Consider the following 72,089-nt stretch of genomic DNA (forward strand, 5'->3'; position numbering starts at 1 on the left):
TTTAAACTTTTTTATAGATACAGTACGACACCCTTCGATCGCGATTCCTACCCTCACTTGTACGGTTTTTCTCTAACATAGCCTTCTGGCGTATCGTACCGTTCATAACTACTTTGTTCTAATTATTATATTCCTAATAATAATATACGTTGCATTTGTATGCAATATATCCTATAAGCCATTTAACCAAAATTAATGATCTATAAATCAAAATTTGTCCGTCCAAATGTGAATGCACCTGAAGATCTATTTGACCGTCTCGACCTCATACCTTGGTAGAAAATCGACCAAATATTCTCATTATTCAAGTCCAACGTTGTGGAAACTCAGTACAAGAGTCTTAACCCAGTTCTCCGATGAATTGAGGGAATTATGCGCTTACGAATGTAACTGGCATTTTTGTTTCCAAACTCCTAATTATACTCGTTATGTATTGTAGTTGACACACCTTTAACCTTTTTCACCTTTTGCAATTATATTCGTTGGTGTTTTTATTTTTATTTTCAATTTGAATGTTCGTTGTGAAACTTGATGCTTGAATTGTTGTGTTATGAAATTTGTTATATGAATTGATTTTTATCTTGAAATGATATTATCAGCAGTACTAATCTGTAAAAAAAAAACAAAAAAACTTCATTTCTTATTACTTCATTTCTCAGTTGTGGAATGTTGAAAACAGAATTACGATAAAATTATTATAATCTCCCATAGATTATATATGCATATTTCTTTTCGACCTTTATACATGGTCGTGATCTGCGGTGAGCTCAATTTTTTTCTAGATTATTTTAGATTAGTACAAGCATAGCACTTGGGAATCGTTTTGACATTCGAAACTTTTACATTAATTTTTATTTAAAACCTGAATAGTATTCTGACAATAAAGTTTCTTTAATTAATCATCTATTACTGTACGTTTTTTTTAAATATATTTTTTATTTATTAGTTTTAATTAAGAATAAAACATTAGTATTTTTATTAACGCTTATGAGAGATTGTCTAACGAATAAAGAAATCTTTGTTGTACATAATCTTTAAAAATAATATACCTAGAAGCTCATATAGGTTAAGATTTATTCACCATACCCAATGGAAAAGAATCATTTTAATCACATTTTCACACTAAAATATGACATTAAAATTTCACTCTAAAAGCACACAACGATGCTTTATTTGAAAACTGCTATAGAAAATAGTTCAACTGTAAATCTAGTACATAAACCTGTTAAGTATAATATGTAGTAATGGAACGCACTCACGTCGAAAAATACTTAGGACGGCTTATAAAACCTTACCTTACTCTATCCTAAATATTATGTAGTTGAGAGAATGTAATCCAAAAAGCTATTACGATTATCTGATCCATTAAATACTAGTCCGATTAATATAGAATATTTAAAATATAATCTTCACAGAGTCGTCTTAAATTGAAATCAATAAATAACAATTATTATTGTTTGTTATGTAAAATTTAAGAAAGGGTCAACAGAAATATTAGTATTACCTTCATTAATTTAGGGTGTTGCTACTATTCTTAAGAAAATGCTCCAAAGTAAATATAATACCATAAATTAATATTAACTAATGTTCATATTTCACACTGAAATTGTTTATGTTATCGAATGATAGATGGCGCTACGTGAGTCTCATATATTTTTTTTATTTTTATTTACAAGAAAATTTTATTTTGAACTTATTACGTAAATATATCAACGAAGTTACAAATTAATGATTCAAAACTGTTCCTGAAGTGCATTCACGCATAATTAATGCTTAAAAATGACTTTGATCTGAGCAAGAGAAATAATTTAATATGATATAGCAAACATACCAAAACCAGAGGTTCACCACAAATAATGTAGTCTCATTGCCTTACTTTACCTATTCATTGACATAAGACCATCTGTAAGTTAATCCTACTTAAATTATGCAATGTATGTTAAACAATTATAAAATTTATATTCTAAGCCGAGCGACAACAATAAACATGTACTGTAAAACTATCAATAGGTACCCACGACACAGGAATACCAAGTGTGGGTACCACCGGACATTTCATTATATAATGTTGTTTTTTGTTAAAAAGTTGCCGCTAATTCCAAAGAACCAAACAAATTTCTACAAATCTACTTCATGGTCAATGAGGTCATCCATGTGCATCCACGTTGCTGCTACAATAACCTAATTTCACCGTTGTCGTCGGCATCCTCATCGAATTAGGTGCTCCATTGAACAAATACAATGAATTATTGAAATTATTAAATCACAAATGGACAAATTGCTTAGTGATATCACGCAATTGTCATACAACAAACAACAACAGCCTGTAAATTTCACCAGCCTTTTCCTGTTGAATCGCAGTTCCGATCTTCTGGGGGAGAAATAAGTCATACAGCGGGGACAAGAAGGTCAGGTGCTATACTTATAATAAAGGTTCCACTACTACTCCAAGATCTAAGTGTTTCAAATTTAAAATACTTTAGGTCGAATTAATTTTGTAGATAAAAACATTTTCACGATAATTTCTAGAGCGCCAAAAGACCACATTCAGCTTAATATAATATAAAATATATGTACTATTTGCTATTCAAAGAATAACTATACATTGTTTTAGTGATAGACAAAGTTTTTGTGAAGAAATATATAAATATCTTCCCTCAAACTGGTATAATTTTAGTGAAAAGTAAATCCGCTGTATCTCTATCTCTCACTACGCTCATCTTATCGTAGAGCAAAAGATGCTCAAATTACCTCTCCTTATTTCAAGTACCAAGAGTATACGGTAGATAAGCATGGTATTAATATATAAGTACTCAGAATACAGATCCAAACTTAGTTGGAACGCGCGGAACATAATCGTGACGCAACGAAAAATTTACAGTATTGTCTGAATCCATTTGTTACAACAACAACAGCCTGTAAATTTCCCACCGCTGGGTTAAGGCCTCCTCTCCCTTTGAGAAAATTTGGAACATATTTCACCACGCTGTTCCAATGCGGGTTGGTGGAATACACATGTGGTAGAATTAGACACATGCAGGTTTCCTCACGATGTTTTCCCTCACCGCCGAATACGAGAGGAATTATAAATACAAATTAAGCACATGAATATTCAGCAGTGCTTGCCTGGGTTTGAACTCGCAATCATCGGTTAAGATGCACGCGTTCTAACCACTGGGCCATCTCGGCTATCGTAATAAATCCTGATAAAACAGTTGAAAAGCACGCGCGTAGATTCAATGCGTATGTTGTTGACGACGTTCCTGTAATCATGTTTGGCGACCGCACATCGAAACGAGAAATCGTGAGAAGAAACAATAATCTAGAGTTCATCGCACTCACACAACGACAACGACGCTCTCCAATATCCGTTAATTCTCTGGAAGGGACAAAACGGATATTGCATAAACATATCATATGTTACATATTTGCTCTTTACTATATTTATCTTTTGAGATGATCTCTTAGCAATGAACTAGTGAATCGCTCGCGGAACTTATTGAACAGTTTTTTTAAAGAAATTTTGATTTACCTTCATTATAAACTGCTAGTCACTCATTTATAGTTGAATTGATGATGTATTGTTGGTATTTTTTCTTGTTTTTATTCATAATCCCTTACAGCACTTCTTTCTGTTTTCACAGATCCCACCCAAATACACTAATTTTCACATTCGTTATATTTTATTCAACAAACAAAAGTATAACGCCAAATTGATATGAGTAAATAAAAAAAAAATTAAATGTACTTAGTTTAACTAGTCACCACATAAAATATTACAAAAAAAATATTTATTTTTAAATTAGATATTGTAAAGAAAACGTTAATAATACAGCACAGATAAAATTGATTCAAAAAAAAAACTTTATTTAGCAGATTTTATTTTATTTTAGGATAACAAACAGTAGATAACATATCACATAATAAAAATAAATTACATTTCAAAATTAGCTACTGCTTACACGAAGTCTCACCACGCACCATATTTCACAATATGTATAAATAATATAAATTAAACATAAGCAATAATTATAAATAGATAATAATTAATAAATTAAATAATACAAACCACATAAATAAACATTTTAACAAAAAGAAAAACCGACTTCAAACAAAACACTTTTTTATAAAACAAATGAATATGCACTAAAAAGTAATAAAAATAATTGCGTACTTAACATATTTTTTAGAGTCCTCCTAAGTAAAATGAAATAAAAAGTATTAGACTACTTAAAAGTCGATTTACGATTATATAATGTAGTTATTGCTATATTTGGAGCCGCTGTCAGCCACGGTGCCCTTGCCCCAACAGTCAAAAGAAAGACGCGATATGAGCCCCTTGATTGGTCCAGTATATTATTGCATAAAAGGTAATTTGTAAAAAACATATTTGTTAAAGTATTCTCGTATTGTTTTTGATAGATATTTCTTCTGTAGAGTTTTCTTGGCTGACTCCGACTCCAAATATAGCAATAATTATAACTATGTACATTATATAATCGTAAATCGACTTTTAAGTAGTCTAATACTTTTCATTTCATTTTACTTAGGAGGATTCTAAAAAATATGTTAGGTACGCAATTATTTTTATTACTTTTTTAGTGCATATTCATTTGTTTTATAAAAAAGTGTTTTGTTTGAAGTCGGTTTTTCTTTTTGTTAATATGTTTATATATTTTTTTATTTTAAGTGAAGCTTTTGATGTTGACTAACTAATTTTTCTTAACATAGATAGATTGAGCGTTCCGTTTCTATGAGTCAGAAACTACTTCAATTTTAAAGGAAATTTGCGAATAAAGCAAAAATAGACTTTCGAAAATGCGGCTTTAATACGTCATGCGGCATAAACTACAAGGATGCTTCGAAAGAACTGTAATCGACCTCAGCAAAAGAACTTTGAAAAAGAGCTAATATATGTCGTACATCATATTACATCACATCACATACACAAAATTTGATTAAAGACAGTAAGAAATTCTGCCCTATATCGCACCCTGTGAGCCGTATACGAGTTCCATCAATACATAGTATAAAACAAAGTCGGTTTCTCTGTCCCTATATCTTTAAATCTACGGAACAGATTTTGATGCGGTTTTTTTAATAGATAGTGTGATTCAAGGGGAAAGTTTGTGTATATGAAACATGAACAATATAGTAAAGAAACACTGATAATTTTAGAATTTTGCAATGTGATGTCGTAAATAAACAAATTCTGTAGTATATTTAGTAACAGTATTGCACCCGTGCGAAGCCGGGGTGGGTAGCTAGTTGATTATAATATTCGACTATGATAATTACATAAACATAACCACATTACGGAAGGTGACTCAAATATCCAAATAACCTATAAATATAAAAGATTCGACCGAGTATCGCTAACGTGCATCTCAGAATTGTTCCGTTCCCTTCCGTTCCGTTATTTTGTCCTGGATCCTATGCTCAGAACCTAACCAAACTTTCACCAAAGTACCCTTGAAGTATATCCTGTATAATAAAAAAAGAATCATCAAAATTGGTTAACGTGATTTTCAGTTATTCACCTATTTGTCGCGCATATACATAATGCAAATTTAAGACTTATGTCGTTTTCATACGGATACCGTCATCGGAAAAAAATAAAATTAAAATGGGAAACCACGGGAAGCACTACCTTTCAAACAAAAAAAAAATATCAAAATCGGTCCACCCAGTGAAAAGTTATGAGGTAACAAACATAACTAATAAAAAAAATACAGACGAATTGATAACCTCCTCCTTTTTGAAGTCGGTTGAAAATTAGAACTGAGCACCAATAAAATTCTTTATTTTTCGATATTACAAGTATAAATTTTACATCGTGTACACAACTCATGAATACCTAATATATTTAACACTTAGGTACATATAGAGGCTTATCGTTGTTGGTAAAATATATTGGACCCAAGTCTGAAAGGTTTGGTGACAAACTACGTATATAATGGAATTGATTATTGACAGCATTATCCTCTCCATGCTCAACTGAGCACGTATTCCACAATACAAGTTATAATCACTACAATTGACAGCCGTGCATACTGTGAATACGTAAGCGTGCCCCAGTAAACTTGTCTCTACTTAAAACCTTTGGGAAAATGGAGTTACGAAATTTTTGAACAAATCAAGTCACTTCTTTCTTTTCGAGTTCACTTTCGATTCGCCCTTGGAATAAAAATGTCAACACACCTTAAAAGACACATACATAAGCGTGTATGTACATACATATTTTTCTTTAGATCCTCAGATTTATTAAATAACTAGAGACCCGTCCCAGCTTCGCACGGGTGCAATGCTCGTACTAAATATACTATTAGACTTTATATTATTTCTTTACTATATTATACATATATTATTATATACAACTTCCTTGCTTATGAATCTTTCTATCCATTAAAAAAACCACATGAAAATCCGTTGCGTAATTTTAAAGATTTAAGCATACATAGAGACAGACTTTGTTTTATACTATACAATGATAATTTTGTTCTTCTTAAAAGCTTCTAAAATTTAAACAAAAAATAAATATAAATAAATATGAGACAACATCACATACATTACCCTGATCCCAATGTAAGTAGCTAAGGCACTTGTGTTATGGAAAATCAGAAATATCGACGGTACCACAAACACCCAGACCCAAGACATAGAAAACTAATGATAATCTACATCGACTCAGCCAAGAATCGAACCCAGGACGTCGGAGTGGCATACCCATGAAAACCGATGTACACACCACTCGACCACGGAGGTCGTCAAATAAATACATTTAATAAAAAAATATAAATAGGTATATATCACAGATGACATCTATTGCATTATCTGATATTTAAAAACATACCACTGTCGTCTTTAGTACGCTTGAATGAAGTAGAGGGAACGGTGGCGACATGATTAGCGTCGGTCATGGATGGCTGACAGCCGTCATTAAAAAAAAATTAAAAAGAGAATACATGATTTTAAAAAAGGAAAATATTATTTGCTATTTATTGTTATTGGTACGATATGTCATCTATCTTATTACGAATCTGATAACGATCCTCATTTATATTTATATAATATATAATCTATACTAATATTATAATTATGATCGTAACTGTCTGTCTGTCGATCTTTCACGACCAAACCGAATTTGATGAAATTTTGTATGAAGCAAATTTAAACTCCAAGGAAGGATTAGGCATTTTTGTCTAACACATGACAAATAAACCTCTAAAGGAGAATCTTCATGGCTTCTCATGGGCAACAACTAGTTCTCGACAAAAATTTTAGTTACAAAAATCAATTTCTTGGTGGTAGATACCACCCACTCATCAGTTATTCTACCGCCAAATAACAGTACTCAGTATTGTTGTGTTCCGGTTTGAAGGGTGAGTGAGCCAGTGTAACTACAGGCACAACGGACATAACATCTTAGTTTCCAAGGTTGGTGGCGCATTGACGATGTAAGGAATAGTTAATATTTCTTACAGCGTCATTGTCTATGTGTGATGGTGACCACTTTCCATCAGGTGGCCCATATGCTCGTCCGCCAACCTATACCAAAAAAAATAATTCAAAAGTTGGATTGCGATACCGTTGCATTTTTAAAGTAGGTACATGATTTGTGATAAAATAATAAGGACATCCGTTACATATAATATGATTTAAACATAATGCAATCCCGGAGTACGAAAACTTTAAAAGTCGCGGTTACATTTATTTTGCCTTGAGCGTGATTTTGACCTTGGAATTATGTCTTAAAAGATATTGGCTGCTTTTTTGCCTAACATGACAACCAACCCTCTCAAGCATGAGCGAACCCACGGGCGATAACTAGTCATATATGATCTGAAGACTGTAATATTGCGTTTGTTTTACGTCTCGTGTAATCATTATTTACGTTACTCACTGATTTATATATTTTTATTAGTTTCGCGTAATTGTTAGTACAAAATCAAAAATCAATTATTTAAATTAATATATCCAGCCTGGAAGTCAACAGGTATTAATTCCACGCTTTTTTATCATCTACAAAATCATGTATCGAATAATACGCCTTTTTTACCAATGTATTTTTTATAAACGATTTGAATTTACGAGACGGCAAAGTTAAAAATGTCTGCGGAATTTTATTATAGAAATGGATACCTTGCCCCAAGAAAGATTTATTAAAACACATTATCAAACTTCAAATGAATTTCTTTGTTTTATGGGTTACGCTTGATCAATATATAAATTGAACATACAGAGTCGCGATAGATGTAATAGGAGTCGCCGCTAAAGTCTCTTACAAAATATGTTAATTAAAAACATATATACATCACAAAAAGTCGTATGTACAGTTAGAGTAAGAAAGGATTCGTCACCTTAAGATCTACTTTCGTCTGCTCATTATGAGCGATAATCTGCTTTACCGATCGAGCATATACGACACTGACAGACATATTTTGACAATTCAGTAGAATAATATCATACGTAATTTAAATATGGAATGTCTAATTATGCCAATAAAAAGATTTCATGTTGATATAAAACTAGACGTAGTCAAAAGATGTTGCACTATTTTGAACCAAGTTATCATACTATGTAAGTTTAATTTTATATTCAGTTGTCAGTTTAGTACTTTAGTTTCAAAAGGTCCTAAGAATTTCAGACTTGGTAAAGGAGTGAGTTTGAAAATTGACGAAGGTTTTCTTACTCTGACTATCCATTATAAATTGTAATATCAAATATATATATATATATATATATATATATATATATATATATATATATATATATGTTACTACTTAATTTATATTATATTTACTAGTACTACTGTATATATATATATATATATATATATATATAAATTAAAGTACTGACTGTACGTAGGTGATGTTACAAGCACTGTTGATTCGGCATATAAATAATCACAGGTTCCGTATAAAGTTTATTTAAAAGACAATATATGTGTCATTTGATAAGAAGATGATAAGAAATGGAAATCATTTTGTTTTGTAAGTTGGCATCTTTAAAAGGTAAACTGGAATCATTCCATTGGTCACAGGTGCATGGAAAAAGGTTATCGGATTGGATTCCCTTTATTACTCCTACGAATTCAGTACCGAAGTTGTATCGAGTATACTATGCCTAGCTCGAAACTTTTACATTTTAAGAAATACAGATAAAAAATATTTGATCCTAAATTACTAGTGAATTCGAAGTTTGTTTTTCGAATGTTATTAAGATTGTTATAACCATGACTTTGTATTTTTTAAATGTTGAAAAACTTAAGTTGCTCCGGTTTTTCTCAGTAGAATCTACTTTCCGAACCGGTGGTAGCTACATTTAATTGTAAAATGACGATTCAAAAGTGCTTATAAAAGGCTTCTTGAATAAAGTTTATTTTGATTTGATTGTTTTAATAATCAGAAACATTGGAAATTTAAATTATTTTTTAAAAAAGAACACTTAAGTAGCTTGTCGTATACAACAACAGCCTGTAAATTCCCACTGCTGGGCTAAAGGCCTCCGCTCCCTTTGAGGAGAAGGTTTGGAAAATATTCCACCACGCAGTTCCAATGCAGATTGGTGGAATGCACATGTGGCAGAATATCTTTGAAACTTGTCACATGCAGGTTTCCTCACGATGTTTTTCTTCACCGCTAAGCACGAGATGAAATATAAAGACAAATTAAGCACATCAGTGGTGCTCGCCTGGGTTTGAACCCGCAATCATCGGTTAAGATGCACGCGTTCTGGCACCACTGGGCCATCTCGACTCGCTTATCGTATATTTTAGTATTCTGTTCGCAATAAGGCTGAGAATTACTTTGAGAAATATAACGAAGTACGATACGATAATATACGTACGTGTGTATCATAAAATAGCGAGTTTTTACCAACCACAAGAAATATATAAATAATGAAATGTAACAAAAAGTTGGTGAGAAAATTTAAGTAAACCGATGCAATAAACGTTTATTAAAAGATTTTGGATCGTTTTTTTTTTAATTTTATTTTTATTACCAAAAAGTATTGTTGTTTCATCTGGTCTTGTCTTATCTTATTTAAATAACTGTTGTTTTACCCAAATATAGCCTGACGTACTGTCAAATATTATAGTTGACAATTAAATGAAGACAACGACAATTTTACTACTTTTTACTACTTTATATATTCTTAACATCTTTGTACCTGGAACTCTGTTTATTCTGTATTATTGTCAAACGCCGCAATTGTTTACACTTTGTGTCCTTTGGAAGTGAAGCGACTATATTCTACTGTTCATAGAATTCTCAGGAATCGGAAAAAACTTTTGTCTTAACCGTCTATCTATGCACTATCAAATAAAAAATATCATAATATGAAATCGAAATGTGCTAAGAAAAAAATCTCAGTCTGTCTTTTTGTTTCTATATAAGTCACAAAAACAGTACAAACTCACATAAATTTTCAGCGTTCATTTTGAACATGAACATTTTTTAAAAAATGGTTTCAAAAGTATTGTCAAATATATCGCCAGAGCCGAAAGAAGTTGCAGATTTTAACAGTTATTTTTTTATCGAAAAAACTTACTCATGATCAATTTAATTTTTTTATCATGAAATTCAAATATGACAATCTAAATTCATCAATATCTTAAAAGTAATTGCTTTTAACACACGGAGATCAATACACACGCTTGTTGGGCACATTCGAGCGATGATAAAACCGTTATGTCAGAGTGTATTACGGTATAAGGTGCGTAAGGAGGTATAAAATGTTTTCGTCGAAAGCAATCCTCGATTGGGTAAATAAAGTGTGTTTACCCGCCTGTAATTAGGGTCAGGTGCACAGAAATAAAATTCCGACACGTACTTACGTTTTACGCACATTTTACGATTTGTTTACAAATCAAATCACGAGTAATATTGCCGTTAACTCAGTATGTTGTAAATAAGTAAAATAATAAACATAAATAATAATTCTTAAGAAGTTTAATTGTATGTATAAGTATGTATGTACATTGTAGTAGAAACTGGGACGTGTTTTAATACGAAGTGCGCAATTGTATCATATTATTAACGCCTCTCATTCACCTTGATGTCAACGAACTGATACGTCACGCGTGCGGTCCACTCTCGATTCCTCGGCTATGCCGAACGCATACGAACGGCACTCGGGCGAGACGCGGCCCTGACGCGGCGCGGGGAGGGTGCAGCACGCCCGCGGCATGCCCAATAGTCGACCCGCACGTTGAGTGCCAACCGCGCGCCTTTACCGCGTCGCGCCGCATGACGTAACTAACATGGCGTCTGAAATACGACTTGTACAAGAAATCGAAAAGTACGAATGTCTCTACAACAACTATTTACCGGAATATAATCGCAAAGATTTAGCAGATGAAGCGTGGACGCAAGTTTCACAGAGTACAGATTTAACAGGTAAACAAACAGCATTGCATTAATACTGTATTATCAATTACAGCGTTGTAGACTGCATTTGTGGCGTTGACGATCGATTGTAGACTTAATGTCTTTGTAATTGAGATGCTAATGGAACAAGAGCGCTTCGGCCAAACGATCACTACTCTGTTCAAAGCTTTAATTCAAAATTAATGATTATTATTGCCTTACGATTGAGAGTTGTTTACGTCTTATAAATTATTAATATAATATATCAACTTAATATGAAAATAAATAACATGTATGCACAAAATATAATATTGCAGGTTTAGTTTGCAATCACGCAACGTTATTTATAATGAATGCAAATTTTTGCGAAAATATTATTTAATGATTACTATAAACTACATACTTCATATTTAAATATAATAATCCTTTTGTTTAATATGAAGTACTTGTTATTTATATAAAAATACGTTTTCTATTTCAGTTACTGAATGCAAGGAAAAATGGCGTAACATACGCAGTTCGCTTCTCAGATCTCTGAAACCCAGCGAAAAGACAAAGAAACCGTATTACTTAGCGCCGTACTTGCATTTCGTTCTACCATTTATGAAACCACTCAATTGCTTGGAGTATAAAGAAGAGATTCACAGTGCAGGCTCTGTGAGAAACATTCGAAAAGACGCAGACATTCTTATATGTGCAGTGAAATCGGAAGACGATACCCAAAATATAGTTGATACAATTAATACGGAAATTACTGATGAAGAAACGAACCTCGATCCTTTAATATCATCTCAACCGGATTCACCGATCCGTAAGAGAAAACGAAATATAGCCTCAAGTCGTAAAACCAGAAGATCAGAACAAAAAGACACAAAATTAACAGAAGATCAAATATTTAATCCTATCCCTGATCCTCCAAGGTCTAGTAGTGAATCTATGAGGTACTTTCTTATGAGTCTGCTACCAGAATTTGATACGATGACTGAAGAACAATCTAGAATGTTTAAAATCAAAGTAATGATGCTTATAGACGATATCAAAACAAACTATGATAATATGAAACAAAACGTGCCTTTTTCGAATGAATCGGATCGCCTTCAAAAGCGATTAATTAATTTGTTGTTAAAAAATCTAGAACACAAGTCATGATTGGCACTGGTTGTAACTCGCTATTGTAAATAATGTATTATAATATTACAAAAAATTGTTTTGTTTTATTAAAATAGTTATAATTTTCTACTAAAATGTTATATTTATTTACCATTGGCGTTTGTACTTTTTTGTCTTTCCTACTATTTTTATAACGTTTGTTTCACCATTGTACGAAATTCATAGAATTGATTCATATTATATGATATCAACCTCTTCAATCAATCAATCAAAATAAACTTTATTCAAGTGAAATTTTACAAGCACTTTTGAATCGTCATTTAACAATTAAGTGAAGTTACCATCTGTTCGGAAAGTAGAATCTACCGAGAAAAACTGGCAAGAAAGTCAGCAGTTACTCTTTTTCAACAATTCAAAAATAAAAATTCAAAAAAAAAGTGTTAGTTAAGACAATTATTGAAATTAATATATCCTGCCTGGCAGTCCACGGGTAATAATTCCACGCTTTTTTATCATCTACATCAGAATTTTGATCTTTATATGGAATTGAATATTGAAGGACAACTTTAATGATAGGTATCCTATGCCATCTGACCACTAGACCCCCATATAATACCTATCATTCTACTAGCATGCATCTTAACAGATGATTGCGAGTTAAAACCTACGCAATCACTACTGAATTTCCATAAGCTTAATTTGTGTTTTTAATTCATCGTGAGGAAACCTACATCCACCCAATGAAATTCCATAACATGGTTATCCACCAAACCGAATATAAGCAGAGTGGTGGAATTAGTTAGAAACCTCCTCAAAGGGAGGAAATCGTCCATTGGTACACTTACAGGCTGTTTCTATCCTCTGTAACATTTCTAAGAGAATAATAGAGTATTGAAAATCTACTTAATAACGAGAGGCGGCTCGTTAGTCTGATTTATTATTGTTTATTTAAGAGGGTTGATTAGCATTTCAGTTTCCTAATGGTAAGTGGTTTCCTTCATGTATTTACACTGGTACAATGCGTAGTATAAAGTAAAATTAACGACTACTTTATGCTTGTAATACTTTCTCATTTACAATTTAAAACGGAACACATTAATACCAATATTGGTGAATGGCGCTAACATAATTAATAAGGGTTGCACTCATACACAGACACAAAACCTTGTTGTTGTTGTTGTACCTACTACTAATACACAAACCTAGAAACAAATGGTAGCAAGGACCAGTTTCTCAGGGTTTTGCGAACCTTTGCTAGTCCTTTTGCTAGGTAAAGACCTTGATTATTAATAACTTATAGCCTTAATACCAAAATGAACAAATTCATTTGAATTTGAAATGCGGGTTCAAGCCCAAGCATTTAATTGTACAACAGAATTTTACGTGCTTACTTTGTTTATGTTATGGTCGCTAATGCTCACTGATTATATAAGTACAAAGCACCGTTTTGTTAAATGCAAAATAATGTTGCTGTTTACGTTCAATACTTTTTTTATCCATTTAAATCGAATATTAAAAAATAAAAAAAAACCATATTCGATGATTTTCTTTAGCTCTTTTAAATTGCTTAATAGCGTGACAGGTTTTACAGTTAGATTTTATCGTTTAACATTACAAAAAGTACTATGTAATTTTAGATAACATAAAATATTATTTAATTGATAAAATTTACCGACAGAGCATCCACATTTAAAATGTAATGTACAAAAATTAACAATTAGGTACTATTATATCTAATTACTTTTTTGTTCCATTTGCTGTCGAAACGCTTGGCCCTTGGAGTAGTGGTGCAAAAAGCTTCATCAAAAGTATAACACCTCGCCTCATTGCCTCCACTGGTGACAGGAGGGCTGGTTCGTTTTTTGCCCAGAAGATCAGAATTGCGATTCAACGAGGAAATGCTGCTAGCATTCTTGCCACCATTCCACTCGGTCAAGATTTATACAGTAACTTGTTTTAGTTTATATTTGTATATATTTAAGCATTTAATGTTATTAATCCTTATGTCAATAAATTTATTCTAAGAAAATAAACATAAAATCGTTATTGAAACAATTTGCTAACTACAGTACAGTGTTATGAGTTGAATTAGTGCGCAAATGTGTGACAAAGACATAATTAACAAAACAATTGTTGTCAAGAAAGCTTAAGAACTTCTGAACTCAACTTCAGAACTTGGGCTGCAGGGAGATTAACGCGAGCGCTAAGATGGTTCATGGAAAACTTACTTATATGAAAATTGCCACCCCGGACACAAGATCTTGACCGAAATATTTACTTCGGTCCTTCTCTTCGAAGTCAACTAAGAGATTTCCTTGCTCAGTATGGAAAATAAATACATTTAGAAAAATATATTGATATCACAAGTAATATCATTGCAAGGAACTATATTAAAATTTAAGTTATGAAGCTGCTTGATAATAAATAAAAATTTTAACAAAATAAAAACCGACTTCAAACAAATACTATTTTAAAACAAATGAATATGCACTAAAAAGTAATAAAAATAATTGCGTATTCAACATATGTTTTAGAGTCCTCCTAAGTAAAATGAAATGAAAAATATTAGACTACTTAAAAGTTGATTTACGATTATATAATGTAGTTATAATTATTGCTATATTTGGAGCCGGTGTCAGCCACGGTGCCCTTGCCCCAACAATCGGTTGATGAAAATAACATAACAAATACAGGCATAATAAAATAAGAAATAGAAAACACCAAAGTCAGGACATTTATTTCTAGACTAAGCCTCTCCCATTGTTGTGAAGGTTAGGAGCATAATCCACCACACAGCTTCCGTACGGATTGTTGGATTCACAAGCGACAGAATTTTGTTGAAATTAGACCCATGAATATTTCTTCACGATGTTTTCTTTCACCACCGAAGTGAAGTTGAATAATAAACACAAATTAAGTACATGAAAAACAAATTGAGCACATGAAAATTCAGTGGTGTTATCCTAGGTTTGAACCACCACAACATGGTTTTACCAGTTGTATTCTCTTTCATCATCGTTTTATCTGATGAATGAATGTCACACGACTAGAAGGCTTACGTCCATTTCGATGTACGGGTCAAATTTCTAACTTCCAGACTCTTGGCTGTTGATGTTCTTATCAGCCCTCCTTGGGGTTTGAGCCTAGGCTCACCTTTGCAATCTTATTTTTTAGCTACTAGTGCAAAGTCGCAGTGATGCGACATTTAAAATGAAAGTAATAAAAACTTAGACAAAAATCTTAGAATATAAAAGAAAGATATGACAAGACTCAGATTCATAGAAAGTTACTTTTAACTAATTTAAATACATGTTTATTCGATTTTAAATTACTTCAGAGTATTCTATCAGATCCCTCAGAATCTACTAGGATGCTCCTGAAATGTTATCTAACAACTATAAATAATAGTAATTAATATTTAAAAAGGAAGAAGCGACAATGGGATTGACGTACCTGTGTTAAACAAAAGTCCCAAAATATAATAAGAAAAAAAAATACAATATTTTTTTTTACAAACATATTTATTTTCGCACGGACAAGAAGGTACAGGTAAAGATCACAAAGATACACAGTAGAACAAGAGAATATGATATAAACGACACGATATATTGATACGTAAAGAGAATTCCCATATATTTCTTCTCCCAATATGTAATTTTACATATATAACAAGTATTTTTAATTCATTGTAATAACAAAAATTAAAATAAATTTTACACTTGAATGCAATTTCATAATGTTAATTCCATAGAAGCTTATATCCAACCCAATAGCGAGAACAATTTTTGGTCCCTCTTCAACAATTTATAATTTAAACTCTCGAAATACAGCAGAAATATTTTAATAACAAACGGTTAACTCATATATAGAAATAATTTCGAAAGATTTACAAATTATATAAAAGCAATTAAAAGTTTTTACACACACAGATGTATTCAACGGTTACATGTACTAAGCTTGTTATATTTTTTTAATATTACAACACTGCTTTAAAAATCCAACGAAGCAACACGACCAATTTACGTAGTTACCTTAATTGTACTTAATACGATCGATTTTAATATTCTATATTTTATCCACCGATCTATAATAATACAAGAATTTCTTTGAATTCCCTCCGATGTTTTATTTTAAATAAAATCCAGTGAGTGCCTTCTTTTAATGTTGGGGTTTCCTCAAAAACGAGTCGATTATCTAAAAGGACGTATAATCGTCTTAAATCGACTACATTTAGCACCTGACCAATCCTTTCAACATTTATATACCTACATTCATTTATTATACTATCACTGTATTGCGCATGATCGTTTGTCGTTTTGCGTGCTCGATCGTACTAACCTATTTAAGTTGAGCTTCGGACTTCCACTGCCACTGTCTCCGTCACCTTTGGCACAAGTTTTCGTTCTCATAATCATAAGGTCAGTGCGAATGCTGGGCCTTCGGACGTTCGGTGCGACGACTCCACAGGCGTCTGATAAACGCCGTTTTATCGATAAAGTGCATTTCTTACTTCTACTACTTTGACTGCTCGTTGGAGGCAGGGTGCAGGGACTACCGAAGGCGGTGCTAACACGCTTGTGATGGTTGGGTGCCATTTCTAATGGCAGATTCGCCACTACGAAAAGGTCGTAGAAAAGATCGTCGACGTGAAAGTTTCTCTTAGCTGATGTTTCGACGAACACGCAGGCGGAGTCTTGCGTTGCGCAGTAAGCGGTTGCCTCTTCTGGCTGTACAGTCCTGGACAAAATAAAACAATAACTATAATTACAGTTATTTAATACGGGATTACCATGTTTCTTATTTTTAGTTGGAGGAGTTCGATATTATGATATTAACTACGAATGTCTTGTTCATGAGAACAGTTCAGTGTCGTGAAAACAGCTAAAACTAAAAATATATATTCCGTGCTATATATTCCGTATTAAAAAACTGTAATAATAAAAATGACCATCCTAATTTATAATCTAATAACTATAATTATCCTCAATAGTATTTTTTACTTAACAAAATAATCTTGGTAATTTATTATGTCTCCAAAAAAACTTCTCAGACAAAGATAAAAACAAAATTGGATCAAAAAGATTAAAATCTTTCTAATAATCTTAATCACGAGATACTAATAGTGTTTATATATTATATATTATGAACACATTATTTATAGAAGTCTTAGTGCGGTCATCTATCATCTCTTCTCTATTGTAGTTCGCTATAAATTACATCTATCCATCTCTCTCGGGCGAGGCTTTCGTGATCCTCCCGGGTCTCACAACATACTAAAAACTATTAAATTAAAAGTATAACTAAATTCATTAAACTTTGTTAACGTTACGAGTCGCGCGGGTAATATAGAACTTCTTAATGATAAAATCTAATCCTTTATATTTAGTGAGTTATTTTTTTTAATTAACAGTATAATAAAGCCAGTTGACAATACTGTTTATTAAGTCTAGATACAGCTAAGTAATTGTTACGATGTCTATAAGCGTTCAATGCGGCAGAAAGTGTAAATCAGATTATCATATTTATTCATGAGTATTCGAATTTTATAATAGATAAGTATTATCTTATTATAATCGGTTCTCATTACAATGACTTACCTTCTAAACTGGTCTTAAATTTTATGGGATTTGTTTAACAACCGTGTATAAAACATTGTACACATTTACCACATATTCAAACCATTTTTATTAATTACCTATTCTCTCATACGTCTTTTAACGTTATATAAAAAATAAATTTATGTTAAAACTACAGAATGAAAAAACTATAATGAAATGCAACATAATGTCTTTAAATCCTCAATACTTTAAAAGAGGAATATATCAGTTGTTTCCATGTGGTCACTAACACACACACACACACGCACGCACGCACGCACGCACGCACGCACGCACGCACGCACGCACGCACGCACGCACACGCACACACACAGACACACACACACACACACACACACACACACACACACACACACACACACACACTCACACACACACACACACACACACACACACACACACACACACACACACACACACACACACACACACACACACACACACACACACACACACACACACAAATAAATAGTTTACGTAGCTTATTTATTGAGAAAAACAGTATTGCAAAATAAAAATAATTTACGCAACATACAACTATAACGACAATAATATAAATTTAGTTACGGTAATAAGTAATTTATTTAAACTGTGTTGTTTGTTTGAAGTAGAAATATGCGTAAAACGAAATACCTAAATTTGAGTTTAAATAGCAATTGCTTAAATTCAAATGCATTCAAAACGATAGTAATATATCCAGTTACAATAATATGACATATTGAATATTATAATACATACTTTAGTTCTCGGTCGCATTTATTGCCAGCAATTGCCATTGGCACCCTGGGGGCATGTTTCCGACCCCGGCTGCTTCCGCTGCTCGCACTAGCTTTCGTCTCCAGAATTTGCTCGCGAAGTCGAATCACCTCTTCGAAGGATTCCCGGCAGTCCATTGCAAACACTAGCACGAACAGATCACCTGTTAAAAAACATAACATTGAAATATATTTGAGCATACTATAAAAGAGTCGAGATGGCCCAGCGGTTAGAAATTCTGCCACATGTGTATTCCACCAACCCGCATTGGAATACCGTGGTGGAATATGTTCCAAACCTTCTCCTCAAAGGTAGAGGAGGCCTTTAGCCCAGTAGTGGGAATTTACAGGCTGTTGTTGTTGTTGTTGTAAGCATACAAAGGGACATAGGGACATTATTCCCCGCCTGCGAGGTTTGTAATCACCACGCCGTAAACCATCTTACGAACTAATAGGTAAGTTATCTGAGCACTAAATTTCTCTATAATGGCGCATGTTACACAAGATTGCATGCAAACTACCTCGCTTGGCGACCTTTGTTGCTTCCGTGAATCTCTTTCTTTATAACACCCTGCATTGTCACAGTCTCGCAGAAATATTAATACGTCTCAACATCGTCGAATCACATTCAGGAATATTCATTGTTCAGTGTGAATGTTTGAAATAATTTACAGTTAAAGTAAACGATTGTATAATGTAACATACAAATGTGTCGAAGCGTCAAAAAGTTTATTTATGATTTATTTATATTTTATCGTACGTACTGGCGACGTGAGTATGACGTAGAACACATGACAGCGATAAAAAGGATATTTCATAAGATTTCGGAAGAAAGATATTACGTTTCGCTGGTTTAGGCACATCACAAGAAGACACCCAGAGTACATAGGAAATTTAGAGACCAATCTTAACGTAACAGGGTCTAGACCCAAAGGGCAACCTAAAACCAAAAGGACAGATGCGGTCAGAAAAGATCTTACTTCATGCAACGTTTCTGAAAACGATACATCAAATCGAGCGAAGTGGAACCAAAAAAACAGGAAGGCAGACCCCACCATCAGATGGGAATAATAAATGCATAGGAGAGAGAGAGTGTATAATGTAACATAAGTTTTGTTCATAAAATAAATATAATACAACGTTTATAAAATAAAAGAAATAAGTAAGTATATGGTATACGTCCCACGTACACAAAAAGGGAATTGGGTATGAAAGCGGAGACATGACAGCATAACAAAAAGTCTTTGCCCTTATGGGATATTAACTGCTCATATGCCCTAGGGAACTACAGTAAAAATTTGTTCTTATTTTAAATAATTTTTGACGTGAGCACGCTATGCCGGTGATTTGTGCAGACGGGTGCTCCACCACTGTCATGCCTTCGATTTCTTAAAAAACAGTCTAGTTACCTCTAGACCGAAACAAAAACTTAATTAATGAGTTAATAGAGGTGAATTTTATGCACCCTAATTTCAAAAAACAAAGGAGTGTCTAAAACAAACTACCCTATTTTATAAACGGAAGGTAAATTGAATGATATCATTGAGGTCGCTGGTTGAACGGCGTAGTTTTAAGTGGCTAGGCGTTTATAATATAGTTTGGTTTTGTTTTAAAGTAGCTACATTAAAAAAGCGACTTTTACCGGAATAAGATAAAATTAGCATTAAAAATAGCATTCAACAACAACAGCCTGTAAATTTCCTACAACTTGGCTAAGGCCTCCTCTTCCCTTGAGGAGAAGGTATGGAAAATATTCCACCATTCCATATTGTTCCAATACACATATGGCAGAATTTCTATGAAATGACACACATGCAGGTTTCCACACGATGTTTTCCTTCACCGCCGAGCACGAGATGAATTTATAAACGCAAATTAAGCACATAAACATTCAGTGGTTCTTCCTTGGATTTGAACTCGCAATCATCGGTTAAGATGCACGCGTTCTAACCACTGGGCCATCTCGGCTCAGGATTAGCATTCATATGTTCTTTAATTGACATAAGAGAGTAGCTATTGTGTTTTGCCGTTTCTTCTCGGTTGAATCTCCGCTCTGAACCGTTTGCAAGTTGTAGCTTCATTTGTAAGAAATGACGATTCAAAAGTGCCTGCAAAAGCCTTGAATGTAGTATATTTTTTGTAATCCGTGACCTTTATTTAAGACGGAATACAACATTTGTGTTTACTTCTAACTTCGCGCTCAGTGGAAAATAAAATTTTTAATTGAGAGGAATATGATGAGTTATGCCTTTCCTCGGAAGATTTAGAAGGAATTATAAAACGCGAGTGTATTGGGTAATGCTTTATGTAGCAAACTATTTACTTCTGCTTATCTGTGTATCAAGTAATACATAATATTCCTTGATATTTAACTACAATTAAATAACAAATACCACAGGGAGTTTGTATTCGTTATTGTTGAACCACTGAAATTTCACGCGCTCCAATCTGCCTTCTTTATGCATTCGAGTATGGACTTATTAATATATACATATAGTCAAATCTAATTTAAACCAAAATATGTATTACTAGCCACGATAAAACGCTTTCATTATATGCACACTAATTTTTCATTTGAATATTTATTATATTGTTTTTAAATAATAAAACACAAGCGTTGATAAATTAGTAATTCAATCCATAATTAACAGTGCTTCATACTGTAATTAAATTGGTAAATTTTAAATAGATATTAATAAAACTTTAATTATTATCAATAAATGCAAATGTTTTAAACACCGGCGTTGTAAATATTATTATTTGTCATGAAAGTTTTGAACACAAAATTAATGTTCACGGATTCCATTGAATTTTAATTGATATGAACATAAAGCGATCAAAATGACTTTATTTTCGATTGCTTTTCTTAGTTATGTATTTTAAACTTTCTATCGAAGTCATTAGAAAACTTAATTAATTAAAATGGAAGTCTGCGTGTTTATAGCGCGTCAAAACCGTGCTTTGATTAAATTCAGTTGGTTTTTTTCTATATCCGGTACCGAAGATTTCTGGCACAATATATAATTTTGTTGTATATTTGCTCTTTAATGAAAACAAGTCAAATTTATTGAGTAAATACAGAAGCGTTACACTTATTTCATGATTATCAAATTAGACTAAAAGTTCCGAAAATAACGCTGATTTGAGTGGAACCAGTGGAACAAACTCAGATCGTTTTTCAATTTAGAAGTATAAACATATAATTATATCATTTTAAAGACCAGAATTATTTATTTATCAATTTAAAGAAAATATATTAGAAAAGATAGGCTACTTTTTCTGAGCCAATCTTCTTAAATGAGAGCATTTGTAAATTCTAATGTTTTTTTTTTTTTAAGTATTTATTCGGATATCAAAAAGAAATATTCAGGAGGCGATACTAATGTGCTACCTGTCGGCTAGCTAGTATTGTACAAAAATAAAAACTGCATAACATTTGTGTATATCCTGCGACTAACGTGTGGCTACATGTAGGTCCATACGACACAGACTTGCACAGACTTCTATCGAAATTTGTCTGTGTAACAGCAGCGCAGATAAAAGTTGGTGTGTTGGTTGGTGCTAAATAATTGATCAGTGAATAATTATTTAAATGTGAATAATTAATCATTGATGTTAATCCATCTCTGTTAGAATTACTCGCACCGAGGTTTGCAACGATACTGCTAAGTAAATTCTTTGAAAAACTCTGCATCCTCAGCCCTAAAAGTCGGAGGTAATGAAAAGTCCTTACAAACATTTTGTCGATAAACTTTTTTACAGATGTCTGTGTCTTCCATAGTCTGTGGACTAACCTTTATCATTACGTACTTCCTCTCTGTATATGTGCCTGTCATTTGCATGTGTTTAAACAATCTTTTAATAAAAAAAATATTGAAGCCTTACATTTTCCAATTAATCAACAGTATTACAATATCTCGTGTTCTCATATTTTTATGTCAGACTTGTTTTATCAAGTACCGAATCAAATCTATCGCTCTGGGACCGAATTAATTGGATAGTACGTCTATGAAACTTAATCATTTCTAGCTAATTGTTCATTACTAATAAATTGAACGTATCAATCCTCAAAGCTATGATTTATTTATTAGATTAATTATTTAGGCTTATAAAGCAATTTATTAGAATACGATCAATCATTTCAAAGAACAGAATTATTTATTTATAAATTACCCTTCATTATCTTATTTAATCTTCTGAAATGAGAGTATTTATAAATTCTATTATTTATATATTATAAAGTAAGTATTATTCGGATAAATACGGAAGGCAAATACGAGTAATCGTACAAGTTATAAGGAACATGACGACTTAAATATTAACTATCAAATTTGGAAAATTTGATAGTTAATATTTCTTAGAATAAAAATATCTATAGGCACCGTGCAGAAACAATAGAGGGCGACAGTAGAGACACCATGCGAGTAAAAAAAGAAACTTCCCAGACACATTGGTGGCAGGATGACAGCTGTCATGTCTGTAAATATGATTTTACAATGATCAAAATTATAAAACATGGTTTTTTACCAATTAACAATGATCGGCAGCGTGGTCAAAATGTATTAAAAGGCCAGAAGCTATTCGAGTCAGGACATGTTTTCGATGTCACAGACAGTTGGACAAGAACAAGAAACAGTAGTAACTGGAAAAATTGTAGATACATACGAGGGTTGTTGAGGATTTTCGGATTTTCTGTTGCCAATAAAATGGGCGCTGCAGATGGTGGTATTTTTAGATGGGAACCAGTTATTTGGATGTCTACTAAAAGAAACAAACAACAGGTTATAGGTTAGATTCAACAATCGACGAAAGTCAAACTGTCTTCCATAACAGTTACTCACAAAATTGGTGATTTTTATATATAAAATCAAATAGTACTTTTTAAATACTTGAAGGTATACTTACGTGCGTTTTATAACTGCATTTATCCATTTCACTCTTTTATCCCTAAGCCATGGCATGTGAGTACTATTAGTAGATAAATAGTAAAATTTTACACCCTTAAAGTTGTTTTTGGATGTATTAAGGCATCCACAAATACAACAATACATTTCGATAGCTCAAATTATCAAAAATTAACACGATAATTCAGAAATATTTTCCGTTGTTTGACGGTAGAATTTCTGAAATTGAGTTTAAAAGTTTTGAATTCATATTCACGAGAATTCATGTCACGAGATGGCAGAGTCATCGCTACGCACGGTGCCTATAAATGATGATGCTCTCTTACTGTCAAGTAGTCGTTTTTATTTAAAAAAGGAAAGCCCGTGGGTTCGCTTAACAATTATTATTATAGAACCGAAGAAGTATATTTTATAGTTCTGTGCTCCGATATCAAAGATAAATGACAAGGTTTTAATGCAGCAAGGAATATTGAAAAAAAAAATTGTTTTAATATCCCTTGTTGCACCCTTTAACATAACATCTTGTGCAGTCAAAGTAAGAAAACCTTCGTCAGTTTTCAAATTCTTTCCTTTATCAAGTCTTAAATTCTTAGTACCTTTTGAATTTAAACATCAGATCATTGCGTCGCAATATGTCATTCTCGATCGGTAAAGCAGATTATCGCTCGTTACCTTTTTTACCCCGACTGTACAATGACGGTTCAAAAATACTCCTGAGTTAAAGTCATAGTCAATGTATATTTTATTAAAAAAGTTTCTTAAAAATACCTTGGAATGATTTTATAAGACCACCGGTTTGTAGAACAGATTTGCCGAAATTGCGGCGAAAGTTACCGAACTACCCGATAGTTTGGTTTCATAGCATTTTCTTTTAAATAGTTTTTATCGTATAAATATATTTATCAATATCCTACAATATATCATATAGATGTTACAGCTTCCGCGTGACAGATAAATTTATTTATTCTTAGCCGTACCACGAGGGAGACACATACGAGGCACATTAGACCTCGCGTCGCAATGAACGTGTTAAATGATTTAGAGCCAGAGGCAGACAAGAACATATATATTTTTGAACATAAACGTATACGTTAAATTTATCAAATGACATATATATATATATAACTATATTAAAATATAAATTGTAATTTAACATTAAAATAAATTTGAAATTCTTTAAAATGTATAAAAATAACTTTTGTTTAATTCGAATAACCAAATATACGTCGGGCTTTTAAGCTTTGTAGTGACACAGCAATTAATTTTAAAGCTTAATGTAAATTGTAGTAATTAAATACATTGCCGATTCGGAATTGCAAATGACTTTTGATCCGTGACATTTAACGGGATAACACCTCTATTGATGCTGCAAGGACAAAACGGGAAGCTGAATAATGTATACGCACAGATTATATCAAATATTATTTGATATATTCTGTGCTGTGAGATATAATATTACTTTAAATTGATTATTCGAAATTTAAATATTGTTTTCGAAATTATTAAGGAGTTTTTATATACAGTTCTCGTTTCATTATCATTATCATTACATAGTATTAAACAGAGTCACTTACCACTGTCTCTATGTATGCTTAGATCTTTCAAATTACCCAATGAATTTTGACGCTGGTTTTTTTGACAAATAGATTGATTTAAAAAGAAGTTTTATATGTACTCGTATTAGACATGCACATTATAGTAGAGAAACACAGATAATTTTAGTTTCTAAAGTGATTTTGTAAAACGTAGCGGTTTGTATAATCTAATTACCGAAAAACTGTGAACGTTGTAAGACATTCTGTAGTGTATTCAGTATCAGCATTGCAGCCGAGCGAAGCCCTGGCGGGTGGCTAGTATTAAATAAAAACATATATTTTTATATAAAAATGAAGGGACTTATCGCGAATTATGTCAAATAAGGTTGTCTATCTCTCCTCAGGGTAAAATAATTATATAATGACTGTTCTCTTTTTAAAAGTAATTAATAACAAATTATCAAAATTTCAAGTACTTCTGTAATTTCACTCAAAAATATTATAATTTGCAAGACAAAGAAATAAACTCAGTTCCGTGAGGTATTCAAAGTTGCTTTAACGGAAATGAAGTTTTTAATTAAAAGTTTTCTATTATTTTACTTTAATTTTCTCATTAATATTCGTTTCTCATAAATCTATGTTTGATCCAACAAAACATCATTATCACTATAAATTAAAAATTCAATAGATAAATGTAACAAGAGCAAAACAATTTTGCGTCAAAAATTATAGAAACGTTGCATAAAATTTTCAATGAAATATATAGCGTAAAATGTACGTATATATTTTGTTACAATCTCAGAGCTCGGGATTTCCTACGGGATGTTTTTGGCAAAAATGGATAACTTATTTTATTTTATTTTTTATGGTATAGGTTGGCGGACGAGCATATGGTCCACCTGATGGTAAGTGGTCACCATCACTCATGGACAATGACGCTGTAAGAAATATTAAGTATTCCTCACATCGTCAATGTGCCACCAACCTTGGAAACTAAGATGTTATGTCCCTTGTGGCTGTAGTTACACTGGCTCACTCATCCTTCAAACCGGAACAAAATAATACTGAGTACTGTTATTTGGCGGTAGAATATTTGATGAGTGGGTGGTACCTACCCAGACGGACTTGCACAAGGCCCTGCCACCAAGTAAATCATTAGTTGTTGTCCGCGACATTGAATTTTAAGGGGTTGGTCGTGGGTTAGGTTTAATAAAGAAGCCTTTGTCTTGGAGTGCAAGGGCTTTTTAGATCAGTAACTAACAGATTGTAGCAAAACAAACTTAAAATGATTTCGTTGATTAACAGCAGACATTGTTGCAAAAAGTGTGCCGCAAATAAAGTGAAATAATTGGTACTACAATTTACCAAAACTCATTCTGTATTATTGGAAAATGTAAATTATTATGATTCGTCAGTTCAAATTAGACGACCATTTAGAATATTCGAGTAGTGTGTACAATGGTTTTAATGAGTACAACACTCCAAGGTCCCGGATTCGATACCCGACCGAGTCGATGTAGAAAAAGTTCATAAGTTTTCTACGTTGTCTTGGGTGTGGGTGTTTGTGGTACCGTCGTTACTTTTGATTTTTCATAACACAAATGCTTTAGCTTACATTAGGATTAATGTATGTGATGTTGTTCAATATTTACATGTATATCTAAAAAAAGCCTTTTTATACTAGATATAAGTAAGTAATTAAGTTTTTACTCAGGAATTGTTTTGTTAAAAGTTATATTTCAATCATAACTGTATCAAGCCTTCGCTATGCTGATATAGACATATCTTTGCATTTCGCAAATTCTTCAAAATATTATATATATTATCTTTGAATACAAAATGTGAACGCAGTTCTACACTCGGCTATAACCTGCCATATCTACATTAATTTTCCGAATACATAAGTATCTATAGAAACTTGTAGAGGTTATAAAGAAAAGGAACCTTTTATAATTTAAGTCGTATAAATACACCTACGACCCAAAACTCCAGCAATTTGACAAATCTATGCTTTTTAAAAATCAGAGCAAATCAAAAAACCACAGAAAAATTTAAATTGAACATACGAAATAGAGTAGGTTAATGGTGTTTTAAGAAATCGAAAAAAAATATATGAACGGTTTAACTAAAAAGGCACTAAAAGCTTCTAAAGAAAAATTCCTCTGTAGAAAATTCAACAAGCACGCTTTGGGGGTAAATATAACTTGCGCCGTTGAATTTGCCCAAATGATTCTCCTTTTTTATACTTACTGCAAACACTTCAATTTTAAAAAACCGAGTAGAAACGTGCACGTGGCATTCATTTCTTTCAAGCACGTGTTGAGCATTTTCATTAACACGTAAACTCATAAGCGATGAAACAAAAATAGCAAAGTCGTTTTAATTGAGTAAAAATAATTGTGACTTCATGGCAATTTATTCGTGTGTTACTATTTACTTTTTATAAATGTTACTTTAAAATGCTTCATCGTTACCAAAATAATAAAAAAAAATTGATTTTTATTTGTAGCTGAACTATACAACGTTCTTTTAACACGCTTCACCTGTAACTATGTGCGTAAGAAAATCTTGGAATCTTAATTTGACCCTCTTCCCTGTCTCCGATTAGGATGATATTGCACCCTCATGATATGGATGTCAAATGAAAGGGTTTGCTGTCAGGAAACTAAAACTATAATTAAACTCTAAACTGTTAATTTTGGACAAATCGCTCCATTTGTAATTTCTAACGAAAAGCGTGTTTTTTACTTGTTTAAAATATTACTATTTTTCTCTCTTTAATTGAAGAGACATCAAATACATTCCTTAGATAACCAACACACATACTCACGCTGTGAATAATAGTTACATCACTATGGGTCATATGGGATATCATTTATATATAATGTAATGTTCAGAAAACAATACGATGATTGATGACGTCATCATATTCGGTAATTAACGAGATGTGTTCGACACGGAACTCAGATTACATATATAAGAAACGATAAAACATAAATATGCCAATATGGAATGTTTAATTATTGATTTCGTTTTAGTAGTCTAATAATTAATGCGTAAAGTATAAATATTATTTTTACTGTATTGTTATTTATTATGGTAAATCCTCAGAGGTATTTTCTGCATTAATAATTAAGTTAACCAAATGTACTCGATTTTATTAATTTAATTTATAAGGGTGATAATCGATTTATGATTTTAATCCTAAAACCTAAATAAATAAATTCATGTAGGCAATTTAATCATCATCATCATTGACATGCATTATATAGGCATTCATTTAGACTTAGTGTATTTTCCTCTAGAAAATGTTATTGGCAGTATTGTATGCCTGGCAACCCTTGGGTAATACCAGTAGGTACTAATGTTGGAGTCATTGCGGCATTAGTGATTGCATGCACAGTGATGCTAATTTGAAAGCAAGTCACTTAAACCCCTTAGTCGGCTCTTACGATACACTCAGATGGAGTGGCTCTATTTTACCCCACCGGCAAGCATATGGTTAATCCGTTAACAGTTATTATCATCATTACATAGTATAAAACATAGTCGCTTACCGATATCTTTCCCTATGTTTGCTTAGATCTTTAAAATGACGCTACGGATTTTAATGCCGTTTTTTTAATAGGTAGATTGATTCAAGGGAGAGTTTTTTGTATATATTACATGGACAATATAGTAAAGAAACACTGATCATTTTCTAATTTGATGACGTATATCAAAAAAAGTCTGTGGAATATTTAGGATAAGTATTGCACCCGTTCGAAGCCGTGACGGGTCGCTAGTATGAATAAACAATTGAACTATTTTGATGAAGAAAGATCTACGTTCTCGAAGAATATTCTTTAAGAATTTTCATCCATAATGCAGATATTCAACAACAGAATAAAAATTTTCGTTTAGAACTCGAACAAACGTAAATCGTTTCAAAATTTAAAACCACTCTTCACTAATGAGATAAAAGTTTAAAGTAGTTGAGAAGCCGAACTCAAATTTAAAATGTGCTCGAATAAAAAGACTTAACAAACTCCTATAAATCAGAAAGACTTTCTTTTAAGACGAGTTGAATATAACATTAAAATGCAAAACTGAGACGGCAACATTATTGCTATTTCGCTCTTAATAACGACGCATATTTGTGAGAAGTACTAAGTAGAGAAGATTATTATAAACAGTTTACTGTGATTATTACGGAAAACTTGGTGGTAATACCAACTCGTTAGATATTCTAACACCAAATACCAGTATTCTGTATTGTTGAGTTACGATTTGAAAGGTGAGCGAGCCAGTGTAACTGCAGGCACAAGGGGCATAAATAAGGTCCCAAGATTCATGATGCATCGGCTAAAAAAGGAATGTTTGATATTTTTCAATATTATTATTATATATATTATTGTTTACCGCTGACCATCGTTTGCCTTTCCATCTATCTACACAATGAAAAATAGTAAAATGCAGGGTAAATAAATACAATTAGGTCAGCGAGAAACTTCTAAGAAGTAGTTAAAGATATTTGTAAGGGACTCCTTAACTGACTAATTATTAGGGCCCAAAAGTTTACATAATTTATTATGTATTACAATATAAGTTATGGTTAATTAATGCATGTATAGTATGAGTTAACAATAATAGGCGCCACTACGCCAACAAACTGGCGTGCTAATTTTGCGAGCTTTAATAAATATGCAAATTATATTTTTCTTTCATAAATAAATAATTTAATAAATGGCGCATTTCTAGCTTCTACGTACAATATATTGAAATTCAACCAATATTTATTTTCTATAAAATGATCTATGAAGAAATAAATTTCTAGATCGCGCTAACGTTTGATTCTGCGAAATATATATAAGGTCTCGAAATTTCAACCTACAATAATAAAGCTGGTATTTCAGGACGGTTTGTTAAATTGCGACGATAGACTTCACAAAGCACATATATTAAGTAGATGTGGTTTTGGATCCATCGTATGCATTTTGATTCATGGAGCCGTTTACGATTATAGCCTAGTTCCTATGTGACTTTACCATTATGAGACTAGGGCATTCATGGATAGAGAACAACACGCTTAGCAAAGCAAAACAACAACAACAACAACAGCCTGCAAATTCCCACTGCTGGGCTAAAGGCCTCCTCTCCCTTTGAGGAGAAGGTTTGGAACATATTGCACCACGCTGTTCCAATGCGGGTTGGTGGAATACACATGTGGCAGAATTTCTATGAAATTTGTCACATGCAGGTTTTCTCACGATGTTTTCCTTCATCGCTGAGCACGAGATGAATAAAGACAAATTAAGCACATGAATCAGCTGTGCTTGCCTGGGTTTAAACCCGCAATTATCGGTTAAGATGCACGCGTTGTAACCACTGGGCCATCTCGAGCCACCAACCAACAGCAATACGATCAATGAAATCGAGCAAATATCGCCTGGTAGGTAGAACTCATCATATATTCTACCGCCAAACAACAATATTTAGTATCGCTGTGTTTCAGTTTTATAAGTAAGTATGCCAGTACAACTTTAGACACAAGGATCATATCATATTAACTTTTAATGGCTGGTGGCTTATTGGCGACATAAGATATTCATATTTTTTATGGAGTAAACGTCTATGAGCTGTGGTGATCGCTTACCATATTATGTGGGGGCGATCACTTATAATAAGTTTTTATTTATAGATAGTTGTCCTCTCATGTCATGAATAAGATTTTCCATAGAACATTTATATTGAAGGAGAAATATATAAAGAAATATTATTTTATGGCCATAGAACCTTCGTGGACATCTTACGAAAATTTTCATATTGGGTTCGTGCATAAGTATATAGTATATGTTACCTTTTAGAAATTAGAGAAAATTCGTTCTGATTATATAAATTAAAAATAAAATACCTGTCAAGAAAGACAGTCTTCTCATAGCTGGAAATGGATGGTTTCCAGATGTATCCAACAAGTCCAGTTGGTACACTTCGCCGCGTATACGGTACAGCTTTCGATGGAAGTCTTCTATCGTAGGTGTGTAGCTATCTTCAAACCTCGTCCCGAGAAATCTCGCCACAAGGGACGTCTTGCCGACGCGAGCTGACCTGGATAACACCAATAAGTTTTAACATCATTAGTCAAGAAATATAAAAACGTTATCATGTTGAAAATATCTTTGATGAAAGTAATTTAAGCTTCAATAAATTAAATTCTGTTAAAATCAAAAATCAAAATCAAAATAAACTTTATTCAAGTGGGCTTTTACAAGCGCTTTTGAATAGTCATTAAACAATTAAGTGAAGCTACCATCGGTTCGGAAAGTAGATTCTACCGAGAAGAACCGGCAAGAAATGCAGTAGTTACTCCTTTTCAACATTTAAATAAATACATTCATGTTAGTTAATACAATTATTTAAATTAATATATATAAATATTGCTTTCATTATTTTTTCATTAACATATACAAATAAAATTGATAATAATATAGATAACTCAACACAAATTTTAACAAAAAATCGATACGTAAATTTCTGGTAGTTCGAAATAATTATGGGTCAAACTATGAATCTCCTTTTTTCAAGTCGGTTAAAGCACTAAAACCTTCTCCTGAATGTATCAAATACTTTTCTGAAAACTTCATCCAGATAACTTTACCCAAACGCGAGATAATCGCTGACAAATATACATATAAACAATCGAAGTGAGAACCTCCTTTTTTTGAAGTAGATTTATAAGTAAACTATCAACATGAGTTACAAAACCGGACTAAAGATTCCTCTCCTTTTAAGGAGAAGGCAGTAGAGAGTAGCTCAAATATTTATGTAGCTCTAACATTTTTCTCTACATTATATTACATTATATTGAACTATTTAAATAGAGAAAATATTTGATTACTAAAAAAATTATTACAAATAACAATTGTATCCAAACTTAAAAAGAACAAGGTAAAAGACTCGTGTTTCAGTTCCAATATATTTTCTTGATTGTTTTATTACAAAGTGTGCTATTATCTATCACTGATCACTTATTTCACTTCTGCATGTCAAAGTATCTCAGCAACAGGCTATTAACAAAATCATAAACCAACCGAATCCGAGTTGCTTGCCGGTTAATTCATACATTCTCAATCGATGTTATCTTTAAATTATATTTGACCATATAAAACGACGAGCACTTGATGATAAGTGGTCACCACCGCCCATAATAGTGGCGCTGTAAGAGCTATCAATCATTCCTAACATCGCCAATATTACGAACTAAGATATGTCTCTTGTGCCTATAGTCATCCTGTAAATAGGAATACAACAATACTAAGTGCCCCTGGCGATATTTGCTAAGTCGGTGGTACAAACCCAAACAGGCTCACATAAAATCCTTCCACAAAGTGATTTGTGGCAGGATTTATTTAGATTTAGTAAGTATATAGAGATACATAAAAAGGTATAAAGACAAATCCAAAAACAGTAATATCGCAAACTTTAAAGGTTTAAGCGTTTAATAAATAAATATTTAATCTATTACATCCTCATAAAAAACTTCTATAAAAATCAAACGCTAGAAGTGCAATATTCATTATAATGCCTCATAAATAAAACCGAGCGAAACCATAAAACTGTTACATATAAAACTTTGTTCCTTTACTGTTATTTCAATCTTTTATCATTGTAAGCGATATTTTACACCCACACATCAGCCGTAATATCTTCTCTAAGTTTGAGATAATGTTACCAAGTTGAGACGTTATTGTTGCTGCTAAAACTCTTTGTTTTAATCGTATAATACACGTCAATTCTACGTATGTGTGCGTTTAGATGTGTATGTGTGTATATATGTAATAAACAATACTGAACCGGTAATTATATGTATTTTAGCCTTTATTCAGCGTCGTTTGTTTATGTGTGGGTGAAAGCAACTGAATTTTAAACCAGTTCCATACAGGAGACTAAATTAAATATGTAACGACTTTGGTGTTAGTGACAATACAATCTTGTGCTCTATTTAAAGATTGAGTTTAAGGATTAAATAAGGGATCATTTTGAAAGTGTTTTTTTTAATATAATTAAAATATATTGACATGTTTACGCTATTTAATCTTTACTAATATTTTAAAAGCGAAAGCTGAGTATATATGGATGTTTGTTACACTTTAACGCAAAATGACTTAATGGATTTTAATGAATTGTGTTCATAACTTAGAATAAATCCGATCGATACAAAGGTTATAAATAGAATTGTCCAAAATCCTAACATGAGAGTAAAAAATAGAAATAGTTATTTTTATGCCCAGTATAGATGTTAGTCGATATCACCTAAAACGCGAGGAAACCACGGGCCAAATCTAGTAATATATATAATTTCATGTATATAATGTAAATAGCATTTCTTAATTGGCTTTACTGTACATCGGTACATGAAACTGGCCAATTACCCGCTTGGATTGATGAACTTAATGAATATTTAAGATGTTAACTTCATTCTGAATTCGACATATCCGTTAAAATTAACCGAAAATCAGGAAGCTTTTTTACACTATCTATATGTGTGCTTAATTTGTATTTATATATACATCATCATCTCGTGCTCGGTGGTGAAGGAAAACATCGTGAGAAAACCTGCATGTGTCTAATTTCATAGAAATTCTGCCACATGTGCATTCCACCAAGCCGCATTGGAACAGCGTGGTGAAATATGTTCCAAACCCTCTCCTTAATGGGAGAGGAGGCCTTAGGCCAGCAGTGGGTAATGGAAATTTACAGGCTGTTACTGTACTACAGGAAGGTATTTACGACGTTACGGCAAAATAAAGAAAGACAAAGGCTTTAAAGCTCAAATATTGGAGTGAGGATTAATTTCCTTAGGAGGAGAAGATTTGTGTACAACATCACGCTGCTTCAATGTGTGTTAGTGGACAAACAGCCGGTGACAGAAATTTTGAAGACTTTTTTCTTTATAAGTTTGTTATCAACACATATTATCAAATAGTAGTAGCCCACGGCTTTGCTCGCGTTTTAAGGTGTTAGTTGTCATGTCTTAAGCAAAAAAGTAGCCTATGTCGTTTCTTGGGGATCAAGCTTGCTTCATACCAAATTTCATCACATTCTGTTCAGCGGTTTAGTCGTGTTAGACAGACAAAGTTACTTTCACATTTATAAAATTAATATACATATAATCAATTTATACAAATCGTACGAGCTGTCAAGCTGTCGAGACATCCAAGTTTGAAATAAATATTATTGATATACTATTTAGTTTTACATCCATTTCAAACATAACTTATTCTCTCGATTTCTGAGTCAGCTTTTCGCAAGTTGTTTTCGCGTTAAATTCGCATGAAAAATTACACTAAAAAGCTTAAGGATAACACCAGATAAAACGTAACAAAACAACCCCAGCTGATAATGCTCTTGATTTATTGTCTGAGTAAACTAATCTCGGGATACCAGAAGGACTTGAGAAAATATTTTTGGGTTATGCCCATTTATTGAGAAAGGGTATCCGTTATAAAACATTGCTATTAACTCTGAATAAAAATGTATTATGTGTATATATTCTTTACATAACTATAATAAATTCATATGTATGTTAAAATTAATATGAGCTGAGATGGCCCCGTGGTTAGAACGCGTGCATCTTAACCGATGATTGCGGGTTCAAACCCAGGCAAGCACCGATAATTCATGTACTTAATTTGTCTTTATAATTCATCTCGTGCTTAGCGGTGAAGGAAAACATCGTGAGGAAACCTGCATGTGACAAATTTCATAGAAATTCTGCCACATGTGTATTTCGCCAACTCGCATTGGAACAGCGTGGTGGAATATGTTCCAAACCGTCTTCTTAATGTGAGATAAAGCCCAGTGGGAAATTTACAAGCTGTTACTTTACTTTTTTTTACTATTAAAATTATCGGAATTCATTAACACTCAAAATTATAAAGTGAAGTGAAGTCACTCACCGAAATGTACTAATAGAACATAAATTGTGCTCTATATGCAAAATTCAAAATGGAATTGCGCGGGCCGTTCCGTTAGATTCCATAAATTGAAACAAATGGGAAACAGCTAAATAAATCTAGAACAGAGAATTTTGTTTTATTCGCATTCCAATTTATATGGTTTAAAAGCCTTTTTTTAAATAAAAAAATAATGTTAACGATAGCAAAATTGCACGTATCCAGTTAAAGTATTTTATATTTAAAATATTGAGCAGTTCTTTTTTTAAAACATTGTTTAATGAAAATAAATGGACATGTTTATTTAATCCGCCACCTCTAATTGGTTGTTCAATAAAAATATCACAAAGGATGAGAAAGCTTGACTCATATCCTATAATCATTTTTTTTATTGACTTACTAATTATTATATAATGCATATTATGCCACACAAGATTGTATTGTTGATAAGTATGTTGTCATGCGCAATATAAAAAAAATAATTACATTAATAGCTAACGTAACTAGCGTTACTGTCACGCTATCGAAACTTATTCATATTGAAGTGACATTCCAAATTTGAATAAATTAACTTTAATATTCGTTTAATATTACCAGTAATAGTTATACAGATAAAAATAAAAAAAGATTAAAATAGATTTTTTATTTATACTTGTAAATGAATCGTTTGCGATACTGAGTGCCAGATTCTGAACTTGTTTGAAAACTTTTCATAAAAAAAGCAGTAATGGGTAAATTGACCACCTCGAGATGCCACCACCGCTCACAGATATTGACGCGAAATATCAAGCATTCTTTACGTCGCTAATGCACCAACAACTATGAAATCCAAGATATCATGCCATTTGTGTCTGTCATCTGTTACTCTTTACTTGGTGGTAGGACTTTGTGCAAGCCCGTCTGGGTAGGTACCACCCACTCATCAGTTATTCTACCGCCAAATAACAGTACTCAGTATTGTTGTGTTCCGGTTTGAAGGGTGAGTGAGCTATTGTAACTACAGGCACAAGGGGCATGACATCTTAGTTCCCAAGGTTGGTGGGACATTGACGATGTAAGGAATAGTTAATATTTCTTACAGCGTCATTGTCTATGGGCGATGGTGTCCATCAGGTGGCCTATATGCTCGTCCGCCAACCTATACCATAAAAATAAAATCACCCACCGCTCCAACCGGAATACAAAAATATTAATTAAAACGTATTGTTGTTTGGCAACATAATATCTGATGAGTGTATGGACCCAGTCGGACATAAAGCCATCAAGTAATTTCTCCATTAATTACCATTCCTATACAGATATATAGTTACTAAGGAAATAAACATAGTCCTAACATAATACGGCTGCAAGAAGCGAACCTCGCAGAACCCCTTCAGGTATTATAATGTATATTATAATGTATATATGTTTATTTAGGGTTCAACCTCTACTGGAGCAAGCAAATTCTCCTGTAATATACTCTCATTATGAGTTGTATGAGAATGATTGTTATCTTAATAAAATAGTACTTCTTATGAATTAGAATTTATTTTTTAACTAATTAAGTACCATCAGCAATCCAATATTAAAAACATACTTAGCCTAAATATATCCTTTTCGACTCTTTAAGACGGTAATATGCATTGTCATGTATTATTTATCTATTTTATATTTGTAAAACACTAATATAGTAGTAAAATAATTACAGAGTTGAGGAGTCTTTAGTGGATAGAAATCCACTAAAGATAGCGCTTTCGATTTCAGCTCAGTTGTTACGTCATCAAATTAGGCTTAAAACGTAGCGATTTCAAAAATTGAACATAATATTCACATTGGTACGCATTACAAAGTGGTACATTGATAAACCGATCGGACACCGTGTATAAATCTGTCAAATTAAATCAATATATACTTTGCTCAAGAAAACTCTTTAAATAGGCATTTTATAAGATTAATTAAACACTAGTTGCGTACTAACAAGTTTTTTAGATCAAGAAAATTCATAAGACACTACCTAAATAAACGAATATTATAGGAACATCTCTTCAATATGAATTGATGCTAAATATGGTAGATATTGTCTAGCTTATCAGTCTTTCTTTATTACATTGTCTATGCATTACATACAAAATACTTCCTCTCGAATGACTCTATCCATTAAAAAAACTGCATCAAAATTCGTTGCGTAATTTTAAAGATGTAAGCATACGTAGGAACAGATAACGGTAAGCGATTTTGTTTTAAACTATGTAATGATAAATCAATTTATCATTCAATTTTATAACATTTAATCAAAGAAACTCGTGTCAAAAGAAAGGACGTAACGGAAGAACGAATACGTATAAAACGGTGTGAATATTATTGAGTTGTAAACACCGCACTAACCCGTCGTAAAAATAATAGGTTGCAATGTTTTCAGCCCAGTATGCTATATCTTCAATATATGTAATGAAAACTCTTTTGTTGTATATTTCTGTACAATGGAATTGAAAAAAAAAATGTTACCAATTAAATTTTAAAATAACACATACGTTAGATTGTATGATATTCATAGTAGTTATATTATCTACTAGAGACGAAGGTTTCGCACGAAATTTTTTTATTTACGACATCATATTAGAAACATCCAAAATTATCATTGTTTCTTAACTATATTGTACATACACTATTATATACAAAAACCTTCCTCTCGAATCACTCTATCTATTTAAAAAATACGCATCAAAATCTGTTGCGTAATTTTAAAGATCTAAGCGTATATAGAGCCAGGTAGCGGTACGCGACTTTGTTTTATACTAAGGAATGATGATAATTGAAACAATTTTAGAAATCCATAGTAAGATGAATTTGCCTAATATATACATGATAAATATATATATTAATATTCTTCAATAAACCATTATAGTACGTTTTATTAAAAAGATAACCGATTTCATGTAACGTCATTAAAAACAAATATGTTTATCGTCTGCCGTCATTGCTGCGAGCAATAAAGTGGATTGGGTCGAAAAAGTGTGAGATTACATCTAACTATTTCGAGCCCCGGAATTATACGTTATCTTGCTAATTACAAGAGCACTTTCACATATAGCTTTACACTCTCACATACCTTTAATGTGCTCGTTAAATTATGATATGTTTCTTTTTTTACTTTTTTTTTTTTATGCAACAGAAGGCAGCTTCTTACAAGTGACTATAAAGTCACTTGTAAGAAATAATTTATTTTAATAATGGCAATACAATTAGTATTGTCATTGTTGAAACAAAGTATTCCTTCCACAATCAATCTGTATTCAATCTTGGACAGACATTTTTGCCGTTTCATAAATTAAAATAATTTCTAAGAAATACTTTCGTAGAATATAACAATAACTATAACTACGTTATATAATCGTAAATCGACTTTTAAGTAGTCTAATATTTTTCATTTCATTTTACTTAGGAGGACTCTAAAAATGTGTTTAACACGCAATTATTTTTATTACTTTTTAGTGCATATTTATTTGTTTTAAAATAGTGGATTGTTTGAAGTCGTTTTTTCTTTTTGTAATTTTTTTTATTTATATATATGTGGTCTAGTAATAAACCCAATCGTTGATAATTGGTTTCCATCGCCCATAGACATGGGAGCTGTAAGTAATATCAACTATGCCACACAACACCAATTTGCCACCATCTTTGGGATCTAAGATGACAAGATCATCATAGAAATCGGAACGCGACAATAAATGTGTGGTACTCACAAGGCGGACTAACCACTGGCCACCAATACTAAGCCTGTAATCATACCAGCTCGGTCGCTATTTATTTTTGCAATAGAATACTGTGTATGATACTTACCCAGGCGACCATATATCAAGACTTACCGAGTTATTCATTTTAATCATATTGTATTACCTATCTCTTCTCTGAAACGATTCTCATAATTGGAGTGCATGTTTCTTTGTTTTACCGTCGAATGTAGAACGGAAGAATGAGCTTATTGGTTTTAATGAGGCCTCGAAACTATGACTGTTAAAAAAGCAATGGCAGCGTACCGCACATAATGATATTATACACGATTGAAACGAAATCTAAAATGCAAATTGTATTCGAAATGAACGTTTGTATTGTTATAAGCGAAACATTTCACTATTTAATTTTATGCAATCGCTATTCCATTTATATAGAAAATTTTGAACGGAAATTATTTTATTATTAGACTAGATAAAATCTAACTAACGAAACGAAACGGTGAAATAAATAAAACTAAACTAACTAAACCCATATGTATTTTTATATATTTTTGAACGTTGTTATTAGTAAACATCTGTATTTTCTATTTACATGGTGAAAACTAACAGCAATTCATTCATCCTTTACATAGCTTTTGAGGTATGTTTATATTTAAGCTCGACTGTTACCGAAAAATGCTCATGAGAATTTGGATTGTTTTGGTTAATTTCCATATGTCCACCAAATAGTATTCGAGTGGAGTGGAATCAATTGTAAGCCTTCCTTGCAAAAGTAGTCTTGAGTCCAACAATATAAAATTTACAGACTGTTTTGTTTTTTTACGCTACAAACTTTTATCTCCATGACTAAACTAAATTTGAAATCAATTCTTTTAAACCAATTAAACGAAAAGTTGACACACGGCTTATTGTTGATGATAATACAATTATGATATTAAAACGAAAGAATAATAATATTGATTATTGTATTTTTACTTGATAAGTTTCAGGGTTTTAATTGTCAGATTAAAAAAAAAATTAAAAATCGATTTCGTATCTGAATGACTGTTCCGTGAGTTTTATTTTAGACACATCTGTCCGTTCCGAATAAGGATAAAGTTCGATCGACTTCTCGTTGACCAGTTCTTAAATAGTCTTAACCTCAGTCAATACAGAGAAGATTATTCGGCCATTGGATACGTTATGATTTTTTTATTACTGAAGAAGTCAGTATGTAAATTAATCTAGATAAAAGTTTCGTAAGCAAACACTCAATTGACATAATAGAACAATGTGGGTATATTTACTTTATTTTTTCTTTAAAAAACAAAATACGTTCTTTAGTAAATTGTAGCAACCCTATTGTGTGTACGTACGTCACCTGTGTGTACATATTTATACGTTATCGTTAGTAGATCGACGCCTCGATGTACGAGCTCTCTCTATTAAACATGGTTGAAGGGTTTGAGAAGCGTTAGGGTTGTCGCTTTTATATTTATTCTAACGAATTATTCTAGATCACGTTGCATTTTTTATTAAAATAAATAAAATATCAAACGAATGGCAATATTAGTATTACTTTCAGTCTTACCAGTACATTATATAATAAAACTTTATTTTTAATCAGTGGTAACACTAGTTTAGGAGTTAAACTAGACAATATATTTTAACCTTATTGAGCAGCCCTAGTGAAATGTCCGTTACAAATATTCGAAAATTCTCATTTTTCTCCGAGAATATTAAGTATGAGATCGTCTATGAGCAAAATTTTACGGACCCATGGAAACTTTACTTAAGATGAAACGTTAATGCTTGAAGTTTTAAGATCGCCCGTAATTAGTGTAAATATTTTCGACGGGTAAGTGAGCTGAGCTCAGTGTTAGCAAACTTCGGTAATATAGCCGATAATAATTAATCTATGTCACTGTGGAACCGTGACGAAAATAATTAAAACGGGAAATCATTAAGGATAAATGATCCTAATACGACAAATTAATAATGAACTTTAAGTAATGTAATCAAGGATGGTAATTTGAATGACAATTTGTTATGGTTTCCTCTTCTTGTCTTGATGATAACAGCTTCAATTATATTCTAGCAGAAACCGAAAAGACAGAAACAGAAAACGAGAAAATTATTTTTTGTTAATAATCGCTTAGTACTGCACCGACTTCGCCAGAATGGAAGTTATTAATAAAGCAAATAAAATGATGCGTAGTGAGAAAAATGTTGGAATTGTCTCGTTACTTCCGCAGATTACCCCCTACATAAAAAAAACAAGTAAATATTACCTCTTTTTAATATGAAAACAAATTAATCTAAATATAATTGATGACTACATTCTAATTTATGTTTGTTTTTTAATTTTTTGGCAAATCTTGCTACTGTAGTTTAAGATTGGTTGTTTAATTAGATTCAATCGAGGAGTTATATCTCACTTATTTATGGTGTAATTTTAGAGTCAGTTATTTCAGCGACCATGATCATTTTTTATCCCTTAAACATGACACTGTTGTATCTTTTAAGTTCTAATAAATTATTAGTTAGGCTTCGCCTGCTTTCAAAAAAATTTCTTTTGAACTTAGAGTTGTTCCTTTGTTATTGGGTTAGCCTGTATTGCAAAACAAAAATTTTGCAGAATTAGTCTTTCAGAAACCTATATCCTTAATGCTCCTGAGCTATCACGTGAACTAAAATCATACATTAAAGAACAAAAACCATTGAAAAGAAACATTTATAACTTGTGTTGATGGGTTACCTTGCGGCTTGACTGGATTGAACTCAGAATCATCAGGTAATATTCACGTCTACTGAAGACTCAGCCATCAGAGCTCTCACGAAACGCACCGTAAATGGATAGAAAAACCTTCACCAAGTTGTTTGCTCATGATTCGAGTTGCGTGCTTTTGATTCATTACGATGTAGAAAATACAATAAGAAATAACAACATTTTTTCAACTAATTATAAGCGCTATATCTATTTTTAATTATTATTATTAAACTTAGGTTACGTTTATTATGTAATCAATTGATTAAATAGATAGATAAATAATGTAACTAAAAACAGTTTAAAATTATTCAAATAATGGTCTGATTCTAGTTCGATCTAATTCTTAAATTTATTATATTATTTAGTTTAATTTAAAATTTGATTTTATATTTTACTAGCGACTCGCCCCGGCATCGCACGCAATACTGCTCCTAAATATACTACAAAATTTGTTTATTTACGACATCACATTGCAAACTCCAAAATTCTCAGTGTTACTTAAATATATTGTCCATGTATTATATACCAAAACCTTCCTCTCGAATCACTCTATCTATTAAAAAAAACCGCATCAAAATCTGTTGTCTATTTTTAAAGATTTAAGCATACAAAGAGACATAGGGACAGAGAAAACAACTTTGTTTTATACTACGTAAAGATATAGGTTAGTTTTTGAACATCAATGTTGTTCACACCTATAAAGATGTATCACCCCGAACGTAACCTATATTGAATATTATTTTTAAGTGTTGTTGATAAGTCGATGGTGTAAGTTTTACAATAAATTAAAAAGTTAGAGAGTTTGACTACAATCAACTTTAGCCTTATAAAATGTTTTTGGTTGCTCGACTGAGATTAATAATATCATCACTTAAGTAATCCTATTAAAGAATGTAATATGCAAACTTGTTCCGTATTATATCACTACAAAGTATAAAACAAAGTCGCTTTCTCTGTATGCCTAAAACTTCCCTATGTATACTTAAATCTTTAAAACTACACAACGCACTTTGATGTGTTTTTTTTTAATTGATAGAATGATTTCAAAGGAGGTTTTTCTATGTTTGATATATAGATGAAGGTTTTCCATGTATTATACATGGACAGTATAGTAAAGAAACTCGCTAGTGTAGATATAAACCATACCTCGTTCGTTGTTCATCCGACCTGATTCACGTTCGAAATATGAATTTTTAGCTCAACGTAGAACGGTTTTAGATATCGTCTAAGCCATATAAATATTTGAGTAGATGAAAAGCCTCTAGAGTGAAATAAAGTAAACGTATATTATTTTAACACGCTTTCTGCGTTCGCCCGCATTTGAAAATTTTACTTTTCCTAATACTTTTAAGTTTGGATTTTGAATTTAGAATTATAAAAATATATATACGACCTCTTTTTATACACTTATATACTTTTTATTAGTTTAGTTTTAGTATTATAAATAAATTTGAACTAAATAATTATAACAGTTATGCATAAATTATTTATATCATACCCAAAAGATCGTAAGTATAAATCTACAATTTTCTATGTAATTATTTTTTTAATTTATCTCGTGCTAAGATTATTGAAATTATCGTAAGCAAATCCAGGCTTTTAATTGAATGGTTAGCTAATTTATTACCCAATGTCATTACGGTGGCAAGTTAAATTTATCCTATCCTTAAAAAGAGATAAACTTTTCCCTATAAATAAGACATTAACCTACTTTTTTTAAATTCATTATCACAGATCCGATAAACCAATGCAACCAAAAAGCTTAATATATTCAAGAAGTATTCAAATATTCCGCCTAATCTCGAATTCGGACATTTTAAAATGAAGAGAAATTTCAATAAATTTATATTCGTCAGCAGGCCTCTTTAACTTGGTCGGATTTTAAACAATGATAACAGATCGCAAGGAGGTTATATATGAAGCAATTCATTCGACAAAATCGAACTTACCAATGGGAGTGCAGAGAACCTGTAATCCATTAATTACTCGCCTCGATGATCAAAGGTGTGAAAACTAAAGAGTATCTATTCGATACTATAATTTACGTCATTACTTTATCTATATCTATACTTCTTTTTTATGATATAGATAGACAAGCAAACAACACCTGCTGGTAAGTGGTCAACACCCAATAAATAATCACGTTGTAAGAATTATAACCATTCCTTACATCCCCTTGGTAACTAAGGTAAGGCCTCTGCATGTGTTTAGACTGACTCACTCTGGGTGAATGAGTCAAACCGGAATACAACAATACTCAGTAATGCTGTTCGACTGTAGTAGACGGTGGAGATATATTTATATATTTTGACAAACTATTTAATTGAAAAATCTGTCGATAAATATGTATCTTAATTACTTGATACTTTTAAGTCATTAGTACACTAGACACAATAGTTTTAGTTTAGACTGTCTCACTCAGGGTGAGTAAGTCAAACCGCAATACAGCAATACTCAGTAATGCTGTTTGACGGTAGAGTAGACGGTAGAGAGATATATTTATATATTTTTACACAATATTTAACTGAAAAATCTATCGATAAATATATATCTAAATTACTTGATAGTTTTAAGTTATTAGTACACTAGACGCAATAGTTTAGTTATTATTACGATGTCTTTAGTGTATTTTAGTGTCCTAGAATCTCTTACCAGAATTAGAAACGTTATCAAATGTAATTCATTCATGTAGTATCTTAAAAGTACTTTGATTTATCCGCTTAAAAGATTTTGTGTATATCTACCACTGGTTCAAATTTAGACTATAAGAAAACAAAAACTATAATAGTGTAGTAAATACGAGAGCTGATTTGTATGTCTGTTACGCTTTAACGGCTAAACCACTGAACCGAATTTAATGATGTTCAGTATGTAGCAAACTTAAACCGCAACTAAGCTTTCTGTTAATAAGTAAACAAAATCTTTTTTACTTTGTCTCTTTCGTATAAAGTTAAATATAAAATTATTAAAATAAATTTCTTGTTCTTATTTTTATTCATAAAGGTATTTTTAGTAAATAATTAACAAGATTTTAATCGTGTTATTTGTGACTTTTGCGCCAGTTTTTGTTACGAAACAGTATCGCAATCGAAATTACAGGATTAGTAATGTGAATAAACGATTTTTTCGCTTATCTGTTTTTTATGACCTGAGTGTTGTAAGCCCTTTATTTTTAGAGTGGTTTTATTGTTGTAATGGTACAACACAATTAAAAACTAAAACTAATTCGTGTACTATTACGTATTTGAATAAGAAATAAAATAAATAATATTATATTATTAGCACTTAAAAGTTAGGCATTTCTGCATTACTTAACTTAGAAAGAAAGAGAAGTATAGAAGAAAAGATATGCTGCGCCAATCCCAAGTAAAATTGGGATAAGGGCAGGGAAGGCAAGGTAGGATGATGTTGTCTTCTGCATGATAACAACGAATACTAATCTACGCTACTTAATACCTATAATACACATTACATAGACATTTTTAACTCTGCCGTTTCGTAAAACTCAAATCGTTTGTAAAAAATACATTGGTAGAAAAATCATATTATTCGATACAAGATTTTAAAGATGATAAAAAAACGTGGAGTTAATACCTGTTGACTTCCAAGCAGGATATATTAATTTAAATAATTTTATTTAACTAAAATGACTTTGTATTTTTTAAATGTCAAAAAAGAGTAACTACTGAGTTTCTTGCCGGTACTTCTCGGTAGAATCTACTTTCCGAACTGTTGGTAAGCTACCAACAGTTCGGAAAGTAGATTCTTCACTTAATTGTAAAATGACGATTCGAAAGTACTTGTAAAAGCCTACTTGAATAAAGTTTATTTTGATTTGATTTGAAATACTTGTACAGAATAATATGACTTATTCATTAATGTATCTTTAAACTTATAAAACGTAGATTCTTAAATTTATTTAGAAAACCTATCGCGTACGAAATGTTATTATTATTTTTATTGCTTTCGGTTATGACCCGTCGAGTGATGCGTAAACATTCGCATCGCAAGAGCTAACATTGTTCACGTGATAAAATATCTTACCATGGAAACTCGAATCGAAACACACAATATCACAGATTTATATTTACAGTTATAACACCTCCTTTGTTAACCCTGCAAAATATTTTTAATTGGTAAAGATCCTTAGTTAATGTCATCAGTGGTCAAAATTCATTTACGTCAAAGCTTATTCATTAATTCGTCATTAGGTGTCATCTTGAAGTGAAAGATACAAAGCTATAACTCTTTCGATTTGGCAAAAATGGAATTAAATAGAAAGGTGCCTCAAATACCTCTTAAAAACTGGTGTCTTAAGTTATCCAAGAACAAATGTGACACACGATATGAATATAACATTTATATAACGAAGGAATACCCATTTTTTTAGTTTTATTATTTGTTACTCAAAGTATATGTATACATATATATATATATATATATATATATATATATATATATATATATATATATATATATATATATATATATATATACATTTACTTATAGTCGTACGTATATTTGTTATATTAATTTTGTATTCAATTGCGTAAAGCAAACTAATATTGTAGTAAAAAGACGAACTTTTTACGTCGTCTGATTTAAAAAAGTTTGACACTTTACTTTTGTAATACGATGAAATTTCACGCGTACCATTGGCAAAACAATTTGTACTCTGATATAACAAAAACTCATTAAAAGATAATACAACCGAATAATGATCGAGTTGGAACAATAGTAAGAGCACTGGTAGGTGATATATTCGACAACGGAGATGGTAATCAGAGTGAACGCTTCAACACGGAATTTGCAATTTGGTTCGTTGCGGATTGTCAGCGCTGATTTATTACTGGTTCAGATCTATTACCGACAGAAAGTTCCAGACGTATGAAGAGACGCATGTGTCACGCAATCTAAAATGGAATTCGGGTAAGTCGGTAATCAGTAGGCGACTATAAATTACGTTACGTTCAAATTGAAACAAATCCTCGAACGGTGTTAACAAACATGGGCCGATAGCCCAGTGGTTAGAACGCTCGCATATCCCCGTAATCATCTGTTAAGATGATTACGGGTTCAAACCCAGGCAAGAACCACTGATTTTTTTATGTTTATAATTCGCCTCGAGCTCGGCGGTGAAGGAAAACATCGTGAGGAAATTTGCATGTGTCTAATTTCATAAAAATTATGTCAGATATGTATTTCACCAACCCGCATTGGAACAGCGTGGTGAAATATGTTCCAAAACCTTCTCCTCAAAGGGAGAGAAGGATTTAGCCCAGCTGTGGGACATTTACAGGCTGTTGTTGTTGTTAACAAAGATATAGATATGTATAATCAGGAACTGTTTGTGGTGCAAAATGAAGCGGAGTTGTTAACATATCGCATGGAAAATGTAAATTAATAAGGTATGTTTATCTTTTCCTGTTATTTGATGGGTGTATGATATAATTTAAAATAATATCAATCAAATCAATTTCATTCAAGTAAACCCCACAATGAAACATTTTGTGAATCGTCAATAATTAAATACCATATCTTTTTGTCGTTACATATATCTTCACTTTTGGTGCTAATGACAAAAATATATTAATAATATCTTGAAACACCAAAAGTGTGTGTAAAGCGTCTGTTAAGTCGTACTGATTCCGAAACCAATTGCAATATTTGATACATGATAAAAACTTGTAATAAAAACAAATAAATATACCGTTAATATATAACTCATCCTGATATAATATTGAAATATTAATTTGATAAATATGGCGTTGTTCCATTTTTAGGTATGTATTTATAAAGCTATTATTTACTGACCATCTATTAAACTATTATATCTATTCATAGACCGAACTCAAATCACTTAAGGCTCGTGTATTTTTTTATATATGGCAATGATTTAATAAAAAGTTTAACTCACCCTAACATTACCAGTCTGAAGCAGTTCTTGGGTGGTGGCGCCGATTCTTCACATGCTTGAGGCACAGGTGCACTGGGACCGGGTGACTCGTTCCCAGAATCATCCCCAATATCCGCTCCAGCACCTCTTCGACATAACCATGAAGTCCCACACTTGTCCCTGGCATCTTCAGCTGGGGCTGCGAACTGGCATCGCCGTGGTGACTTCTGCTTTCCAGCAGGAGACAGTGACGACTTTAAGGGCGATGAAGGCGCCCTCACAGGACTTGAAGAAGCCCTAACTGGTGACGGAGACACTTTGACTGGAGACGATTGGAGGGATAGCCCCCCTTTTTCCGTGGTCCCGTTTAACATTTTATATATATTGACTCTTTAAGCATTGTTTACCACTAATAACACCGTCTTTTCACATTTGTATTGTACGTTGTCGTTCGCACACTAAAACGCGTTGTTCAAATTATCACACACACATACAAAGATTATATTTAACCTGAATCAATGGAACAGTTTTAGACCACTTCAATAATTATCTTGGGATTATTATTTATACATTTTTTTTCAAATTAAAATAGAAATGAGGATGTTTATTTATTTGTTTGTTACGCTTTCGCATAGTGCCTACTACAAGCAACTGATCAAAGGTTTAGTATCACATCGCGACCTGACATCTTGCAAGCCCTGACAGGGAGAGCCGCGAACATACACTAGTCACTACCTACTATAAAACAAAGTCCCACGACCGCGTCTATCTATCTGTATGTTCGCGACATAATTCAAAACTACTGAGCGGATTTTCATGCGTTTTTCACATTTACATATGTAATTTATTAAGGTTTTTATATAAATAAGTTAAAATAGAACGTCAATTGTTAAAGTTGTTAAAAATATTAAAAAACTTATGTCCACACTTGTGAAACAGCGACGGGCTTAACTTAAAATAAATTTACAGTCGTTTTATCACATGAGTCATAATGTTTAACGTTTCCATAAAATCAAAGCCATCGAATAACAAATGCAAATTACAAATACCCTTTTCGTCACGTGATTGCTAGAACTTAATGGCACTCGGGTTAGACATTTTTTGTATCAATTTATAGAGAGCTTAGTAGGCGGACAATTCACATTTCATATCCCTTAAACGTTGATCGATTTTAAACATCAACCCTTAATTTACATAGAAACTGTTTAGTGTCTTTGTCTGGGGTATATAATGTAATTACATTACTTGATAAAGTTAAATAATTAAGAGGCTTGATGATATCACAGTACTGGAATTAACATTTTGCGATTAACTTAGCGGAATTGAATACAATACAAATACAGTTTGTTATACAACTTACTCTTCGTCGTCTTTAACGACCTCCGTGGTCGAGAGGTGTGTACACCGGTTTTGATGTATGTAGGCCATCCCGGGTTCGATTCCCAGCCGAGTCAATGTAGATTATCATTAGTTTTCTATGTTGTCTTGGGTCTGGGTGTTTGTGGTACCGGTTTTACTTCTGATTTTCCATAACACAAGTGTTTTAGCTACTTACATTGGAATCAGAGTAATGTATGTAATGTTGTTTCATAATTATAATTATAAGTAGTAGGGGTAGGTACCACCCACTCAGTCATATTCTACCACCAAACAAGAGTACTTGATAGTGTTGTGTTCCAATTTGAAGGGTGAGTGCACAAGGGACATAATATATGTATAAGTTCCCAAGGTTGGCGATAAAAGAAATGGTTAATTTTTCTTACAGCACCATTGTCTATGGTCGTGGTGACCACATACCATCAGGTGGATCATATACTCGTTCGCCAACCAATAGCTTCAAAAATAAAAAATAAAATTAAGTAGGTATAGGATTTTATGTTTGCTAAAATATGAACAAAAAGCAGTCGTATCGTTTTCGTCTTCCAAACAACCTTCAAGGGCCTTGAAGTTGAATAAAGGGAAGGTGATTTGTGAAGTGTAAAAATACCTAAATAGTTAACAAATGATCAATAAATAAAATAAACTACATCTACCAGATTAGGGACGTATCGTCGTGAACTGCGATATTTTTGTCCTCTCCTATAATAATCATTTATTTGAAGTAAAACTTCATTTTACTTTTGAATATTTATACCCGAAATAACTCTAAGTTGCTAACTTTACCGCCACTTATATTTTACGTAGCTCGAAATTGTCGACTTCATATCGTATATAACTTTAATAAGTTGCAAATTAGTGTTACATTTAAAATATATATACATTACATTTAAAATATATATAAGAAGTACATTATTATTATTTTACTGTAATTATTTATTTGCATGCAATTAACTCTGAAGAAGTATAACTTCTCATAAATACATGCCCCTTTTTTAACAAATTATTTCTATTTATTAAAAGATGCAAATATCTACTGAGTCTTTTTATAAAGTAAGTCGTTTAACTCAGATTATTTATCAAGATTAACATATGGATTACCCACACTTCCGATTTAAATTCGCTATTCAATGCATCGAAAGTAAATAAGAATATTTCATTAAAAATCTTGTTTTATTTAAAAACAATAATAGCATTAAGATCGTTATCTGTTTTTAAAAGGTTCTGATGAAAACATTGTACATTGTTCAACGGCGATCAATAAAAACATTTTTACAGAAATGCATTCAAAAGTATTGTATTCGGAGGCTGAGTACAGAGCGAAATCATATTAAACGTAATTTTATTGGAAATTTAAATGTGCTCTTTAATTCCGAATGCGATACGAGAATAATTCAGTATCCGTCATGCGTAACTGCTCGGTTGAGCGTTCATAATAATTATGAACGAAACGATATTTCACTAAATGAGTAAATAAGTCTTGAATGAATGATAAACTAATCTTATTTTTTTTTTTAACTTATCATCGAAGTTGTCGTTATGAAATCGAACGCATTCGAGTTTTGAAATTATTTTGACAATTCCTGTGATAATCTAAAATGTTATGTGCGTGTGTGTGTGTGTGTGTGTGTGTGTGTGTTTGATTGAAAAAAGTAATCCTTATCCCTATTGTAAAAAAGTATATTTTTAACAATCAGAAACGAGGTAACACACAAAGAATTTCACAAACTTCATTAATAAAATGACATCAAGTCGAATCAAAATGGCGTACGTGACCATCCGCTTCCACCGATGTCAAGCCAAATGTCACGTTACTTCTGAGTTAATTTTCGTTGGATGGTTCATTGTGATGCATAAAAACACCTAAGTCCTAACATATGCATGGAAACTCCTTAAAATATCATATGTTTTGTATCAATAGAATATTAAAAAAAAAACAGTAGTTCTAAAAAGATACGATTTTTATTAAAGGTGTAATAATTTCGTTATTTTCATTTAGTATTTGATAAATTTTAATTTATATTTAGGCTGTTCACCGTGAAGCCACGACTAAACGTTTTAGTTAATTTATTAACGATTCGATTAACCCAATTGTTCGCGACCGCTGGTGGAGAAACTTGATAATGGCAACACTGAACACTACACTATACAAATAAAATGATGAAAAATAAATATATTCACAAAACAGCTGCTTTATTTAATAATAAACTGACTTCCTCATTAAAACATCGCCTGAGCTATATTTGAATATGTACAACCTCAGCGTTATTTTAACACATCATAGCGTAGTTATTAATTTAGAAGGTTGATAAATAATTATTGTTGTTGTTTTTTGTTTTTAATTTTCGTTCTAATTGTGGTACTTAGTCTGGTTAGGAAGTCTACTAGGCTTTGAGCGAGCCTGGGTAGGAACAGATAACAGAAGCAGAAATACTTAATATACTTGCGTTCTAGTTATCTAATAAATGAGTCTGAGTAACCACAGACACAAAGGTAATGAGATCTTAGTACTCAGAGTACTGAGTGGTGGTGACCACGCAAACCACTTAAAATATATAAATTAACAAAGTGAACGATTACATCTATCCGTGAATGATATATAAATAAATATATACATATATTGGACAACATCATATATATTATTGATTTCAATGTAAGTAGCTAAAGCAGTTATGTTATGGAAAATCAGAAGAAGTTAACAGCAGTACCACAAACACCCAGATCCAAGACAGTATAGTAAACTAATGAACTTTGTCTACACCGACTTGGTCGGGAATCGAACCCGGGACCTCGTAATGGCCTGCCATGAAAACCGGTGTACACACTACTCGACCACGGTGGTATATTTGGAGACCACCCTTAAATAAATACGTACAAGGAAATCACGATTGATTCTATAATTTGCCATATCAATAATAATTGATTATTTAACCACATACAAACAGAACGCGATGTCATTTCATATATAGCTTTAAGTCTATACGCCTTGATTGGAAAGGCCAACAACAATGGACTAGAAACTGTTCTATAATTATAGAGCTATCATAACTGATGTCTATTGATATTTGCTCTTTATTCTAGACGATTGTTTTCTAAAGGATCAAGTGAATCATGTTGAAGTATTCAATTTTATCGGTATAATTTGTAAGTTATTTATGTGTTGTATATTTTTCTTTTGTATGGAAATCTCAATTCGTATGAAATTAATTTATTATTTTTTCTGTACATAAATATATTTATAAACTCATTTTAATCAGATTCATGGCTGAAAGCAATCTCTATAAAAAAACACATTCTCCTTCGTAAAAAAAAAATATTCGTTTTCCTTTCGAAAATGATTTTAAAATAAATGATAAAATTAATTAAGCCCGAAAGTCCCAGTGATGGGCAAACCCTCAAACGTCCTATCTTGTTAAGGAGTTAGACTAAGATACTCAATTCCTGGGTAATTTAAGTTATAAGTTAATTTCGTAAGTCACATTTAAACACTTAATTTAATGTAAACATTTAAACACTCATGAAAAATCTGTAATACTTTTTGAAGTTACCTACCTACCGTCCTTAACCTACCATCTGCTGGTAAAATCTACATAACGTTTAAGGAAAGTTTTAAGTGTCAAATATGACCCCGTCCAAGCCACGCTTTAAAAAAGGCAAAAGCATAAAAATACAATTCATATAATATATTATCTGTCTTTTCAACCGACTTCAAAAAGGAGGAGGTTATCAATTCGTCCGACGATGGTATCCGTATGAAAACGACATAAGTCGTAAATTTGCATTATGTATGTGCGCGACAAATAGGCGAATTACTGAAAATCACGTTAACCAATTGTGATGATTCTTTTTTTATTATACAGGATATACTTCTAGGGTAGTTTCGTGAAAGTTTGGTAAGGTTCTGAAGATAGGATCCATGACAAAATAACGGAACGGAAGGGAACGGAACAATTCTGAGGAGCACGTTAGCGATACTCGGTAGAATCTTTTATATTTATAGGTTATTTGGATATTTGAGTCACCTTCCGTAATGTGGTTATGTTTATGGTAATTATCATAGCCGAATATTATAATCAACTAGCTACCCAACCCGGCTTCGCACGTTTGCTGATACTAAATATACTACAGAATTTGTTTAGTTACGACGTCACATAGCAAACTTCTAAAATTATCAGTGTTTCTTTAGTATGGTATTCATGTATTATATACATAAACCTTCCCCTCTCCAATACCGGCCCCAAATATACCAATAACTATAACTTCATTATATAATCATAAATCGACTTTTAAGTAGTCTAATATTTCTCATTTCATTTTACTTAGGACTCTAAAAAATATGTTGAATACGCAATTATTTTTACTTTTTGGTGCATATTCATTTGTTTTAATATAGTGTTTTGTTTGAAGTCGGTTTTTCGTTTTGTTAAAATTTTTATTTATTAAAGTTCGATACATTTTGAAATTGGAATTATATTTTTTTTGTCATCAAAATCTTAGATTGTGTAAGTGTCTGAAATTCTTATTTAATTAAATGTTAAATATTGGCCGTCAGACACACATGATCCATAATATATAAAATTCCCATATAAAACAGCTAAGGAAAATTACAGATTTTTTATTACATCTCCAATACGATTATATTTTTAATTAATTTCAAAATCTGCAGCGCTATTATGTAAGAACAAACCTGAAAATCACCGTGTCTGAAAACCGTCGGATAAAACTAAGCTGGTTTAGTAAATATTATATAATTATGTAATAGTTTATATTCATATTTCTGTATGATAGAGAAATATATCATAATAATAGTAAATTTACTGCATTGTTGGTCTAATGGTTAGATATAAGCCCACAGATTCGAGGGTTCTAAATTCGAACGCCAGGTTGAGCCGATGAAATGCATTTAGGTTTTTCTTACAAAAAATTGTCAGTAACAGCCCGGTATCTGAAAATTAGGTTTACACTCCCGCGCTTGGAAAAGTAAGGTCGTTGTCCTGTGTCTGAACTGTTTCCGGTCGTGAGGGATACTCCTTCCACCAAGTCAGAGTTATGAGAGTGAAGGAATACAGAGTGCAAACATACACCGTTGGTACTGTTCTGCAGTGAAATTGTTCGCTATGACGGAAATCAGTAAGGACACCATCATCACAAACATCATCCAATCACATCTAATTAAAATTGATATTTTGAAATTCGAATGACATTTTTTTTTGTCATCAGAAATAAATTCCTATATCTGAAGTCATTATCGCATAGCTTAGCATGAAAGTAAAATTATTAAGTCTTTTGGAACTCAATTTTAATCATGAAATGTTCCGAGGCGATTTACTGTGATACGCTATTATGATGTGTACATGCTTTGAAATTAAAATGTCTACAATAGCCAATTTCCCGTATCACATTCTGACATTTCGCAATGGCAATTCAGAACGTGTTCCACGGTATTCTTTTTTTGAAATTTGAAATAGATATTTGGTATTTTTTTTTAGTAAAATAATAAGCACAAGGGCCATATCTTTAGATCATATAACTAACGGTGAATCTAAGTTATAGGGAATATTTTGCAGTTCCAAGTAGGTACGTTAATATCTGTGCGACCTCTCACCAGGTAAAATATTATTCGTCGGCTAACTTAATAAAAAAAAAACAGATATTGTCTATTACCAGAGAACATATTTATGATCAAAAGCGTTTACGATTATCTATGTTGCCTCAGGTTATGCTATCAACATGTTGATTTTCGTTAATCCGTTTATGATTTCGATTTGATACGTCCATAAAATAGAGGATTAATTAGTATTATTTGTATAATTGAACTTCCATACAATAATACTAATAAGCTCGCCTCGTTTTCGCATTCAAATGACTAGTTCGGATCTGAGGTCTGGAGTTCAATGCCATCAATTACATTTAATATTCCCACAAATAGCTGCCTTGATTTCAAATTAAACCTTATATTTCTATGAAAGTGTAAATATGTATGAGCTTCAAAAATACGAGCCGAGATGGCCTAGTGTTTAGAACGCGTGCATCTTAACCGATGATTGCGGGTTCATCAAACCCTGCCTGGGTACAGCACCGCTGAATATTCATGTGCTTAATTTGTGTTTATATTTCATCTCGTGCTCGGTGGTGAAGGAAAACATCGTGAGTGAGGAAACCTGCGTGTGTCTAATTTCATAAAAATTCTGCCACATGTGTATTTCAGCAACCCGCATTGGAACAGCGTGGTGGAATATGTTACAAACCTTTTCCTCAAGGGTAGGAGAGGCCTTAGCCGTGGGAAATTTACAGGTTATTCTTGTTGTTGTTCGAAAATAAAGATTTGTTATAAATACAAAAAGAATCTAAAGATTTTATGTCAAAAAAGTGTATTTAAAAATTGGTGAAATATCGTCACAAAAAGACATTTATTTTATATCACGCGAATCTAGAAATATTTATTGAGTAACGATACTCGTAAACTCAACAATATCATCGTATCAAAGCAACGACGTATTGAACAAAGACTTCGTGAGCCCGTTGTTCAAACTGAGCACAAACTACGAATTGTTATTTTCCGAACAGGCAGTTTATCGAAATCCGATTAAAACAGCGGTCGGCCAGCACAGCGACGTTATACGTAAACAAGAAAATTCTAATTTAGTTTGAAAATTTACCGAGACCGTTGACTAAATTGAGAACTATGTTTGTTTGATATAAGGTCATAATTAAAACTTGTCGTTGTAAGCATTCTGAACAGATTATCGAATGTAATATTTCTTTTTTTTTAATTTGAGTGACTTATAGTAATAACTGGCGACCCGTCCGATATGACATCACAGAAGAAACTTCTAAAGTTATTAATGTTTCTTTACTAAATTGTCCATGTATAAATATAAATAAATATGAGACAACATCACATACATTACTCTGATCCCAATGTAAGTAGCTAAAGCACTTGTGTTATGGAAAATCAGAAGTAACGACGGTACCACAAACACCCAAACCCAAGACAACATAGACAACTAATGATAATCTACATCGAGTCAGCCGGGAATCGAACCCAGGACCTCGGAGTGGCGTACCCATGAAAACCGGTGTACACACCACTCGACCACGGAGATCGTCAAATACACAAAAAACTTCCTATCGAATTACTCCATCCAAAAAAAATACGGCATCAAAATCCATTGCGTAATTTTAAAGTTGTAATAGGAATAGACAGCGATACACGACTTTGTTTTATAATATGTATGTATTGATGAATCTTATCCAAAAATTTAGATTTAAAATCTGGAAAGTTCAAAGTACTACTGAATTTTCATGGGTATAATTAATGTTTAAAAATACCTTGTCATATGTGTATACAAAGACCCGCATTAGAGCAGCGTGGTTGAAATTCCATGCCTACTCAATGAGTATCGTATCGTACTTCAACCCCCCGCAAGATGTGTTAATAGTGCAGTCTCTAGAATTGACAAATATCTTGTTTTGAGTGTCGAAAATATGCCTATGTGCCTTTTTTCAACATACATTGGATTATTATCAGTTATTTAAAGTGAAATAAAATGTATCATGCCGTAGTAACATAATATACTTTTTCAACCTCAGTGATAAACTTTCTCGCTAGTGACACCAGCTGGTGAGCCACAGGCAACGATATCATTGGAGGAAACATATTCTATACTATTAATAATTGTTTCTTTTTTTGTATATAAATATTTAACTGCAAATGAAAGTTGTAATACAGTTTGTACCAAATCAGAGCTAAGCAATAACTTTCGAAATATAGTTGGGTAGCCTAATGTAATACTACATTGCCCACAGAACAGTAAAGTAAAGTAACAGCCTGTAAATTTCCCACGGCTGGGATAAGGCCTCCTCTTCCGGGCTGATGGAATGCACATGTGGCAGAATATCGATGAAATTAGACACATGCAGATTTCCTTACGATGTTTTCCTTCACCGCCGAGCTCGAGATGAATTATAAACACAAATGAAGCACATATATATAGTGGTGCTTGCCTTGGTCTGAACCCGCTATCATCGGTTAAGATGCACGCGTTCTAACCACTGGGCCATCTCGGCCATTTCTGCCTGCCAGAGAACAGATAAGGTCTAAAATTTTAAGGAAGAAATTTAATCTTCATGATTGATGTTTATATACTTATGTCTTATAAGTTTATAATGTTCATTATGTATTTGTTAAGTAGCTCGTAGTGTAGTGTCTGGTTCTGCAAAATCTTACACTTGAATATCAGCTTGTAGAAGTTTTTTTTTTTACTTCAATACTAAATAATGCATACAGTAATGCGAAAGTTACCCGTAAGCGATCGCTAATAGTGACACAGACGTTTAATATACTTCAATTGAAATTCTATCTAACTGTATAAACAATTATAAAATAACATTTGACAACGACGACGAAGAGTGGTGTGTACACCAGTTTTTATGGGTACCCCAGTCCGAGGTCCGGGTTCGATTCCCGGCCGAGTCAATGTAGATTATCTATGTTGTCTTGGGTCTGGGTGTTTGTGGTACCGTCGTTACTTCTGATTTTCCATAACACAAGTGCTTTAGCTGCTTACATCGGGATCAGAGTAATGTATGTTTTTTTCACAAACTATTTAATGCCTAAAACTAAAATAAACCGATCAAATAAAAAACACCAAACCTTTTAAAAGTTGAGAGTTAATCTGCTAACGTTTCTATTTGATGAGATAAACTGACTATTCACTCCCAATTTGTACTTACATGCGCTCAATCTATTACCATAAATAGACTGTCCCGAGGGATTTTAGATTAAAGCTTGCGTGGAAATTTCCAGAATCGAGAGAATATTCCTTTGCGAATAGGTTCGCAACATTCGATCGGGTGCTCGATTCAAATACCCAAGTGACAGACGGTCCGATCACACAAGTTTTAATTGGCTCGTTTTCGCTGCGGACGTAACCGCGCCCCTCGGAAAATGGTAAACGTTTTAAGCCACGTTTCCGTGATTGAATTGAAAAACACCATTTTGTATCGGTTCATTTCCTTTTGATGATCGTGATCTGAACACAGATAATTATAATTAATGTCAAGGGTACATTAACAGTGTTCAGATGGCCCAGTGTTTCTAACACGTACATCTTAATCGATAATTGCGGGTTCAAACTCAGGCAAGCACAGCAGTTTATAAAACATCTTTAGCTCGTTGGGAAAACAGCGAAGGGATGCAGGTTGCGTGTGTCTGATTTCAATGAAATTCTGCCACGTGTGAAACCAACCCGCATTGGCGTAGTGGAATATGCCGTGTGTGTGAATATGAAAGTGTAGAAAAATACATCGTCGATAGACTTACTTAGTCATCTAGGTCACAGTTCCTAAAACTTGCCTAACAGGTTTTAACAACAAGAAATTCTCAATAAATAAACGAATTTTGGAAGTTAGCAGTGTTTGCTAACCGAACCCTCGGTCTGCATATAAAGTTGTTGGTCCAGCGCCTGATCTCTACCAGATATGTGACTTTGAGATTGAGCAAATAAAAAATCCACTCAGAATCTAACATATTACTTAGTATAACACTAACATGTTTACATATACTTCTGTTCATTTTTCTAACAAAAGTAAATATCCCATGTGTGCGCAAAGTTCTTTTCTCTTTTTAAAAAGAAATGCCACCACTACGCTGTTCCAGTGCAGGTTGAAACGGTAATTTTATTCGACATAATATGCAGGTTGCCTCACGATATTTTCCACGAGTTCGAATTGCGATATAAGCCGGTTTCTTATAGTTTACTTTATAAAGTCATAAGCAAAGAATACCTGAAGATGTAAAAGTTCTGTCGAGTTAAATGAAACTTATACTTTGCCTTCCAAGAATTCACTTTATACCGTACAAATGATTATTTATTGTTATCGATAGTTTTATTTAACGTACAATTTGAAATGAAACCTAACATCTTAAGTTTCTATCTAGGGAAGGGTTTTATTTAAACCCGTCGGGTTACCTACAAAATAAATATTCTACCGCCAAATAACAGTATTCAGTATAGTTCTGTTTTGATGGGTGAATGAGCCAGTACAGACACAAAGGACGTCACATCGTAGTTCCCAAGGTTGGTGGCGCCTACCGATGTAAAGAATGGGTTATATTTCTTACAGCGCCATTGGAAATTAGAAAGGTGTCAAGAATACTAGAAGCATTTTCGCATTGAATCGCAATTCTGAAAATCTGGCCAAAAAATGAACCAAACTCGTCTCCCATTAATAATTAAAAAGTAAAGTAAAGTAACAGCCAGTAAATTTCGCACTACTGGGATAAGGCCTCCTCTTCCATTAAGGAGAGGGTGTGGAACATATTCCACCACTGTTCTGTTCCAATGCGGGTTGGTGGAATGCACATGTGGCAGAATTTCGATGAAATTAGACACATGCAGGTATCCTCACGGTGTTTTCCTTCACCGCCGACCACGATATTAATTATAAACACAAAGTCAGCACACATATATATAGTGGTGCTTGCCTGCGTTTGAACCTGCAATCATCGATTAAGATGCACGCGTTCTAACCATTGGGCCATCTCAGGTCAGCTCAGCTCATTGATAATTAATTTGTCTTTATTAATCATAAATATCATACGTGTAGTCTTGGGTACTATTTTTATTGGATTAAGAATCTTCATAGATCTCTATACGTGTAACTACTGAGTTGCTTGTCGGGCCTTCTAGGTAACATCTACATTCCATACAGTGGTAGCATCACTTTATATATTTATTAAATGACGATTCGAAATGCTTGTAAAAGCTTACAAGAATAAACTGCATTTTAACACCGATTTTTTGATTTAGCATCATCCTTGCATTTTTCTCAATTCTTTCGTCTGGTAGAAGACAAAATCCAGATTCACTTAGACAGTCTAAGCATTCATTTTTTTTAATAGTTTAAATACAATCTATTTTTAGAAGAGGCAAGTGGGTTATCCTCTAAAACGCGGTCAATATCTACAATAAATATTTGCACTAACAGTTCCTTATAGCGTTAGTGAGCCGACAAGAAAAATCTTCGGAAGCTCTTCTAAGAAAAGATCGTAAATGTTATGTTTCTTGAGCCTCTATGTACACTGGCTCTCTGACCTCTGTACATTCGCTTTTAGATTTAAAACATTCTTATCTGTTGAAAAGATGATAATCTCCGTACTTTCACAAATCTTATCACTAGAAAAGTTATCGGTGGTAAGTCTTGACCATAGATCATCAAATGTTTGATAGACTCATTTTTGATATGTGATCTGTAAAACAACTCTTGGTCTACAACCAGACACCAGCATACAGTACACTTGATTGTAAGTTATTTACTTTAGTTTGTATATTGTAATTAAATATATAGATTAATTTATTTCTATATTTCGACGAAAATATATCAGAATTCTTCTTGAGTTCATTCATGCCAGTAAAGGTTACATATGTATATAACTAAAACATTTCAATTAAATATTTGAATACTTTAGTTTTGTGGTTTAAACATAAGATTTCGAATTTGTTAAAAAAATAAAGACGAATTAAACGCATGTATTTTTAATTCTGATATTCCTAATTCTATCTGTCAGTTTGGGTGGTAACTCTTTCGAACTTTTAATTACAATTTGTACCATTTTTGGACTAGTATATTTACTGTATGACAGAATAATTGAAAGACATAGAAGTGTTGTGGTCAAACCGTAGACGATGTGTTGTGTAATGAAACAAAGCAGTAAATATATGTTATGTATATACAAATATTATACCTGTCAGTGGTCTGTTTGCGATTGTGTAACTTTGATTGAGGTCATATTCAGGTTATGTATTATTTATTGAAGCGATAAGCTTTGTGATACATGGAGAATAGTATTGATATATCTTTCAAAAACTTGTTAAACGTATGACTTATCAAATATTATCATTTTATCTGTATTCTTGTCTGCAATTTGTGCTGATGTAAATAAACTTCTATATTTCTTATACTACAATAATATTTCATATTTATTCTATATATTTTCGTAACTGAAGATCCATACCGTCGCCATTTTTTTTATTGCTGAATAAAGGCGTTATGCGCTTCCCCCACGAGATGGAAATGGGATGCGTCGGTGGGACTCCCCGGTTCCCTGGACGCCGAGTGCGCCAAGGTCCACCGGGTTTACCCACTAAAAAACCAGCGGGTACCACTTCCGGCGGGTGCCACGGGATCGCTTACGCATGCTACCGTGAAGGGCATCCATACCGCGCCATACGAGTACTTCTGTGTAATTACTTTTTTTGTATCGCTTTTTATCTACTAATTAAAAGAATTATAATTGTAATCATATAATTTATAAAACTTTCAAATATTAACTTTAATCAAATTACTCATAAAAATTAATAATAATATTTGTGAATAAAAAGATGTAGCTAAATTGTTGTTAAATACAATTAATTGGAAACAGGATGAGTGGATGAGATGAGTTAGAACATTTAACGGAGATTGAGGGATAAATAGCTATGTTGAGCTTAATTTGTGTTTCTAATTAATCTCGTCAATAATGCATCATGAGATATTCATACCTGTACGTTCTTTATTTAAAACAATATCGATATTAATAACGAATCGATTTTAAATTCGGTTAGTAATAAATTATTATCTTTTTTAGTATATTAGCGTCTTAAAAATCTAAGCAAACACAGAAACAGTGGTAAGTGTCTTTGTTTTATACAATGATATTCTAATAAACAGATATGTCATACCCATACTAAAAAACAGAAAAAAGTGTGCCGCGCCGGGGACCGTTTATTTTACATTTCGTAACAAGTAAAAAGGATAGCTTGATAAAAACAATAAGTAAAAGGGACAATTAGATGCTTTAATTACGCAAAACGTATAACTACGTAATTATGATGTGTTATAACGTATTACTACGTAAAACGACTAAAGGTAAACGTCCCAACTAGGACGTTTTCTAGTCTTCACTTTTTGCTCGTTAAAAACATATCTGTTCACTACAACATTGTTCCTCATTGTTTAATGATGATTGACTGGAAATAGAATAATTGCCTTAACTAAGTCCCCATTTAATGCTTAACAAACTTTATACTTTTATAAATTTGTTTACACTGAAAAGCACTTAATTAATGAGACTTAGATGAAATGCGAGATACCTACATCAGACACTTGAAAAGTCTCATAAGAAGCTAAAACAATTACCATCACGGCGAGAGCCAGGGATTGCAAACCTTTTGTTTATCGCTCAAGATATTTTTTTTCTCATTGTCGTTATTGCGGTTTGCTTTCAACGTTTCTGACAACAATTACGTCTGTTTCTGAAGTTAAAAACTCGAGCTCATGTTTTATCTTATTTAAGATCTTATTAAGTTAATATTATGTCTTAACAGTTGTTTCATTCGGTCTCAACATTTTAAAAATACAGCTGTGATATTACTTGAATGAAAAAACAAATGAATAATATATTGTATAAGTAACAAAACACGAAAAAGGTTTAATATATACTTAAAAATTGTATACGCGTATGTAAGTAGACTACTCCTTCTAATCTGTTGAATCAATTTCGAATTTTTTTTTGCTTGTATTTGCGACCGGAAAGTGAGTAAAATTTTTATTCTATCCGGACAAAATCGAGATAGGCTATGTATAAAAAATAATAAGTGTTATATGCCAGTGTCAAGTTCAAATATTTTCCAAATAGTTGTATTATAAAATAAATTAATTTGAATTTCGAATTTTCAATTTTGTTCTTTTTTAATTACTGGACATTCATAAGGCCTAGTTCTCAGCTATCACTAGAAGTTTTAATACACGGGGATGTAGTGACATGAATTTAATTTCCGCTGCCCTCTCAATATCGAGTTATTGAATTAGTTGGCGGTAAAGGCAATCTCAAGGTAAACATGAGCAAATAGGCTTTACAAATACACTTAGATTATTCAGTAAGTTTTATCTATTAGAAATAGAATACTTCAAATGAGGTATATAATCGCGAACTTTCTAATATACATATATTTTTTTATAAAATCGTTAGGCACTGCACAAACATTTATATTTTGGAAATTAATTAGCAATCCTGACTTGAAGGTAGGTTGAAGTTGTGTCTTGTTTTTTTTTTCATTTAATTCAACAACATCCACACTCATAGTAGCCCGCGCCTTTTTACAACTAAATTTAATATATTTTTCGTTTTATACTTTACATTTTTACTGATTACTACACATCTTTTTTTTATTATGATATCTAATTGAGATAGTGTTATATCGATACATATATTTGGTCTCATAAATTTTCCCTTGTTATACTGGCTCACCCAATACCTACTCGAATACAATATACAAAAATCATCGAATCACACTATCTATTAAAAAAAAAACGCATCAAAATTCGTTGCGTAGTTTTTAAAGTATTTCTGTGTCAAGCTGAATTAAGTGAGTATTAAGTGTATAATCATTAAAAAAAAAAAGTAAAATACAGACGCAAAAGTCAGAAATGAATATAAAAAAAACTTTATCAAAGAGAAAATATACACATATTATATCGGTTCCGTTAAATCCGTACGTTATTGGCTTATCATATTACGGATGTAATCAGGATTATTGAATCAACTTCCGGAATTTCCATGAAATCTCTTGAAATATTAATGGTTTGCATTATTTAAAATTGGCTTAACAGATATTAATGTTTCCTTTTATATTATAAATAGTTTTCAACCGCGTTCTAAGGAGGGTTTAATAGGTTTTATTTATAAAAAAGGTAACTTTGGGTTCCTTCCTTGGGTTGAAGTTTATTGGTAGTAAATTGCACCAATTTCGGTTCAGTTGCTTGAAATTCAATGTTTCTTGCCTAGCAGTCTACGAGTACCAGCCCATCTTGCCTTTAACATATCTTTATTAATGCTGTATATACCTATTAAGTGTTTGAAGTTGTATCTGTAATTTTTCTGTATTCTTGTTTTAAGTGTTATATTTCAAATACTGTTGTGTATCGATTAAATAAATAAATAAACATAATATTTTATGGCAAAGTATTCGATTTTTAAAAACTTATAATAAAATACTATCAACTTGACTACGCAGATATGTAATAAGAAAAATCAATAAACTATAAAAGCGTGAATATATCTATACATTAATAGCAAATAATTAATATATTGTGTATATTCTAATCTAGTTTCGCGAGAGTGTGTTTTGAGTGATAGTCGGCAATCTTTATTCCAGAACGACGTTAAAATTATATCATATATAAATCATATCTAATACATTTTAAGATGACGATGCAAACATGGCCGTTACAGCGTACTTGTATCGATTGCTTGATTGATTGATACTTTTACCTGACTGGCACATAACTGGCACCATTAATCTCAGAGATTGAGTAATTTGCTCAACATCACTCACGATAGTTTGAATTTGGAACGAGCTCACGACAATTCCATTTCTCTCTCAAACAGAGATAATGATTATGTACCGAATACGCTTTCAAGACACAAAGCCGTTATTTGTTGCCCGTAATTAAAAGTGTAATTCCTATCTAAATATTCATAGAATTAAGTTAATAAGTTTTGAAAGGAAGTAATAAATATTACAAGTCCTAACTAATTAATTCCTGAACGGGCAATGACCTCAATGAAAGAGAGTAGAGAGTAACCCACGCCAGTGCACGATAGAGGTTGCCTTTCGCGTAACTTTTCTTTTCTTTTTAATTAACAGAGGAAATATTTTAGACTGCAATAAAGGTCACATATATATTATATCACAATATCATATTTTATCTGCTATTTTCTTTTGATTTTTGATGATTTATATATGGAACAACATTAACCTTTATTGTAATCCTTCTTATTTTTTTACCGAGAGAAATGGGCGACTTGTGTCATTTTCAGAATCTCAAGCATTCTCTTTGCTGAATTTCATGCTAATCGGTTGATAAGTTAAGCGTAATAAAAAAAACTCATTTTCGTATTTATAATATTTGTTAGGAAATCCCTTATTATTAAGATATATAATTTACAATAAACATGTGATAAAATATTGAAGTAATTCAGTTATTTCCAGATACAAAAAAAAATACATCGAATCTTCGCCATAGAGAGAAAAAAATGGAAAATGCAAAAGTATACGACGCATATCGTTCAAAGAATAGAAAGAAAACATTTCTAGTTATAATTAAATATCAAAGTAAACATAACACAAGTCCAGGATTTTTTTATCAAATATAATTAAACGACTCTAAGTAAGATAACCATTCGTAAAAGTTAACCTACTATTATAGAAACGAATTTATTAATTAGTGAATTTCACCGCATGTTAAATTTGTTTTATTTGCAACATTTTAGGACTATTTTAATGTTTTTTTTTTTTTTTTTTTAAATAAAATAAATTTTTGAATAGTAAATAATTAATCTATATTAAATGACATTTACATAGGCAGGTAAACTATCTCATTTTGTCAACTGACATGAGTAAATAATTTCCCAAAGATGGCGATACTTTTTTTCCGATCGTTAATCGCTCTGAAGTTTCATAACAAGAGTCGTATATTAAAAAAACTGTAGAGCGTACACATTACTGGCCATTATGTAGGTGTAGAGCCGTTGTGTTTTAATCAATAAATATTATAAAATTGGATTGTCTGTTTGTAATATTGAAATGGCCCTTTTTTTACTCAATGCATATGTATGTATGATACCTATAGCAAAATAACATTTTTTACAATTTTTGTTTGTCTGTCTGTTCGGGTAATCTCTGGAACGGCTGGACCGATTTTGACTTTCACTCGCAGATAACTTATATAATAAGGAGTAACTTAACTACAACATTTTTTTTTTGTACACACATTCTACAATATATTTTTTTTGTTAAATTCAAACACGTACACGGTCGCGGGCACAGCTCCTATTAATTAAAACTACAGACATATTTATACGATATGAACGGAGTTTATACTATTGTACAAAATATTCTATTTTCAAATATTATTGAAAAGCAAATTCGATCATAATACAACTAACTGACTTTGAGTATTCTATGAACTGAACGGAATTGCTTTATTGTTTTACCTGCAAGATATATAATATATCATTTGTATTGAATTTTCCCATAGGAGTTCAGCTTGGAAAGTAAATTGCTTTTTATGTGTAGACCTTAGAGGATAAATAAATAAGACATACCCCACGCAATCGAAACTGATCCGTGAGCAGACTATTGCTTAGGAACACGGCAATACTTCAAAACATCTTGTAATAATAATAAGTCACTCAATAAGCGCGAGGTAAAATAAGCAGTATTTTCTTATACGGACGATTGATTTTGGTATACCATAATGCTTACATATCACAACTATAACAAATACTAACAGCATATCGCTCACTCTACAGGTTGTGGTTTAACTTGTCTTGTTTGAATCGGTCACAATTAAAATAACGAAAATATCTTATTAAAGCCTCAAGTCTTGATTCACTAACATTAAGACTACAGTCATTGTTCCGGACTTAGATGAGTAAGGTTGTTCAATTAATTAATACAATAAACAGGAATAGAATGAGCGTTCTTATGTAAAAGGAATTAAAAGTATAATGAATGCATATTACTTAAGCTATCTATAAAATTGATAAATAAAGTTTTAATATATTAATGCTTTTAAAATATTTTTTTTATTTTTAAAACTTGACGGTAAGTGGTTACCACCATTACACATACATTATTACTGTAAGAAATATTACCAATGATTTTCATCGTCAATACACAAAGTAGGAAAATTTGAAGTTGTTCCTGTTATCAAAGTAAGTAGTAGCCGGTAGGACGTGGATAAGGAAGAATGAAATCGGGCTCAGTGGCGTGCTTTGAGGGTCTATGATCAACAGTGGAATAATCAGATCATATTAATCTATAATAGATAGATAATAGATCATATCAATAGCAAGCGGTGCTTCGCTGTAAGCTCCCAGAAATAATTCCTAATTATGTATAGAAAGTGAAATTAGTGGTTTTAATTATTGTGAATAATAACAATAAAATACGTTCAGTTCTAGTTTTAATTTTAACAGTGTTATAAAGTGTAATTATCATTGAAACTTGAAAAAAGAAAACAATTGTAACAAAAAACGGTTACTAATTTTGTGCAATTCTAGTGTTTTTGATAGAAACGCGTAAGCGACGTATTTTGCATGGCGCTTACGTCCTTTCTTTCGCTAAGATAGCGACAAGAAGCTATTCTCAGTATTTTATTGACTCCTGCTGCGTATTCGTCGCATATTTATTTCGGAACATTTTAACGCGTTATGCTTTATTGCGTGATTTAAGCGCTTAAAGTACTCTAACTGATATTCAAATAATAGCGTCTATTTTTTATTTTTTAACGGTTTCAAACGTGCACAATGTCAACAAAAAATTGCAAAAACTGTCTCAATGCTATTAAGGCTAAGGAATACCTTGAATGTTCTAAATGCCACCAGTCCTACGATTATTTATGTGCAAACGTAACGGATAAGCGAATTAAATCTATGAACTCAACGCAAAAGATGAATTGGAAATGTTCCGATTGTATTAATAAACACCCCAAAGGCAATGCACCCGTAACCCCGTTGCAACCTGCACTCTTAAATAATGTCTCTAAAAAAGACAACGATGATGCGAACGACCCAATCTCGTTGAACGATCCTAATGTTACACTGCGAAATAAAATTTCCGTAAGCCAAAGTCATGCTTTAATTAATAATGCTGACAACGATACGCAAATTTCAATTAACACCGTGAGAGACATAATTAAACAAGAAATAAAAAATGCCCTTAAAGAAGTAGTTACGGAACAGTTTGCTAAGATGAATGACGTTTTATCAAGCTTTCAACAATCCCTTAACTTCTTTAATGATCAATACGAGTTAATGAAAGTATCTCTAGAGGAAAAATCTTCAAAAATTGAAAAACTTGAAAAAAATAATAGCATCCTGCAAACCTCTCTCACAGACTTAACATTACGTTCGAATCTCCTAGAACAACATTCAAGGTCTTGTAATATCGAACTACAAAATGTTCCCGAAAGTAAATCGGAAAACCTAATAAACACAGTATTGCAACTAAGTAAAATAGTAAACTATGATGTAAAAGATGCTGACATTATTCATTGCACCAGAATTGCTAAGATAGATACTGAGAGCAATCGACCGAGATCGATTGTTGTAAAATTTTCTAGTTCTCGTCTTCGTGATGGATACCTCGCAGCGGCTACAAAATTCAATAGAGTAAACGCTAAGAATAAACTTAATACCAGTCACATCGGTATGGCAGCAGACAAAAAACAACCTATATATCTAATGGAACACCTTTCTGCTCATAACAAGGCTATACATGCAGCTGCTAGAATCAGGGCAAAAGAAATCGGCTACAGATTTGTTTGGGTACGCAACGGAAGAGTCTTCATGAGGAAAAGCGAGACAACCCGTAGTTTTTTTATAAATAGTAAAGAAATGTTAAATTCAGTTTTCTAATTTAGTATTTAATTTTATATTTTCTAGCATGTTATTATGGCTCATTAGTTTTTAAATTCGATAATCTTAATTTTTATTACCAAAATGTACGTGGACTAAAAACTAAAACTAAGAATTTTTATATCAATCTATCGACCCATAACTATGATGTAATTGTACTTACGGAGACTTGGCTTAACAGCAGCGTTTATGATTCAGAACTCTTCGACGATAAATATATCGTGTATAGGAGGGATCGTGAAACCAGTTCCAATAATATTCGCAAAGATGGTGGAGGAGTCCTTATTGCGGTTTCAAAACACCTTATATCGGTAAGACGTTCCGAATATGAAAGCACGTGCGAGGATCTTTGGGTAAGCATTGAATTTAAAACTTCACGTAAAACAATCGACTATTTAAACATATGCGCTATCTATCTACCCCCACCATTAAAAAATGAAACTCTTATGACTTTCACTATACAGTCTCAAAAGGCAATTGACTTAAATAAACACACAATAATTTTAGGAGACTTTAATTTGAGTAATATAAAATGGTCGGAGACAGGTGCCAATTCAAATCTCTCCGAAACTTGTGCAACTTTACTTGAATTCACTTCAATTAATGATTTAACACAGTATAATAATATTTTAAACAGCAAAGATAAAGTTCTTGATTTGTTACTCAGCAATACTTATTTTAGCAAAACAATTCATTGCACCAGACCTTTAATAAACGAAGATCCATTACATCCGGCTTTGGAATTTTATGCTCCTCTTAAGGCAGTTAGTCACTTACAAGTTAATTGTATTAGTAGACCCAATTTTTTTAAAGCAGATTACGACATGATATTGGAGCATATTTTCTCAATTGATTGGAAGCATGAACTTCAGAAGTGCTTATCAGTTAATCAAATGTTAGATTACTTTTACAAAACTTTAAGAGAAATAATCAAAAATTGCGTACCTATGAAAAGACCACGTAACTCAAAATATCCCACGTGGTATTCTCCACACCTGATTCGTCTCTTTAAAGAAAAATATAAACTCCATCTTAAAATCAAAAAATTTAACAATCCTCTTGACTGCTTATATTTTGACAGACTTCGCGACAAGTGTCATAAATTATCAGTTGAATGTTATAATGAATATATAGCAATGCTTGAAAGATCTATTCAATCTAACCCCAGAGTTTTTTGGTCGTTTATCAAAGCTAAGAGAAGAGGTAGTAGTTCTTATCCAGCCAAAATGCAACTCAACAGTAAAGTTGCTTCTAATGGTAAAGAAATATGTAATGTATTTGCTGAAAATTTTGTACAAGTATTTTCAAAGTCCGATAACAATATAAAAACATCTTACAGCGGTAATACCTCTTCAAATTTCCTTTGTCAACTTTCATTTAATACATCAGAAGTTTATAAATCACTTAAAACACTTGATGAACGCAAGGGGTCAGGTAGTGATAATCTTCCACCGGTATTTATAAAAAGATGTGCTAAAGCGCTAGCCTTACCTGTTACTTTAATTTTTAATCGTTCATTAAAAGATGGAGTTTTTCCTGATCTATGGAAAGTAGCTTTGATACTTCCAATATTTAAATCTGGTGAAAAGCATCTTGTCAGTAATTACAGACCAATCTCGTTACTTTCAACTTTAGGCAAAGTTTTTGAAAAAATGATCACTGAAAGATTATCATGGTATCTGAAACATCAAATCACCCCCCACCAACATGGTTTTTTAAAGTCAAGATCAACCACCACTAACTTATTGTGTTTTACTTCCGCTTTATCCGAGAATGTTGATAACCGAATACCTGTAGATGTAATATACACAGATTTCAGTAAAGCTTTCGATAAAGTTGATCATTTGCTTTTAATACACAAACTTTCACAATTTGGTGTAGGTGGAGCGCTCCTCAATTGGTTTACATCATATTTGCAGAATAGAAGTTTCAAGGTCGTCATCAATGGTCATTGTTCGGACAGCTTTGAAGTGGTGTCAGGCGTTCCGCAGGGTTCACATCTCGGACCTATTCTTTTTAACGTATTTATTAATGACATCACTACATGTTTTTACCACTCCAACTACTACTTATTTGCCGATGATCTTAAATTAATGAAACCAATATTTGCAAACGATGATGTAAATAAATTGCAAGAAGATATCAATAGATTGGAGATTTGGTGTAGGGATAATATAAAAAAATGTCACTGTATACAATTTACCCGAAATAAAAAAGCTGAGCCGCATAAATATTACATCAACAAACAACAAATCTCACTATTGCACTGTGTACGAGACCTTGGAGTAACTTTAGATTCAAAGCTGAGATACGACACACATATATTTAATATTGTATCTAAGGGATTTAAAATTCTTGGTTTTATACTCCGTAATATGAAGGACTTCAACAACAATTCTACCAAAATCAAAATATTCATGACCCTGGTTCTTCCCATACTCGAATATAATAGCACTATATGGAATCCTCAATATAATATCCACATCAATAGATTAGAAAAAGTACAAAAACGCTTTCTTCACCATCTATCTTTCAAAGATTTATAGGCTAAAAACATCAAAAGTTACAACGATAGACTTAAATTTTATCACATGACCTCTTTTACAACTCGTAGAATTATTATAGATCTTACAGTTCTACACAAAATTATACATGGGGTGATTGATTGTAGTAATCTTCTACATAAGCTCAATATCAATGTTCCTTCTCGCTTGCCTCGTTTAAAAGCATATAACCTTTTAAATATTCCGACATTTAATTCAAACCTAGGACATAACGCTGCTGTTCCAAGGCTATGTAGACAATATAACAAACTTTCTAGATGTAATATCGAACTCGATATTCATCGTTACAGCTTGTCCAAATTCAGAGTGTGTCTCAATAAAATTTTAACGTGATATTATTAATACAATAATAAAAAGTTTAGTTTATAAGCTTTTTCCTAATTTTAAGATTTTAATTTGTATTTGTATTTTTACTCCCATTTATTACTTTTTCACTTTTATTTTCTTTATGTTTAAAATATTTTTTTCCTGTGCATGCTGTGGTCTCCTATAATTGAAGGAGCACATAACTTGTGTAACCTTTATACCGTTTTATTTTGAATGTGTAATTAGTGTGTATCCTTTGTTGGGGACTCATAAATAAATAAATAAATAAATAATGCAGGTTATCAACAGTTATCAAACTGTTTAGGGGTAAAATAAAGTACTACCAGAAAAGACTACAGCTCTATAATCGTAAACACGCTTAAATGAATAACGCTAAAATATTAACGTTTAAAAAACATAAATATACATTTTAGTATTCGATATTAAATCACATAAATACCATATATATTGTAACGAAAGTAACCTTAGCCTTCAATACGGTTTTCAACCGACTTCCAAAAGGAGGAGGTTATCAATTCGTCTGTATTTTTGTTTTTTTTTTATGTTTGTTACCTCATAACTTTACACTGGGTGGACCGATTTTGATAATTTTTTTTTTGTTTGAAAGGTAGTGCTTCCCGTGGGGTCCCATTTTTAATTTTTTTTTCCGATGATGGTATCCATGTGAAAACGACATAAGTCTTAAATTTGCATTATGTATATGCGCGACAAATAGGTGAATAACTGAAAATCATGTTAACCAATTTTGATAATTCTTTATTTATTA

The 72,089-nt window shown here is 32.2% G+C and overlaps 2 protein-coding genes across 2 annotated transcripts; one reads left to right on the forward strand and one right to left on the reverse strand.

Annotated features, from left to right (window-relative positions):
• The first annotated feature begins 11,263 nt into the window (after positions 1-11,263).
• Positions 11,264-12,570, forward strand: LOC124536232. Its single transcript, XM_047112723.1, has 2 exons — positions 11,264-11,402; positions 11,854-12,570. Exons 1-2 carry the CDS (start codon positions 11,267-11,269, stop codon positions 12,519-12,521), a joined length of 804 nt encoding a protein of 267 aa, XP_046968679.1. The 5' UTR covers positions 11,264-11,266; the 3' UTR covers positions 12,522-12,570.
• A 3,888-nt stretch (positions 12,571-16,458) lies between these two features.
• LOC124536277 (GTP-binding protein Rhes) lies at positions 16,459-48,265 on the reverse strand. The gene is made up of 4 exons (XM_047112788.1): positions 47,609-48,265; positions 31,188-31,381; positions 18,839-19,019; positions 16,459-17,219 (listed from the first exon to the last, which is right to left on the reverse strand). The coding sequence occupies exons 1-4, from the start codon at positions 47,959-47,961 to the stop codon at positions 16,769-16,771; spliced, it is 1,179 nt and encodes a 392-aa protein (XP_046968744.1). The 5' UTR covers positions 47,962-48,265; the 3' UTR covers positions 16,459-16,768.
• Between the last annotated feature and the right edge of the window lie 23,824 nt (positions 48,266-72,089).

The sequence above is a fragment of the Vanessa cardui genome, chromosome 16 (genome assembly GCF_905220365.1).
Source record: "Vanessa cardui chromosome 16, ilVanCard2.1, whole genome shotgun sequence".
NCBI lineage: Eukaryota > Metazoa > Arthropoda > Insecta > Lepidoptera > Nymphalidae > Vanessa > Vanessa cardui.

Coding starts and splice junctions, on each gene's coding strand:
- LOC124536277 (XM_047112788.1), bottom strand. CDS start 47,961: ATGTTAAACGGGACCACGGAAAAAGGGGGGCTATCCCTCCAATCGTCT. Junction 19,020..31,187: donor AAGACTGTCTTTCTTGACAG/GTATTTTATTTT, acceptor GTTTTTTAACAG/GTGATCTGTTCGTGCTAGTG. Junction 17,220..18,838: donor AAATGCGACCGAGAACTAAA/GTATGTATTATA, acceptor TATTTTGTCCAG/GACTGTACAGCCAGAAGAGG.
- LOC124536232 (XM_047112723.1), top strand. CDS start 11,267: ATGGCGTCTGAAATACGACTTGTACAAGAAATCGAAAAGTACGAATGT. Junction 11,403..11,853: donor ACAGAGTACAGATTTAACAG/GTAAACAAACAG, acceptor TTTCTATTTCAG/TTACTGAATGCAAGGAAAAA.